General features: G+C 36.0%; 1 protein-coding gene across 1 annotated transcript; it reads right to left on the minus strand.

Moving 5' to 3' along the window:
• Nucleotides 1-37,063: 37,063 nt before the first annotated feature.
• LOC149235325 (patatin-like protein 2) lies at nucleotides 37,064-45,779 on the minus strand. The gene is made up of 6 exons (XM_089368517.1): nucleotides 45,715-45,779; nucleotides 45,523-45,588; nucleotides 45,204-45,285; nucleotides 44,956-45,117; nucleotides 37,386-37,466; nucleotides 37,064-37,309 (listed from the first exon to the last, which is right to left on the minus strand). The coding sequence occupies exons 1-6, from the start codon at nucleotides 45,777-45,779 to the stop codon at nucleotides 37,064-37,066; spliced, it is 702 nt and encodes a 233-aa protein (XP_089224643.1).
• Nucleotides 45,780-72,089: the final 26,310 nt, after the last annotated feature.

Consider the following 72,089-nt stretch of genomic DNA (forward strand, 5'->3'; position numbering starts at 1 on the left):
TTTATTTATTTTTTTTAAATAATTTTTTATATTGTCTCTAGAGAGACAATAGTTTAAATTATGGACATTTATTTTTTTTTTAATAATTTTTTATATTGTCTCTAGAGAGACAATAGTTTCAATTATGGATATTTATTTGTTTTTTAAATAATTTTTTATATTGTCTCTAGATAGACAATAGTTTGAATTATGGACATATTGTCTCTATAGAGACAATATGTTTTTAATCTCAGCTATTGTCTCTAAAAAGACAAAAATGTAATTGTCTCTAAAAAGACACAAATGAATTTGTCTCTAGAGAGACAAATCAAATTGTCTCTTAATAGACAATAATTCTTGTCTTTATAGAGAGAATAATAATATGTGTTCTATATTGTCTTTATAGAGACAAATTTTTGAGACATTATATTTTGAGACACCCATTTAGAGACAATATTTAAGACAATTTCTTTTTGTCTTAAGTTAAGACAATTGAGTCAAATATTGTCTTAAAACCCCCCTACATGTAGTAGTATTTGAGTGACATTGAAATCTTTATAAATATTTTAAATGAAGCTATGCTGAATTATTCAAATGTAAAATATTTTATAGTCTTTTTAATGCTGAAAATTACAAATTTGAGGTCTTTTTGAAAGTCAATGTTTCAACCTTTTAATCAAGACTCGATGAAACTCCATAATGACTTTTCAAGAAAGGATTTGATTGTACGTGCTCGTTTTTAACTGGAATGGAGGCTCCATTTATTTTGTTTGTACCTTTTTATTTATTTTTATTCATGCTCGCAATTCGCTTTGTGGTCCCAATGAATTATTTTAAACAAAAAACTTTTCCTATTGAAGTAATTTTCATTTGACTTTTCAACGAAGGGGAGGCTCAATTTTTTTTTGTGCCTTATTGGTAAGTTCCAGTAACACGAGGCTGCTCTTGACAAAAAAAATTATTGACAATTTCTCCGCACACCACAACAATGACTCATTCTTCTTCACCATCAATCTCGATTTATTTCCACTGGAATCTCGACTTGGCTACGATTTTCTCACGTGAATAGGCTGCTATTGCAAGAACTGCCCACAATACAGGCAGGTCATTCTCTGCAAGGCTCCCAACCGTAGTCTTCCAAATAGGCAATCTCCAATTCCCTCAATTTGTTTGGTTCTCCCAAACGATTTGAATACAGAGCCATCAATTCAATGAATTGAAACATAAAACTTACAATAATTTCATAGAAGCATTATCTCAATACGAGTCAGGTTAGCGATACTCGAATTTGCCTTCGTCCATGCCCCCTCAATTTCAAATACACCTCTGTGCTCCAGCGACTGCACTAACAACACTCAGGATTTATGAAATAGAAGCTTCATTTTTTATCATTTTTTTTATCAAAGGCCCTCTCTTTTTCATTGAAGCAGTCGACCATACGTCGCTGCAACCATCTTTAGAGATTAAAGCAAACCCTTGCGTCCACAAGTATTCAAAATGCTTCTTTACTATCAAGAATATGTCTGCCACTAACGACAAGTCGACCATTTCAACGGAAATGCAACTTCATTAACAGGAAGTTAACATCTGCCACACTACCAGTGAAGATTACTATCACTAATATTACTATCAGGAAGTTAACATCCGCCACACACAGTGAGACAACCATCCGTTTAACATCCGGCACACACAGTGAGACAACCATCCGTTTGATTTGTTTTTCATAAACCCATAAAGGGATGCGAAACCCTAGAAGAAACCCGCCTCCGGTTTTTTCTATAAACCTTGAAAGGGGTGCGAAATTCTAGAAGAAACTCCCCTCTGGCTTAATTCAGAGAGTGATACATAAACATTATATTCTGTTTAATTCATGGAGGTACGTACATTACACATAAATATCATAATAGCATCATTAAACATACAACATAAGTATTCACAGAACGTTATAAAACATAAGTATTCACAGAACGGTACATATATTATAGTATGTTTAATTCATGAAAGTATATACAATAAATATAAACATCATTAAACATAATCATGTTGTGTCATGAGGCTGGAATAAAATAAAAAAATTATCATTAAACCTTCCAAACCACTAGAAATAGCTTCCATTCACCTTACTCTGATACGATGATAAATATGTAGAGAAAAACAAAGCATACATTAATCATATCAACTCACCTCTTAATTCTTTTATTAGAGATCAATATCTATACGTGTTTGATAGCTACAACTCCAAAACCTACTAATGATGCGCTGTCTATGCGGAACATAATTCATTGGACGGAATGTAGCTTAGTTTATGTGAGACGTGTTTGAGTGGAGGCGTATAGTATTTTATAAATATCCACACCTCATCCATTTCAGGTAGATTATAAATTGCATATTTGTGCTTGCAACCTTCATCTTGGCGTCCACGTTATCACGAAGAAACGGAAAAATAGATTATAAATGTCCACACCTCATCCATTTCACGTATCACGTAAATTATATGCTGCAACTGTCCATCAATCTTCATCTTGGTCTTCATGTTATCAACCACCAAAATAAAATGAGATAATTAGATTGCAGTTTAACAGGAAAAATCACGCAATCTTGCGTCTGAACTCGCACGAGCAGTGACGCAATTGTTTGAAAAGGCATACATGACTGTAGCTTCCCGCAAGACTAGTAGCGATATGTGGGTTCCTCTCAGAATTAAAGATTTGGATTAAGTGACATTGTCATGTATGTTAGACCAAAAATTGGATTAAGTCGCTTTATCATGTTAGACCAATAACCCTCAAACATGTGCTGGACGTGGACTTTAATGCGATAAGTGGATGTCAACTGATTTTCCTGCGAGTTTTCGAAATCTAATTCATATATTCTTTATTTTGCGTTAATGCGTGGTTTGCTGACAACATTAGGTTTACATTTTTCTGACCGACTAGTATCTTGTAATGGTTACTCTTTATGGAAGGTTAAAAAAAAAAAAAAAAAGCTACATCATCAATTTTGTCAAGAAAAACGAGGAGCTAGATAATTAAAATTAAGAAAATTGTAAGTTTTATAGACCAATTTGGTCTCAGTAGACGTTAATCACTTCATCATCATCATAATTACAATTTGGTATTTATAGAAAGAAGATTTAACAAGTGACTAAATTAAATTAAAATCTAAATAATTTTATATAACACTATCTTAAATATTTGGATATAATAATTAAAAAATATATTTTTATTTTATTTTGGATTAATGAAATATTTAGAAAAATCAAAGCTGTCAATGCGTAAGTTTTTATGGAAAAAAATGAATACATAATATAAAAGTTATATTAAAAAAATAATATATTAAAACATGGATTTTATTAATATTTAATAAGTTCAAATTAATATATAAAAATTAAAAACTAAATATTATTTAGATAGTAACATTAGTGATAGTAAAATAGAATAAACAGTAAAGTAATGGTTTAATGATAATATTATATATAGAGTTGAACTTTGGAGTCAACCTGACATGTAATTAGTAGTAAATTTTTATGGGTTTAAGCCTTTGTATGGTCTTCTATGGTCTTCTATCACTATAAGCGAATTTGATTTGAGTGTTTTTTTTTCTAAAGATTTTACCAATTTCGAATTAACCAATTAAATAGCTCAAGACAAATTATTTCATGATATTAATATACATGAAAAATAACTAAAATTATAACACAATATTTAATCTAAAAAGTTTAAAATATCAATAAAAAATGATAATAAAATTGTTAACCTATTTTAACTTTTGAGTTTATTGATTATTTAATTATAATTTTAATCCTATAAAAAAATAGATTAATCAATTATTAAATTAGATTAATCAATTATTTAATTTTTTTATTTTTGAATGTGATGATTTTTATTTATAATTTTAATTTCAAACAAAATACAATTACATTATTTAATTAATGAACAAATAGATTATTCAAGTATTTCACTATTTTAACTTTTAAACTTATTGGCTTACATACACGATCACAAAAATACAAAAAACATTTATTTAATGTTCGAACTTGACTTTTATAATTTTGATCGTATACGAACCCAAAAGAAAAAACAATAAGGTAAACCAATAGCCATATTTCTTTTCAAAAGAACGTATTTTACAAACTTCATGTTTTAAAATAATTAAATATTATAAGATCATTCCACATATGTAGAGCTCTGGAGATCTGGTAATCGGGGTTTCCGACACTGTTACAGGGTTCTGCCCCCATGGACATCGGAGGAGGCCCTCCCCCTCCTCTACCTCCTGAGATCGATGCCTTCAAGCAGCTGGTTGCCTCATGCGGCAAGAGGAAAGCTAATATGAACCTACAAAATTTTGTAAAGAAAGTCGAATCCATCTCCTCTGTTGAACTGCCTGCGGAATGCCCATGCCGGACTGTGCTAAACCTAGTAGAACGCGGGCTCATTGGACAATTTACGGGCTTCTGGCCCTCTCCCAAAGCTATCGATGGTTGGGTCCTGTGAAATTGGAGGCCCCTCGTCTCTAAAGGAATCTGATATCATCTGGTAGGCAGAGGCTATTATGTTTTTGTTTTCGACTCACCTGAAGATTGAGATCTCATTTTCCAAAATGGTCCATATTTCGTGGGCCCTCAAGGGCTCTATATGAATAAGTGGACACCAGACTTTGATCCTTCCCATGATATCCCTTCAGTCGTTCTTGTCTGGGCAAGGTTACCCCACCTCCCTCTTCATTACTGTAGCTCGGAATCTATGGAAACCATCGGGAACAAACTAGGCAAATACATCGATATGGGTGAAAGGAGAGAACAATATTTGTGTGTTAGAATTTGCGTTGAAGTCGACTTGGAGATAGGGTTGCCCAAGGCGATCAAGCTAACCATAGTTGGCTGGTCTCACATACAGGAACTCGACTATGAACAACTCCCCTTCAAGTGCCGACATTGCCATGGCTATGGCCATTTTGCTCGAAACTGTAAGAAGAAATCTGAGGAAGAATCTAAAAAAGAGAAGGGTGAACAGTGGACACAAGCCCAAAAAGCAAGCACATCCAAGCAGGCCAACAGAGCGAAAGGGAAAGGAGGGAATACAAGGATTGGAGGACCAACTGCTAGGAAAAGACTACTTGAATTTCACGCCATAGCAAATGCCACCGCTTCGACAAATCCTTTTGTTGTTCTAAACCCTCGAGAATATCAAGCCCCACCTGTTCTTGAAGAGGGCGAGGTGCAACAACATATTGAGCAGATTGTAGACGCTGAAATAAACTCAAGATAACAGGAACAAACTGGAACAACCACTTCAGAATCCCTTGCATAGATGCAACCCCACAGGAAACCTATGGCTCTCCAGCAGGCGCCATATCTCCACCCTCTTATGCAGGAATGATAAAAAAGAAAAAGTCGATAGAAAAGTCTGGTTATTCTGAAGAAGACTCTTTTGAGAGATCCACAAAAAACGCAGGAAGGACGTCTCGTAAGGCCATCAGAGAAGAAGAGGCAGAGGGATTAAAGATGTAGGGTAGTCAATTTATAGTCGAAATGTCATTAGGTAGGAACACGAGGGCTAGACCCCCAAAGGGAGGCCCTACTCCTCCTTACTCTGATAAATAAGGTAGATTGTCTCTTGGAATTGTAGGGGTTTGGGGAACCCATTGAAAGCAGAAGCGGTTAAAGATCTATTAAGAATGGAACCCTCAAATATCCTCCTACTCCGAGAGACAAAGATAGAAGAGGATTCTCTTCTATCCTTAAGCCAAATCAAGTGGAAGAATAATGCCGGCAAAGCGGTCAGTGCTCGAGGTACTTCAGGGGGTCTTACAGCCTTATGGTCAGAGGATACGTTTTAACTGAAAAGCTCTTTCGCAACCCAACACTGGATATACACATAACTTAGACATCTTTCAAGTAAGATTTCTTTGGTGCTTTTCAATGTTTATGTCCCAGTTAATTTCCTAGAAAATAAGGACTGTTGGAATTCTCTCTCAAATTTCCTAGAAATCTACACTCCCCCAAACATCATACTGGCGGGGGATCTTAACAACACTTTAGATCCGAAAGAGAAAAAAGGTGGAATTCGGGGTAAAGATCCCTTTCATGATTCGGTTGAGCCTCTGGTTCTTGCTTGGGACCTCCTTGACTTCAAACCTAAGAAAGGTCGTTATACCTGGACCAACAATAGAGTAGGTAATGAGAACATTATTGCTCATCTAAACTGGTTTCTAGTTCAAAGTTCATTGATGGAGGGGAAGCATTTAATCTCTTCAAAAGTTTCTGCCCAAGATAACATCAGACCATAACCCCATCACTTTGCTGCTAGAAAAAGAGGAAGACTTGGGCCTTATTCCATTTAGATTTAGTCCTCTTTGGGTAGCAAGAGAGGGTTTTATGGACATAGTGGCTCAAGCTTGGTCGCAACCAGTTGAAGGATCCCCCAGCTTTGTGTGGGAGCAGAAACTTATGTACACTAAGTATGCCTTAAAAAGTTGGGAAAAAACCTCCTCACCACTCCAATGAGCAATAGACAAAAGCTAGTGCAAACTTTAACCGAGATCCAGTTAGGCATGGAAGAAAATGAAACCACCAAATCTTAGCTGGTCATCGAACATAATGCCCAGTTCAACTCTTTTCTCTCATTTCACCAGGAAGAGGAGTACTGGTGCCTCAATTCTCACAGCCTCTGGCTATGAGATGGAGGTAGAAACACTTCATTCTTTCACAGGCAATGTAGAGCTCGTCTCTCTCGGAATCACATCTCGGAAATATACACCAGGGAGGGGGAAGTCATCAAAGGTCACCCTCTTTTAAACCAGGCTGTGACATCTCATTTTCAGCAACTGTTTCAGGGGGATGGTACTTCTGATGGTGTTCTGGCTGCTGCTTTTTTGTCAAACATCCCTTCACTTGTCATTACAGATTTAAATGTTGGCTTATTGAAGCCTTTTACTGAAAAAGAGTTAGTGGAAGTCATATGGTCAATGGAGCCGGATAAAGCCCCCGGACAGATGGCTTCTCCATCCATTTTTATAGAGTTTTCTAGCATGTAATAAAACTTGATATTCTCTGAATGGTAAAAGCCTTAAAAAAGAAAGCCCAAATGGGAGGGTGTACCAAATCCACCTTCCTCACTTTAATCCCAAAAGAATTTAACCTAGAGACTTTTGACAGGTTTTGGCCTATCTCGCTCTGTAATGTCTCATACAAGATTCTCGCCAAACTCTTATCCAATAGATTCAAGCCTCTGTTAGGGAAGTCGATTTCCCCTCTCCAGGGTGGGTTTGTCAAAGGAAGGCACCTCATAGATAATGTGATACAAGTGCAAGAAGCCCTCCACTCTAGTCACATTCAGAAGGAAAAAGGCATGCTCATCAAGTTGTATATGTCAAATGCTTTCGACCGGGTTAAACTCTCACTCCTCTACAAAATCCTTCTCTCTTTTCTTTTAGTGCTAAGTTTGCCAGCTTGATAAAAGGCTGCACATATAGACCTTGGATAACACCCCTGGTTAATGGCAGACCTGCTGATTTTTTCCAAGCTTCAAGAGGGCTCCAACAAGGGTTCCCTCTGTCACCCTTTCTTTATATCCTGTTGGCAAAATCGCTAAGAAGAAATCTAACAGTTGAAAAGGAAGCATGCTCTATCCCAGGCATTAAGGTAGCAAGAAGTGTGGATCCTATAAATCATGCCCTCTTTGCCGATGACTCTCTCCTCCTGGGAGGGGCCTTGATTAAGATACCAAGGGCTTCCAATGAAATTATTCAACATTTCTGCTCAATTTCAGGAGCCTTGATCAACAAAAGAAAAAGTGTTGTCTATGGTTGGAATGTAGATCATCCGTCTATCCTTCGAATAGCTTGCTCAGTGGGATTCTCTGGGTACGATAAATGAGAAAAGATCAAATATCTGGGCCTTCCCTTAACCTTGGGACCAAGCCCTCCTTCCCTCTGACTCGAAGTAATAAGTAAGCTAAAAGCAAAAATAATATCTTATGGAGGCCATTGGCTAAAAAAGGCTGGGAAGCTAGTTTTGATAAAGGCAGTCCTCTCTGCCCTTCCCATCTTCTAGTCTTCCCTCCTACTAGCGACCAAGTCTATCACATAATAGATCTCTAAGCTCGTTCAGACTTTCTATGGAACAAGGGTAAGGGGAATCAGAGCAAGTTACATCTGGCCAGATGGGATATCCTTAAAAGATCATTTCAGGAAGGTGGGTTACAGATTCGGGATCCAGTCCTGGCCAATTTGGCTTTAGGTGGAAAAATAATTTGGCATCTGTATGCAGACAAAAAGAATCCTGTCAGCAAGCTTCTTTGGATGAAGTGCCTAAAGAGAAGCTCCTTGAGAAGCCTCACAACAACTTCTACTCCTTCAGGAACAACAATTTGGAACTCAAGCAGAAGAGGCATCGATCACTTACAACAACATTTATACAGAATCCCGGGCAATGGCCTGAGAACCTTAATGTGCGAGGATACTATTCAATGGAATGCCCCTTTGGCCTCCTTAAATTCCTTAAATGAGATAAAGTTTTGGTTAGTGAACAAAGGTCTCCTTCAGCTTGCAAACATCCGCTCTTGGGATAGAAAAGGGAATTGGGAAAGATGGACTTTTCCAGAGGTCCTAGAACCTCTTCTCGCTCAAAAAAACTTGTTGCTTACAGCGCTCTCCGGCCTCACCCCGGTACACCGCTCATCCAAGGAAAAATGGGGGTGGGAAAGAATACGAAATTACATAGCAGCTCAAGGATTCTCCTCTTTACAATCTCCTCATGCCCCTTCTCTGACACCGATGCTTTGGAAATTAGTTTGGTCCGCCTTTAGCCTACCAAAGGTGAATTTCGTCACTTGGTTACTCATGCATAAAAAGGCATCAACAAGTGAAAATATGAATAAAAGAGGGTTCCACAGCGCCTTTAGATACTGCTTATGTAACTCTGCTGCTGAAACTTCCGATCACTTATTGGTTGACTATGATTTCACTCAAGCAGTATGGATTTTGGTCCTTCATGGCCTCCATGCTCCTTCACCCTCTCAGACATTTGTTGTTTCTCCATACATCTCCTGGACATACCGAAATCCTAAGAAAAAAGCCAAAAAAGCAACCTGGAACAACATCTGGCAAGCTATTACAAAATGCCTTTGGTGGAAAGTATGGTTGGCTAGAAATGATTGCGTCTTCAACAATAGGCTCCTAAATCCAGTGGTAGTGGTGGCCAAAGTGAAAGCCCTCTTGCTGGAATCTGCAGGTAAATCTGCTTCAACCTCCTCTTTACCTCGAGAAGCTTCTACGTGGCTAGGATCCTACTCGATCGGTGAGAGGAAAGAATGAGTCAGCAAACCGTTGAACGTGCCTAGTTGGTGCTTGCGACTCACAAAAGGTGATTTTCACACATGGTGGTAGGGGATGTCAAAAGCCACAATTTTCTTTGATGGAGCATCCAAGGGGAATCCATGAATTGCAGGTGCAAGGGGCTTGATTCTTTCCCCAAACAGATCGAGTGAAACCAGTTTCAGTTGGGGCCTAGGCACTAGCTCGAACAACCAAGCAGAGAGTTACAACCTTTTAAAAGCTTGCCAGATTGCGAAGGAGTTCTGATATAAAATAATACAAATTTTCGCAGACTTGGAGCTTCTGATTAAACTTTTAAACTCCAAAGACCATTTTTATAATCCTTCATTAAACAAAACTCTACAATGAATCCGAAACACTTTTAAAGATTTTGATAGAGTTGACTCTTACCACATTCTGTGAGATTTAAACAAGAAAGTTTACTCTTTGGAAAACAAAGGTTGTCTGCTACCTCAAGGAAACTTTAGTCTCAATGGAGGACCCTGCTCACTTCATCCTCTGCCTTAACCAAGCTATAGTAGGCATATCTGCATTCATTGGCCTCACCACTCTGTATGAAGTTTGGTTCTCTCACAGAATATGCTCAGCTCATCATGTAATTGGTTGTTTGGTTCTCTCACAGAATATGCTCAGCTCATCATGTAATTGGTTGCACTTTTCTAAATAAAAATCTACCCGTTTGAGTTAAAATAAAAAATAAAAAAAATTAAAGATTATAATTTTTAATTTTTTTTAATTAAAGGTGGTTTAAGTACACTGAGTGAGCGCTATATCGTTATATCAAGGGGAGAATTGAGGTAGAGCAACTTTAAGGGTTTGAAAATCCAGGTTTCTATTTGTCGGCCAAACTAGCAAGGCCTAATTCCAAGGGCTTCAAGGATATTTGACCATGTAACATCGTGATAGGCGAGGTACTTAGTAACAAAAACTCAACCATTTCAGCTATCCCTTGGGGCTTAATTAAAGATTATAATTTCATTTTCCATTTATATGGATTAATTTTGGTAAAAAAATACAAAACATAAAATAATTAAAAAATACATATTGTTTTAAATGCAATTTAACGTTACTAGATTTAAAACATAGATTCATCCCATATATACATATTTAGAAAAACACTTATAGTTTCTTTCAATAAATTTGATTTCCCAAGAATTTATCTCCCATATTGACAATGAAAATCAATTATATCATGGTTCAATCAAAGGCACTAACTATAGAAGTAAAAATGTTGTTGGCTTGTGGGACCTGACCCAAGTTCAGAGGTAATTAACCAAACAAATCCCAGTACTATTGGCCCTTTTGGCAACATGATGCGAAGCGCAGACTAAGGTCTCAGTCGAAGTAATATGGGAGGGTGCTAGAACCAGGTTTCTGCACCATGGAGATGTCTGATGAGTTTGACTGGTGTGTGGTTTGTCTCTGCGGGCAGGTTGCTTTGTGCACATTCCCATTCCTCATAGCCTAATATACTTCCTTTGCACAACCCTACCCAGGGGCTGTGCACCATGCTCTGCATTATTACCCAAAACCTTGCTTATATTCCAATATTATTTAATTCTCTTTGCTTGATTGAGTGATTTAAGTTATACTTAACATCATATAACCTTCATTCAGGTGCGTGCAGTAAATAAACAATATATTTGCAAATTATATCAATCATGCATTAAACAAAGAATAGATACACAAAATTATAGAAAAACTTCTCTTTATTGGCTATTTCCATGGTTACAGACTCGATTCACCCTGCACATTCAGCTGCAGGGATCCGCACACTCAGCTGCGGACTACTAGGCCTCTGTGCACACAACTGTAGAGCCTTCTCCTACTCTATGACCCATAGATAGACTCTACACTTTGACTCAACCACTTAGACTTCTCATGCTCATCTATCTCTCCTTATCCTTTTTACACTTAGAGCCTCGCTCTATTTATACAATCCCATGGTCTACAGACCATGGGTAGGTCTATCCAACTGACATTACATTACAAAACTAAGGGCAGAAAACCCTGTGAATCTATCATACTTTTGTGCCCTGTGCCCGTAATTCGTGGAGCTTTTACAACAAGATTTTGTCAAAACTTGGGCTTTAATCCCTAAAACATGCCTTGGGGGGATTCCATGCCCAACAGGCCCCCAAAACAAACATAATGACTCGCCCTCTAGTCACTCTATCAGTGCGGAGATCTTTGCGTGGAGTCCCTCCAACTGTTCTCAAACTGCGCAGAGGTCAACAACACACTAAGCTGCTGTTTGCTGGATCTACTACCTACGTTGTTCCAAGACCTCTGTGTCAGGAGTGCTTCTCTGCATTAGTACATGCATCCCTTGCATGTGTGTGAGCTTGCCTTTGATTTCTTCCGTGATGGTGAAAGCCTCATCAATCCAAGGTTGAACGCACGCCTTCAGGACTACTTCCTTATGTCGTGCCGTGTCCACCTACTCCTTCAGCACTTTAGCTTGCTACATCCGCGCAAGCCTCTGAGTGAGGACCACTATCTACATAGTTCCTCAGACACTGTCATACTTCTGTTGGAGTTCTCGTACATTTGTCTCTAAGCACTAGATGTTGGGGGTCCTCCTGCAGGTTGGAGAGGACCTCAAGTGATTCTTCCAACAAACAGGTGCAGTCTCTCACTACACCTTCAATCTCATCCAGTCCTGCACTATGATAGCGCTATCACGTTGTTCCCTAACTTCCGGAGGGGTGGACGGCTGTGCCTTCAACTGCTGCTCGGCGATCTAAAGGTTCAGCTCCAGTTGAACCTTTGTCATTTCTTCCCTTGCCTCACGGACCCCTGTTGCTAACCTGTGGATCTGCGCTTCTGCTGGTATGTCTGCTAGGATGGCCAACTCCAGGATGCTTTGGCAAGCATTTTCTATCTCCTGTACCAGCTGTTGATTCTGTGACACATCTTCATTGCGCTTCAAGCTTAGTTGTTCCATATTGATTTTCTGCTCACTAAGGACTTGTAGTGCGCGACTCTCCCTAGTGCAACTCTGCAGTTATCCCATCCTATAAAGCATATAAGGTCTCTCGCAAAAGTGTAGCCATATTGAGACCGAGACTTTTCAATGCGCTAGCTGTAGGCCTGTCAGCCTCATTTGATGTTAGTAGTGCTCCTTCTGGCAGCACTATGGTATTCGTCATCCACACGTGCAACATCGTCTCTACTGCTGTTGAGCCAACTACGAGGCTGGCTGAAAGGGTACCAACCTAAGGAGGGCACACCTGTAATTCCCGCAACTACGCTCTAAGGTCCCCCAACACAATCTGGTTCTCCTGCATGAAATCTTGGAGAGCGTCATTGGTGACATCACACACTGTCTCGCCAATGTTATGTAGATCACCCTTAGTTAGGGTGATCAGGTCAATAGACAATTTCGATGCCTTGACCTTCTTACACGACCCTACTCACTCTATTGGGTGCTGGTGCTTTAGCTATATCGACACGGTTCGTGGGTCCACGCCTCCCTCTTCTATCTCTGCTTCCTCTACTTCCTGCCCTTGTGAAGGCATCTTTTGGCCCTCACCCGCCTTCGTGGCTACCTCCTATGTTGCTATTGCTACTTCGGCCTTTTCCTACTTAGCTTCTTTCCATGCCATGTCTTGCGCCGCCCGCACTTCTGCTACTACTGCTTCCTTCCTTCTCTTTTCAGCCAACCGCGCAATGTGAATCTTGGCCACGTCTTTCTTTCTTTGCTCCATTGACTTCTTGATCTCTGTGATGTCTCGGGCACATCACTCTGGTGGCCAGGCCTCCAATACATTGAAAATCACGTCGTATGTGGCTACGAAAGGTGGCTTTGTCCACTGTCTAGTCGGGTCCTTGCGCTCTCCTATATAAATGTTATGCATGTCCGCTTTGAATTCTGCAAAACTCTGCAGACTGTTGTAAACAGTGGATGACAACTGCGCTTACAGTTAATCCCCATTTGGAGGTTCATCTCCATGAACATCCAGAAGATTTTACTCTCACGGATACTCTTAGCATCCTTTGCTACCCAAAGCAAAGCGTACTTCGCGGCCTTTGGTAAATCCCTGTCAATTATGGGGAATTGACTATCCTTTGCCAATTCCCCAGCCATGAGCACTGTTATGAAACCAGCTCACAAAAAGATAGAAAAGAGAGATCCACGCCTTAGAATTCAGCCTCTTCGAAGGGGCAACCTCCTTTACATTACATAAATGAACAATTATTGGATGATACAAATGAAAAGACCTCCTTTCTATATATAGGAGTCTAAGGGGTTATAACATAATCAGAGCCGACATAACAATAATAATGTAAGGGCACAATAATAACAATAGTGGGCTTCTATGGGGCACAATAGTAACAAAATGGGCACTACATGGGTACATCAATATAATAAGTGGGTTATACTAATAACAATAAGGGGTTACACTAGTAGTATAGGGGCCTAACATGCCCCTCTCCTTCAAAAAGCGTTGTCCTCAACGCTTGAGTAGTTCTTGGTGCTTCTGTATAAAATTCTTGTCCTCCCATGTGGAATATTCAGTGGGTAAGTTCTTCCACTTGATGAGATACTCTGAAATTGATCGATTTCGTAGTTGTAGAGTTCTTGTTTCTGTGACTGCTCCAGGTTCCAATATGATTTTTCCTTCCTCTTTAATTTCTGGCAATATTGTTTGAATTGTGATCTTTTGCAACTTTTGAATAAGTGGCCATACTTCTTCGTCCTTCTTCCATTCATCCCTTGCCTCGTTTATCCAATCTGGTTGGATAATATAAATAGCACAAAACAATGCTTCCACATCCTCATCCTTGAAGAGTCTTCCCATTAGGTAAGGTCGCCATTTTTTAAGTGCCTGTTGTTTCATTTGATTTTGCACCGAAGTGGCGTTATCCTTTAAAAGTTGGAGAACTTGTTGTTGATGCTCGATGTGATCTTTCACTGCTTGAACCTTTTTCTTCTTGATATGTCCTTCTATCTCTAGAGTTTGAGGAGTGGTAATTTCTTCCAATCCTTTACAAGATATGGTCAGATTTATTTCTTGATGCTCGATGTGATCTTTCACTTTTTGAACATTTTTATTCTTTATATGTCCTTCTATCTTGATAGTTTGAGGAGTGGTAATTTCGAACAATGAATTACAAGATATGGTTGGATTCATTTCTTCTTTCTCGATGTGATCTTTCACTTCTTGCACCTTTTTCTTCTTGATATGTCCTTCTATCTTGAGAGTTTGAGGAGTGGTAATTCTTGCCAATGCTTTACAAGATATGGTCTGATTCATTTCTTCTTTCTCTGGGGTGGGGTCCTGGCATATATCTTCTTCTTTTGTTGTTTCTTGATCCTTTTCTTCATCCTCTTCATATTCTATGTAGAATAATTTCTTCTCAGCACACTTATGACCTTTAGTGCATTTGCTATCACAATTGTAACAAAGCCCTTTTTCTCTTTTTTTCTTCCAATTGTTGTGGTGTTGCTCTAAAGAAGGTGTTGCTCTTTGTATCCTCATAATGTGCTATCATTTCCTCCGTGAAAATTGACCACGTAACAAGTTGTTTATGAGAACAAAGCCCTTTGTACCATAAAAATTGATCTGGTTCTAAATATGAAGATGCAATACATACCTTTTGTAATAGTTGTACACCATGTATATCAAAATATTGCTCCATCTGAAGTATCCATGTGGCGGGATCCTTGCCATCAAACTTCCTCATATCGATTTTTGGAACATGGTGAGTCTTCGATCCAACATTAGAATCTATGGAATCATGATTAACATTTATTTTGTTCTCATCATGAGTTTCCTTTAGTACTCTTTCACCCTTAGTGACCATTTCTTGTAGCAATTTATTCATATTTATATTCAATTCTTCCATCTTATCATCCATGCCATCAATTTTAGCGTCCATGCCATTCACCTTAGCTTCCATACCATCCATCTTAGCTTCTACGCCTTTCTTTAAACAATCCATCTTAGCTTCTACATCTATCTTTTAACCATCCATCTTAGATTCTGTTCCTTTTTGTGTGAGGGACGGTTGTTGCACTTGGTCTTGTAATTTTGATATATCATGTTGCATTTCTTCCTCTTCTTCATGAGTCATGCTAGAGCTTTCAGGTTCCTTACTAGGTGTTTGCATTTTCTTTCCTCGGGGCATCAGTTACCGTTAATAATGCTCTACTATGCCCTTTGAATTCCTTCAAAATAAATTTTCAAACCAAGCTTAAGCAAAAATTTAAAAAAATCTACACACCTTTTTTCACTTTGTAGGAGCTTGATATTGCCTCTGATGTATCTCTGTACTTTTCAATCATCTAGTTCTGAAATTGTGACCTGTAGTAGCTCTCTGTGTCCTCTTTCGAATGCTACCAGTCTGATCCAAATTGGATTCTCCAAGAAAGAGTTATGCCAATCTCCCAAGATGACCTGATTATAGACCTTTCCAGAAGAACGCACTTGTATGAAGTGCCACGTGTCAATTTTTTGACCTTTGGCTCTGAAAAAGATATAAAAGAAACTACAGTCTGTCCTCTTTCTGTACCTTCTTACGAAATTTCAATCCAATGCTCAGAGAGAAAGTTATGATGATTTTCCCCAGGCCACCTGTTTTGAATGTAATTCAGGAGTCTGCAAAAAGATCAACTTCCTCAGATCATATCTTCAAAAATGTCGTGCAAAAAGTTCTAAAATTCGGACCCAAGGTTCAGCATGATTTCTTCTCAAATGGGTTTTTTTTATGGCTTCTGAAATGTCACCAAAAATAAGTTATATCGAAAATGCCACGATGACCTATTTGGAGCAGCGAAACCCTAGAATCCAAAGCTCTGATACCAAATGTTATGAAACCAGCTCACAAAAAGATAGAAAAGAGAGATCCACGCCTTAGAATTCAGCCTCTTCAAGTGGGCAACCTCCTTTACATTACATAAATGAACAATTCTTGGATGATAGAAATGAAAAGACCTCCTTTCTATATATAAGAGTCTAAGGGGTTATAACATAATCAGAGCTGACATAAAAATAATAATGTAAGGGCACAATAATAACAATAGTGGGCTTCTATGGGGCACAATAGTAACAATATGGGCACTACATGGGTACATCAATATAATAAGTGGGTTATACTAATAACAATAAGGGGTTACACTAGTAGTATAGGGGCCTAACAAGCACTATGAACAGTAGAAGCCATGCATAGAGGAATGTTTTCCCTGTTCCTGAGCTTTGTGGAAATTTTCTAAAAAATCCTTGTAGAGGAGCTTGGACCAGTTAAACTGGAACCCCTCCACGCATTGCTCAATGAGAACTACCACCAGTGCGGGTACTTTGTTCGCACGGCACTTGTGCATGACCTTTCCTGCTAGGATTTGGATCGCCATGTGTACTTCTTTCTCCTTGATGCTGGAGATGGCATAGCCCCTCTTCTTCTTTTCCAGCTTGTAGTTTTTATTCATGGCCTCCACGATGGCCAAGTCACTACCTTTCCCTTCCGATATGTCTGCGGGGTCCTCTCCGTTACATGGAAGCTGGGAGACACAGTGAATTAAGTCTGTCGTGATGGGGATGGGCTACTCCAGCTACAAACACCCATCATGCACCAGGCATAGCAACTACCTAATGATGAAAATGGTTATTGGGGCGTGGTGGAAGTGCAACACCCAGATTAGGTTCAATAGCCCATCCTTTTCCACTCTGCGCAACCACTTCCATGGTCCTAATTTTGTCACCATCACCACGGTGTTCTGCTTGGGCTTCATGAGGTTCCTTGTCTCAAGGTGAGGGAACTTCTCTTGGTTAGTGAGGTCCCAATCTTGAAATTTTAGGCTCGGCACCTGCCCCAAGTGTGTACCCTAAAAAGTAATGTTGTTTGGGAGGAGCGGGTTCTGGAGCGAGCTCTTGGTCTTGTCCAAGTCATTGGGCACTTTCGCCTTGCCTTTTCATGGGGGGACATGGGTAGGAAATTTTGTCGTGAGGTGTGTAGGCTGAGTGTCCTCCTTCATGCCTTCATCCTCGTCCTCTGTGATGATAAGATCCTCCAGATCTTCTTCTTCTTTCGGTTATCTCCAAAACATCCTTAGTTATTGCCATCATATTGGTCCAAGAATCTAGCACTCACGAACTTAGGGGCTCAATCAACGCTTGGTGCACAACAATCAGGGCTCTGCTCAATCGTTGAATTCACAAATGACCAAGTGTTGTCTGCTAGGAAGCCCTTTGTATTTTATAGGGATTTTTGAATTTGAATTTGACCGCTCCCCCCAAATCTGGTTCATTAATGCTCCCTTAGTGGTAGATTCTTCCAAATCTTGCCCATAAATCGCGTCTTAAATGCCTGCTGCCTGCTCCATTTGGCCTCAAGTCGAGCATCCCATCATGAATAGTGATTTCAATGGCTACTTCTTGGTCAACCCCCATGGTAGTGTAGCCCCCCATGCGCGGTCGTGGAACTTGTGACTCTTTGCTTCTGCGCGCAGCTCCAACATCGCGCAGCTCCGAGGCAGAATAGTTTATAGTCCTGTGCTCCCTTTCAAATGCCTGGAGTGCTAAGACTATCCTTCCTTTTGCTAGTCAGGTGGTCACACCACCCGTGAAAAGTTTCATCCTATCATCCATCATGTTGCATGGAGAATACCCACCTTTTATTGTTACGGTCGCCCTTGCGCGCTTTACCATCTTTAACGCGCTACCTTGGTTACTATGCTTAGCTATGTTTGGTCCAAGCTAAGGCATCAGATTGATCAATTCACGGCAATAGGCCTTAAACCTATCATCGTGATTGTATGCATCCGGCCTTTCCACCCTGGTATTTTTGCCGAGAAAATCTTCTTTTATCTTGCCCTCCATATGTCTGACTTCCGCGTCCACCAGAGCACTTTTCTTCCTTAACCGTAGCCTTTCTCCTTCAATTTCTTGGAGTCTAATATTTCCCTATTGGATTTCTGCTTCCAAGTTTCCATGAACCATCGTATCTATCAGGGCTGTCAGGCGCAGTCTAAATTCCCAAAGTACTATAGGGCTTACTGCGGTTTCTTCATACTCCTGCCTTGGCGGTGCCTGCGCGATCAGGTTTTTGCATGCGGTCCTATAAACCCATAGAACCACTGGTATGCGCAGGTCTCAGTCAGTCTGTTTCACCTTGTGGACCTTGTTCAATGCTTCATGTACTTTGTTAAACACTTCTGCGTGGATATTCTTCTGTGCACTTGGTCTTTCCATACTTTGTGGTCCCAGCCGCACAGGTCATTCCCACCATTGCCTTACCCACACCTACTTGCTGCTCATGTCTGCTACCATGAGTACTGTGTTCATTCCTACAGGCTTCACACCATATGCTTTTATCCACCTGGAAAGGTGAGTGCATGGGCTGGTTCGTCTGTCATACTTATCTTTCAATTACACCTGAGGCTTCCCAAACCACATGAGCATCATCCTTCTGCATTCGTGAGAGTCCTCAAAACTTCTTTGGTACGTACGCCACCATCTTGCGAGCATAGCTCTCAGTATCCATTTCAGAACGTTGAAACACTGATGTTCCGACACTTCTTTTTCAAATTTGTTCAGGAAATCATCCACCTCAACCAACCTATTGTACATAGGCAGATCTCTTACCTCTGTTTCTACGCACTGCAACGACTTTGTTATCATGTTACAGTCGAGTGTTGTTACCTCCTGTAACTGGTTCTGCCATTGTTTTATCTCTTCGTCAGAATCTGATGTACGGGAGCTTTCGTGCTGCCACGAGATTCGGCCATTTGCGGTCATATTTACCCAGTCTTGGTCGTGCACAGTCATCTTGTAGATACAGTCTAGATCATCATCATTTTCGTAGTCATGCACTGGCTCTCTGTAGTGCAATCCTTCTGCAGGGTCTAAAGCTACCACTACACGCAGTGACTTTTCTCAAAAATCATCTTGTGCTTCTTCAGATTTATCACTCCATTCATGTCAGTGGCCCAATCTATTCCCAGTAGCGCGGGAGAGGGATTGTTGTCATCAACAATCTCTATCACTTCGAAATATACTAGCGCGCTTGCTCCTTCGATATCTACTATGATTCCCTGCAATCTCCCCATAGGTAGGATCTTTTGCTGGTTCGCAATTCACAGTTGGATAGGAGACCATTGCAACGCAGGACATCCCATGCATTCTAATGTTTGCTTTGGCAAGATGTTCACGTCCGATCCTAGGTCTAGAATCACTTGGTCCATCTCATATTCCATGATTTGCGCGGTCAATCTCATCTCCCTTCCTTTTCATGTCATGTGCTTCCACAACTTCCGGACTATACACGGTTCTCCTGGCGCAGTCCCAGCACATCTAGTTATGAGTTCTTACGCCCCTTCACAGCCTTGTTGTCACACAAAAACTTCATGCATGTCTCTAAGAACGTAGTGAGCATTGATGGATCCATTTCCGGCTCCAACCTGTCTTTCCTTGCTGAAGTGGAGGCATCCGCAAAGCTCCTCTTAGCTTCTATGAAGGTCTCCTTAGCGCTCTCCAAATCAAATTCTGGTTCCTTGTTTGGGGTTTTGCGAACCCAGGTACTTTCTTCAGGCTGCTTACCTTTCTAATTCCTTGTCGTAATACCACTTCGAAGCATGATATTTACATTGGGTTCTTCCTCACGTGGCTTAGATGTCATCATTTGCAGGTTCTGAGTCGGGGGAGGATGGAGTGCTCCTTTATCGCGCAACCACGCTATCAGTGTGGGATAGTCCTTCGTCTTATGATCAAACTACTTACAATATAAGCATGATGGTCTCGTTGGATTTGTACAATCGCAGGCATAATGCCCCGACCCTCCGCAATTGTAACATATCAGCTGTCTGTGACCTCTTCCTAATTCCATTCCACCTCGACCTCGTCAATGCCCCTGAAATCCAGTACATGCCATTCTTGCATTTTGATCGAGGGGTCATGTTTTGGCCCGAACTCTATAGGTAGGAGTCTAATCCATCATTACTTCATAACTTTTATAGGTGGGCTCATCATTACTGACCTACAGAAATTACAAAAAAATTGTTGGGAATTCTACGTATACTTTTATAGTAGATGGCAGTTATCTATAGCATGTTTTCCTCCTATCTAACAAATCGCTCACCATAATGTAGGCATCGTCCTTGGTCCTACTTGTGCCTTTGGCCTTAATGGCATTGGTCCTCCTCCCGGAAGGTAATTCGCAAACACCGGGTAGTGGTCCTTGTCATTCCCCTGGCCCTTGCACTTTACGCACCATACCTCGTCGCACACTTCTAGACAAGCAGTCTTGTCTTGTTTCAACTCTGCATCTCCAGGCACAATTTTTTCAACTACGCGTGAATCTACTGGACTCCTAGGTTAGGATCTTGTATTGGCGTCTCATGAAATCTCATCGCGACCTCTAAAACCTCAACCTGAGTGGTTAGCCTTTGTTGCGACAACGCGTTCCGTAGATGCAGTGTTAATGAGGCTACAAACCATTCACGTTGTTGTGCATTTGTTAAGGTCATGTTCGCTTCACGAATTGTGCACTTTAGTCTTCGATCCAACTCCCATGGGGTTTCACCTGGTAGCATTGTGATTTCCTTGAATTCAATGATTGACTGAGCCTCTGATTTTGGCCTGCTAAATTATTTGTTTAGCGCACTTTGAATATTCGGTATCCCTGCATTCAAATTTTCATTGGAGTGCTTAATGTACCAAGTTAGTGCGTGATCCTGAAAAGTGCTCACCAATGTCGCATTCTTTATATTGTCATCTGTGACACCCTGTGCTTCCCATAAAGCTTTTACCACTTACCAAAATTGGTCCAGATCTTCATTGCCTACTCCCTTGAACACTGTTAGCTTTATCGCATTGGCCATACTACTTCGCGGTGGTGGCGGAGGTGGTATGGGTGAAGTCGGGGGTGAAGATGGTGAAACTAGTGGTGGTGTGGGTGGGGGTGGTATTCATGGAATTTTCTACATTATCAAGTTGATCACACTTCTTAGCGAAACCTTTGCGAGCTCTTCTTTAACCCCTCGCGGAGGTGAAATCAAGCGGCTAGTTTCTAGTTCTACACTACCTTTGTTTCTGTAGACTCTCCGACTCCGTGCAGCCCCAAACATCAATTTATTCACATAACCCACTTTTCACATAGTAGCATTTTAATCCAAGTGTCGAAAGATTTAACGTACTTACCTCGCGGTCCCTTGAGGAAGCATCGTTCTGCTTCACTATAGTTGACTGAAGTATCGCGCACCGAATTCGGTGACGAATCCTCCTATGATTCAATCCAGCCAGTGACCGACAGTGCGTGTGATCTTATCTTTCGATGCTTCCACTCTGCACCCCAATTCTGGAGTACACATAATGGGTTTGTCGAGTTTACACCTTCCTTGGCTATCTGCTAGCTTTGCGATTCGCTCATATAACTCAGTAGGGCAAGATGCAAAGAAAATTTCTTGTATCTCCATATAAAAGTACCAATCTAACCACTCTCCTTTTGACAGTCACGGAATCCTATTTTCCTGCATTGTGGACTCGTGAATCTTTTTGTCCAACCACTCTTCAATTCCTTTCTTGGTCAGATTCTAGCGATACGACATCAAACATCTCTATGTAGATCCTGGTCCCAGCAACGAAACCATCATAGAACATTCATATAGGTGAGCACAGTAAATAAACAATATATTTGCAAATTATATCAATCATGCATTAACGCAAGAATAGATACACAAAATTATAGGAAAATTTCTCTTTATTGATTATTTCCACAGTTACAGACTCAATTCGCCCTGTGCACTCAACTACAGGGGTCTGCGCACTTAGGTGCGGACTACTAGGCGTCTACGCACACAGCTGCAGAGCCTTCTCCTACTCTATGACCCACAGACACACTCTACACTTTGACTCAACCACTTAGACTTCTCATGCTCATCTATGTCTCTTTCTCCTTTTAACACTTAGAGCCTCGCTCTATTTATACAATCCCATGGTCCACAGACCATGGGTAGGTCTATCCAGCCGACATTACATTACAAGACTAGGGCAGACAACCATGTGACTCTATCATACTTTCGCACCCCGTGCCCGCAATTTGCGGAGCTTTTACAACACGATTTGTTCAAAACTTGAGCTTTATGCCCCAAAACATGCCTTGGGGGGATTCCATTCCCAAAAAATGCCATTAAGCACAATGAAGGAGGGAGATCAAATCTCACTTAGGTTCTCATCATTCAAAGGTACAAGAAAAAAAAGAAAATTGATGATCACACATTCACCATAATATAGGGAGTATGGTTCCTCACATGTTGTTTTAGGATGTTCATGGTATCCACCCTACAAGGGGCAACACCTCCCGTATAAGGGAAAGGACCTCTTCATTAATGTAATAGATTTAATTAGTGTAGTATTTTCTTCATCTTTCTTTGAAACCATGTTATAAAATAATAACCTTACTCCTCTTTATTAGAAATTCTAGTCCCCACAAAAAAAAAAAATTCTAATAAAAAATTGTGTTACTTTTAATTTTTGTACCTTACTTATCCCTTCTAAATATGAAACTTTGGATTGTAATAGTTTGATGTCTTCTATGTATTTCTATTACTTTGACCAAAATTTGATATTCCAAGTGAAAGTCACAATAACTTTCCCATTTCTATTAGTCTGACCAAAATTTGATATGCGAAGTGAAATTCACAGTAACTTTACCAAAACTTGATGATTTTGTCATTTTCCCACAAGAAAATTTGTATAGCCTACCATATATCTAATTTTCAAATACAATTTGAAAATGTTTATGCTTATCTAAGGTACATTTATATGTCTTCTAAGATCTCTAAAAATTTCATACACTTAAAAGTCTCAAAGAAGAAGATATAGCAAAAATACCAGATTGACCTGTTAGAAATTGGATTCAAAACCACTAATAATCCCTCACTTTGATAGGGAATATTTCTAGAAATCTTAGCCGACCAATGCCAATTTTTTTACCATAGCTACATAGATATCTCTTCTATGTCTCCTCAAAATTCCATGATCTAAATCATCCCTGAGTATAAATTATAGTGAAAATGCAAAACTTGATTGTTTGAAATTAATTCAAGAGCACTAAGTAGCCCTAACTTCTTCAGAGTATACATCCAAAAATATGGGGAAATCAAGTCTTAAATTTTTATCACTAATACCTAGTGACCTCACCTGTGTTCCCTCACAATTTCATAGCCTAAAACACCCCCTAAAAAATTATAGCGAAAATGTCAAACTTACATGTTTGAAGCTAATTTCATGACCATTTAGGAAACCTAACTCTCTTAAAGAATATATCCAAAATTATAGAAAATCATGATCTAAAAGTTTAATCAAATGTTCCCTAATATTTCTCCTTTGTATTCTCCAAATTCACCATCTCAATCTTTAAAAAATCAAATTTTAGCAAAAAATTGCCAAATTAATTCTTTTGAAGCAAGAAAACCCTCTCATAAGCTTTGATATCAAATGTTCTGAACATTGTGTGTTAAAAATGATGAGAAACAAATAATTAAAGTCTTCTTTAAGGGGGAAACCTCCTTTCACAATTAATACAATGTATAAGAAAAGATTTGATGGTCCTAAGACTTGGTTTCATTACTATATGTACTAGAGACAAATGGTACAATTATAATAAAATGTGTGGCATGTAATTTTCTATCCCACAAAACTATATAATAATAGAAATGCAATCACTCACATCGAGGGTTTAGTAAAAAGTTTTAGGATTAACATGGGGCATATATACATTGTTTGTTGTTGTAATGACATTGGTTTATTGTCTAAAATCCAAAAAATGAAAACCGTTAATCTATTAGAATCTATTATGTATACAAGTGAAGGATGGCAAGAGATTTATAAAATCCTATAATTTTGATTTTTGTCAAAATTATATTATAGATAATTATAAATAACTAGTCAATATGATAACTATAAGTTTTATTTTATTTTAAGTATTTCACCTAGAATAAGCAAAATCCTAATCGAGGGACTAGATTCCAAAGACAAGCGCAATACTGAATTAAGAACTACAGACTAAGATGGCCATAAGAATGAATTGAGTCATATATTGACCATTGTCAACCACAAATAACGTGTTGAAAGCAAAGCATTCAGTATCATAACATGATCAAAACTATGCTCCTAATCTCTAGTTTGAACCTCAAGGAGATGCAAGGGAGATGTTAAGATCACTTAATAGTTGTAAGATATCTCTAGTAACTTTATAATACTCCTTATAAATACCCCTTAATTTTTTTTCTTCTCTATAAAAATATTATTTTCATTAATATCTAAGTATGATGTGTATCCACAGTCATGGGCTCATGCACTATGAAAATGATGTTCAAGACAAAGTCCCAAGATGGCCCTGAGAAATAACATACACGACCTGTTCTTGTGAAATTCTACAATTTCACCAATCCGATGAGGTTCCACCCCTAGCCCCCAAACAAAGTTGGTATTCATAGCTTGTGCACATCATGGGAAAAGCTACAATGGTTGTTGAAGGTGTATGTCCTAGGCTCAAACCTTGAGTAGAGATTTGTCCTCTATAGGGAACCCATGGTGATGGGGAGGACCTTGGAATACCTCCAACCTATGGATTCAAAGCACCAAATGGAAAGTAGGAAAAGGAGAAGGGTTTTCACTACTATAGATGTTAAGTCAGCACCTACGACCAATTTGTTCTTCTCCACCAAAACCAAAATGACCCCTTGGAAACATAACTTATCCCAATTCCTAGTACTAGCACGAATGTTGAGTTGGCGCACGATGTTGACTCCAACACTGTCACCAACCAAGAACATGTTTTTGAATCTTGCATGGGTGGTGAGCTATGGATCGATGGGCACACCCTCTATGACATCTACTAGTAAGAGAAAAACACAACTACAAATAGACAACACTACCAAATTAACCCATGGAGCCTAAATTTGGCTCTCATAAAAGCGCCCAACAATGCACCAAAGATTGATCAACCTAGATCCCACCCTATCTAGCAACCCAGATCTGCATCAGGCCTATGAACCCAAATCCTGCCCTCTCTAACAACCTAGATCTGCATCAGGCCTCTTAACCCAGACCCCACCCTCTCTGAAAAATATGGATAGAGAAACAAAACATGAATTAATCATACCAACTCACCACTTAATTATTTTATTAGAGATCAATACATTTGTCTATCAATAGTTACAACTCCACAAACGGACTAATGATCACATCTAACTGAACAATTAATCACCTACATAAACAATTAATTAAACTCAATATTAATGCCTAAATTTTGATGCTGAAATACAAAATTGACTATGTCACTTGGATTAATAGTTATGATACCTAGAAAAAGGGAACAGATGGTAGGCAAAAAATTAAACTAAGATGCCTGCTAGTCTAAGACTCAGCTAGGCTTACTATGACTCTCATTTTCTTTCCTTTTCTTCTAGATTTTGTATCCTCTTAATTGATTTTTCTTCTTCTTTTTTGTTGTAGATTTCAAGCTTCAGTTTCTTCATTTGTTGGTCAGTCTCCTCCATTTGTCCATGCATGTTCTCTAATTCTTCAAAAAACAACTTCTATGTGGATTGGTTCCAATGCACAAAAATTTCATTAAAATTTTCATTTTCTACAATGTCCATGTTGTCTTCAACCATCATTGATGCAACTTCTGTGAAAAATTCATCAAAATATGATGTTTCAATCCATGTTTCAAGAAACTTCAATTCTTCTGTTTTTTTGCTTGATCGTCCTTTTTACCTACACACTTAAAATCGATGTTAGGTTTAAAAAAATTTGCAAAATTTTCCTCTTATGCTTCCTTCTCTTGTGTTTACTTCTGTTCCTTTGTCGCTTCCACTTCCTCTTGATTTTCAAATAAAAGTGAACTTCTTTCATTGAATAACATCATGTCAATGAGATGTTTTTGTTGCATCATCTGCATCCATTCATCTCTAGGCATCTAGTTTTCATCAAAGCTAACATCAACAATTTTAATTGTTAGATTCACCATACCACTAAGTGGTCCAATGGTAGCTTCACTGTCATCAACAAGCTCTCTTGCTAGATTCACCAAAACTGCATCCACTTGTGACTGTGAATAGTGGGATTCATGAGCATCTATGTGCTCTTCCACTATTACTGGTAGCAACAATAATGATTAGTATTCACTTTGAAGTTTCATTCACAATATTTTTTCTATAGATCTACTGGTATAAATCCATGTTCCTCTTCATCTTCAACCTGCTTACTCACCCCTACACCAGAAATCCTCTTAAGGGTATCTAAGGCCTCCTTTGTTGTATTTGCATTTGCAATGAGGGGGAAATTGTTGTCATCTATGGATTCCTTTATACATTTTAATGCAAAGGCATCATTTTTCCTTTTATATTCTAACATATTCAAACAGACTTCAAACAACTCATATTTCTCATGTTGCTTCAAATTTCTAAGCCTCTTAGGTTTTCCATTTGTTAAGTGCTAACACAATACAACTCAACAAGCAAATCGACTTACAAACAATGATGGGTGCACATCTCATAGAATCACATCACTTTTAACCCCTTTTAATTTAATAAACCAAGGAAAAAAACTTAAATCCCAATATTCCAATGTTGATTTGAATAATTCTCCCTTCTCTCTTGTTTTTTTTTTAAAGAGACCCTCAATTAATGAAGCTCTTCTTTTAAACAATTATACGATACATAAGCCATTTTTCAAAATAATACCACCACACTTCTAAATATGCATACCTCACAAACGTATGCATGATAACTTAGGCTTTACTTAGCTTTGAGTCACATTGAAATCTTTATAAATATTTTAAATGAAGCTATAGAATTATTCAAATGTAAAATCTTTTATAGTCTCTTTTAATGCTGAAAATTACAAAGTTGAGTTCGTCTTGAAAGTCGATGATTCAACCTTTTAATCAAGACTTGATGAAACTCCATAATGACTTTTCAAGAAAGACTTTGATTGTATGTGCTCATTTTTAACTGGAATGGAGGCTCCATTTATTTTGTTTGTACCTTTTTATTTATTTATATTCATGCTCCCAATTGGCTTTGTGGTATCAATGAATTATTTTAAACAAAAAACTTTTCCAATGGAAGTAATTTTCATTTGACTTTTTAAAGAAGAGGAGGCTCAAATTTGTTTTTGTACCTTGTTGGTAAGTTATAGTAAACCCGTTGTTCACTACTAAGAGGTCACGTTAAACGAAACTCTTTATTAATAGATTCTCCACACATAGAAACAATAACTCATTCTTTTTCACTACCAATCTCAATTCTTTCCATTGGAATCTCGACTTGGCTAGGATTTCCTCACACGAATAAGCTGCTATTGTAAGAACTGCCCACAACACAAGAAGTTCACTCTCTACAGGGCTCCCAACCTCAATCTTCCAAATAGGAAAATCTTGATTCCCTTAATTTGTTTTGTTTCGCCAGAGGTTAAAGTCTCCACATCATAAAAAAACATATAAAACAAAAACCATCATTTGCCCTAAACTTCTCACACTGAAACACTTTAAAATATACACACTGCTCAAAAGAAAAGGTTCAACGGCTGCACCCAAACAATTTGGAGACATAACCCTCAATTCAATGAAATTATAAACAAAACTTACAATAATTTCATAGGAGCATTATCTGAATATGAGTCATGTTAGTGATGCTCGAATTTTCCTTCATTATTGTCCTTCGCCCATGACCCCTCAATTTCACATACACTTATGGGTTCCATCGAATCCACTAACAACACTCATGGTTTATCAGAAAATCCCAGGAAGCTTCAATTTTTATCAAAGGCCCTCTCTTTTTCAATGCAGTAGTAGACCATAAATCGGTGCAACCATCTTTGGAGATGGAAGCAAATATCAGAGAACAAAATCACACTTAGAACTTGTTTCTTTCATTACTAAACAATACAATTTATAGACATCTTTAGCTATAGAGGAGCAATAACTACGCGGAATGACTTTATTATCTACTCACGCTAGCTTATTGCTGAACAGTGATCAGCGCCATCTGAATAGTGAGCGGCGCCGTTTTTTACTAATAGCTAACACCTCCCCTTAATCATGATCTATATGTTAACTTTCTTGCTGGTCTAAGTCTCAGCTAGGCTTACAACATAATTTGGATTTTCTACAATGCACAACATACTTCTACACATTTCAAATTTAACCTTTCCAAGAGGCTTGGTGAATATGTCAGCAACATTTTCATTTGTATTACAATATGATAAGTCAATTTCTTTTGATTGCACTTATTCTGTTACAAAATGATGTTGTGTGTCAATGTGTTTTGTCCTTACATGATATATAGGATTGTTTGCCAATTTGATAGTGCTTTGATTGTCACATCTAATTATTGTAGGTGCTGGTTGTGTTTCTCCAACATCTTCAAGTATCCTTCTAAGCCATATTGCTTCACAAGTAGCACTGCATAATTCTTTATACTCAGCTTCAGTGGATGACAAGGAAATAGTTGGTTGTTTCTTACTGCTCCATGATGTTGGTCCTGAACCAATATTGAACACGTATCCAGTAGTAGATTTCCTATCATCTAGATTTCCAACCCAGTCAGAATCAGAATAACTTGCCAACTCAACATCAAATTCATGAGTATACATAATACCAAAATTAAGTGTTTGTTTCAAATATCGAAGGACTTTCTTTCTTGCTTTCCAGTGGCTTTCACAAGGCTTAGCCATGAACTGACTAAGTATGCTGACAGAATATGCTATATTTGGCCTGGTAGTGGTGAGATTGTTCATACTTCCCACCATTTGACGATACAAAGTTCCATTCACCTCTTTGGTTCCATCATCACTGCACAATTTGACATTCTGTTCTAAAGGAGTAGATGTTGCCTTGCATTCAATCATATTGAACCTTTTAATGATTTCCCTTGTATATTTGCTTTGTGTGATTAGTGTCTTACCAGATTCCCTCCAAACTTTAAGACATAAAGAATAATGCAAATCACCAAGATCCTTCATCTAAAATACATGTGACAACTGAATTTTAATTTATTCAATCAACTTGCATGCATTTCCTGTTATGATAAGATCATCAACATATACAAATATTAAAGCAACATTCCCACCTTCATCTTCCTTGATTTACAAGTTAGGATCATTTTTTCTTCTCATAAAAGAAAGAATCAATTTTCACAAGCCAAGATCTTGGTTCTTCTTTCAAACCATATAAAGCTTTCTTTAACCTGTGAAACAAATGCTCTTGCCCCTGTTTTATGAACCCTTCAAGCTGAACCAAATAAACTTGTTCTTTTAACTCACCATTCAAAAATGCAGATTTGACATCTAACTGATGCATTTTCCAATTATATTTTGTAGCTAATGCATTCATGATTCTAATTATGTTCAACTTAGCTACAGGTGCAAAAGTATCTTCATAATCAATTCCCTCCTTTTGTGAATATCATTTTGCAACCAATTTAGCTTTATGCTTATCAATACTTCCATCAACATTAAACTTGGATTTATATAGCCATTTGCATCCTATGGGAACTTAGTTTTTAGGAAATTCTGTTAATTCCCATGTGTCAGTCTTCCTTATAGAGTTATATTCTTCATTCATTGCATCTCTCCATTCTTCATATTCTTTAGCTTCCGCATAGGTTGAAGGTTCTACAACATTCATAACAAGAGACATTAATGCATAATCTTTATACCTTATAGGTACCTGACTTTGACGTGATGACCTTCTTGGAGTTTTACTGCTTTCATCTTTATTTATACTTTGCGGAGTCTCCTCTCCTCTCCTTGGAGTATCATGACCACTTAATGCTCCCTGCTCTTGAACTTGTACATGTTCATGTGCTTGTTGCTGTTCTTGTTCAACACTTGTATCTAATTTGACAGAATCATCAGTATCATGGCATACACCAATATTATTCATTTTATCACCTTCATTTGCATTCTCATGAAACACCACATCCCTACTTGCAAGTAGTCTATGAGTACTGGGATCAAACAACTTGTATGATTTCTGATCATCACAATAACCAATAAATATGCACTTAATGGACTTTGCATCAAGTTTTCTTCTTCCATATTTTGGAATATGAGCAAATGGCTTGCAACCAAAAACTCTTAAATGACTCACTTTTGGTTTGTACCCATAAAATGCTTTAGAAGGTGTTTTGAGCTCTAAACTTTTGGTTGGACTCCTATTTTTCAAATAAACAACAGTATTAATGGCTTTAGCCCAAAAACCATTAAAAATATTTTTATCATGAAGCATACTACGTGCACATACAACTAGTTTTTTGTTTTTCCTCTCAGCATCTCCATTTTGATGAGGTGTATGTGGAACTGTAAGTTGTTGTAGAATCGCATTGCTTTTACAATATTGATTAAATTCTCTTGATTTGTATTCTCCCCCTGATCAGATCTCAAAATTTTTATGCAATTACCAGTTTGTTTTTCCACCATATTCTTAAACTCTTTAAAGTACTTTAAAACATCACTCTTCTTTGTTTTGAAATAAACCCATGTATACCTAGATTTATCATCCACAAAAATAAGAAAATACCATGCTCCAGCAATAGATCTAGTTTTCATAGGTCCACATACATCAATATGAATTCATTCAAGTATTTCCCTTTGCTTTTTTTCTTTATGTATAGGAAATTCCTCCCTATGTTGCTTTCCAATTACACATGCTTCACATTCAACATGATCATTCTTGAAGACAGGAATACCTTCAACCATTGTGTTCTTTTGAAGTAGCATTAAATCTTTGTGATTTAGATGTCCATACCTTTGATGCCATAACTCTACTATTGATATTGTTGTAGATGTCAACGCTTGATGACTTTTCCTTGTCACATCCAACTTATACAAGCCTCCAACTCTAGTACATGTGGCAATAACCTTGCACTAATCTTGAATGTCTTTCACTACACACTATGATTTAACAAATTATACCTTCAAATATTGGTTAGAAATAGTATAAACAGAAACTAAATTCTTTTTGATACCAAGAACATACATCACATTATGGATCTGTCTCTCTTGTCCACTACGCAAATTCACACCTATTACTCCATAACCTTGAACTTTAAGTGATCTATTATCTCCTAAATAAACATGTGTTCCATCAATGTTTTCATAATATTCATCAAACAACTCCTTATTACAAGACATATGGAATGATGCACCAAAATCAATGAACCAAGCATTCACATCATTATTTTCCATAAACAATACAGCATTAGAAACAAACAATTTAAGATTTTTAAATCCATCACTGCTTGAGGTGTCTTTGTCCACAAAATTTCCATTATGCCTTCCGTTTCTTTGCCTAGACTCATTATATTTCCTTTTATAGCAATCTTTAGAATGATGCCCAGGTTTTCCACAATAATAACAATCAGCATTTCTCTTATCATGAATTGGAAATTTAAACTGTGTCATACCTTTCTGCTTTGCTTGAAACTTGCCTCCTTTGTTCTTGTCCCATGGCTTGCCTCTGTATGGATGTTTGCCCTTGGCTACCAACACCAAATCTGAGCTACTAGAGCCCAAATTAAAACTTTTCATCCTCACCTCCTCTTGTAGAAGAATTCCTATCAATTCATCAAATGTAGGTGGCTTCTCTCTAGCTGAAAGACTTGAAGCAAAAATTTTATAGTCTTGCACTAAGTCATTTAATGTGATGGTGACTAAGTAAGTACTAGACACCTTTTCACCAATGTATCCTAACTTATCACTTAAATCTTTGACACGAGATATGAAATTACTTATATTTTCATTTTCTTCCATTTTTAGAGATAAAAGCTTAGTTCTCAAAAACAAGATCCGGTTTGTATTTGTTGTTTCATAAAAACCCTTTAGCATATCCGATGTTTCTTTTGATGTCTTGCAATCTCTGATGTGAGGAATAATGTTGTCCTTTACGGACATACGCAACAACACCTTTTCTTTTGTCTCCCTTCTCTGCCAATATGGAATAGAAGTTGCAACAGTGGGTTTGGGCTCATCCCCACTCACAATGGACCACAAATTATAACCTTCTAAAATAGTGAGCGACTTGAATTTCCAATTCACATAATTTCCTCCATCAAGTTTGGTGGATTCATTCAAATAAGTATCAACCAAAAATTTGACATTATGGAAAAGAAAAAAATTTCTCCAATCACCAAAATGCCACCAAATCTAAATCCAAATGTACCCAAATTCACCTAATCCTAGAAAACTTTTACCACACATGCACCATAAAAATCATTACTAGCTCCTTTTCACTATTAAAAATTTCCACCAACACTTTTTTTTTCAACACATTTCACTACTTTAAATAAAAAAATACTAGAAAACCTTATCACTTCTTATGATAATCTTCACATTAAAAAACAAACACACCTTTTTTTTAAATTTTCTCACCCCTCATTCTTTTCACCACTTAAAACAAAAGTGAATATTTAAAAAAAAACTTATATCTCCATAAATAAAAACAAACTCAAACATTGAGTTGCCTTCCAACAACAATTTTTGTTTTAATAACAACGTCAAACTTTTAAAGTAAAACAAGGAAGGCACTATGGAAGAAAATATGAAAGGCACCATGAATTACTACCACAATTTTCACGCCGGGTTCTCGTAATACCATACAAGGGGCAATGCTTAATGTCTAGAACAGAACATCTACTAGCCAGTTACAAGTTACTCACTAGCTTTCACACAACGTCACTCACCAGCAATCACACAACAACACGATTTCAAGTTCTTACTCTTCACAATTAGCGAGCACACAACAAAACAAACAACGCTCTTTATAGGCTATGCCCATGCTTCAACACACAGCTCAGCCCCACTCCAACATGCTCGCAACTACTCAACGTTCACAACAACATCAAGTTCCACCACACAAGGCCTCTCCCATAGCTCTGGTTAGCTCACCTATGCTCTTATACCATATCAAAGAACAAAATCACATTCAGAACTTGTTTCTTTCATTACTAAACACTGCAATTTATAGATGTCTTTAGCTACAAAGGAGCGATAACTGCGCTGAATGACTTTATTATCTACTGACACTAGCTTATCCCCTTCAGAGTCATGGTTCATTGTTATTGTTAATTTTTCTTTGGTCGCTCTATATATTTCACTATGAAATAGGCTTTTTACAATCTTTTCCTCCAATTTCACATTTTTATTATTCTTCCCCTCCCCTTCCTGAACTCTATAGTTCTAAGTGAGGTCATCTAAGGGTTACCCATATTGTCTTCATTTATTTTATGGAATGTAACTCCTTTTTTTTTACAGTAATTATTGTCATTGTATACAGGGTTCGAGGGAGATGGTCCAAAATACAGGTAAGATCTGTCACCGTGGTTATTGGTTGAAATATTTTTTGTTTTTATTACTTATTTTCTAAGAAATTGACTTCTACTTTGTTTGCCTAGATACGACGGTTACCACATAGAGACAAGGAGTGTTGGGGTGCCACACTGTAGGCCAAGAGGAGGCCTCGGCATGATGATGAGAGGATGGCTACTCCCTTTTATGTTGCAGTATTAAAGATTGGCCTTGAATAATTAAAAAAAATACCTATTCATTAGGTTATGACCTTGAAATGCATCGCCAACACTTGGGTTAGTATATTTGAATTCCAAAATTTAATTAATTTAAAATAAATATAAAATAATTTTAATTTTAAGAAAAATAAATTTACATAATAATTCTTATTGTACATTTAGTAATATTACTTTTATTATTTAGGTATTTAATTAAATATATATTTCAAAATATTAAAAAATAATAAACCTTATAAACTATTAAAACTATGATAAATTAAAATTATATATTTAAAAATATTATTCAATTTTTTATATTTTATTTGTAATTTTAAAATATAAATTTATTCTATAAATATTTATAAATATATAAACAATTTGTATCATTAGCTTAATTTTACTTTAATAAAGACCAAATCAATAAAAAATAATCATTTTAAAAATCACGTGATAAATTAGTTATATAAGCAAAGGGAAGCGGATAAGTGAGAAACCTATCAACCTATCATTGAAATTTAAAATTCTAAAGCAAGTTTAAGATAATCAATTTAGTTTAATTCATATTTAGTTATTACTAGTATATATCTATATTTACAATGAATCTATCAAAAGTCATGAAGGATCAAATCTCTTAAGGTACAAATTGTATTTATAGCGCAAAATTTTAAAAAATTGCACCTCCAAAAATTGCATCTCTTTAAGGACTTAATAGATGATGGTGGAGATGAATATATCTCTGTAAATAGACTCAATCCCTTAATAATTCCCTGAATATATGGAATTAATTTAGCTTAGATAAACAATTCCAACAAATATTATTTCATTCAAAATTAACCCTTAATAAAAGAGTCAAAATGTAAAATAATGATATTTGAAATGTTATAAATTTTGAATTACTTTATATAATATATATATAGTTATTATTAATAATAATATTATTATTTAAAACTATATATAATATGTAAATTTTTGAGATTGAAATAATTTAGTTAACATGAGTATTTCAATATTTTATTTATGGATTACATTATTCATATTAATATATTTTTAAATACATTTCAATATTACTTAATTTTATATATTGAAATATTTTATTATGGTTCACATGTATGTTTATTTTTTTCTAAGTTGATATTAAAATAAATTAGTTTAATAATTTTAATTTTATTTGTTATCTTATTTTAATTGCTGTAAAAGAACATTAAAAGTTGATATAAAATTATCTTATTTCATATGGAATTCACTCATTTCCCTTTTAAAATAAACATAAAATATTCTTCAAATTAAAAAATAATATCAACTATTTTTGTTTTTTATTTGTATTCTAGGTGACATTATTTTTTAATTTTAAGAATATTTTATTTTCATTTTAGAAATACCTTCAACTATTTTTGTTTTTTATCTGTATTCTAGGTGACATTATTTTTTAATTTTAAGAATATTTTATTTTCATTTTAGAAATACCTGTAGAATAAGCCTTTGAGCTCAAACACTACCATCTTGACTCAATAAATTATTATTATTTTAATTTTGTAACTAAAATATTTACATGTAATTGTTTTATTTATTTATTTTTAATTAAAAATTTGAAAAAAAAATTATTTTATTAAAACAAATAAAACTATGACCTTCTCTATGTTAATGGATGAAATATGGATTTAAGTAATGGATGAGAATGAAATATGGATTAAACTAACCGATGAGATATAGTTTAAACAAGAATTAATATGAGTATTCACTTTTGAGTGTTTTATTATGGATTAGACAAAAATTATATATATGGATGAGAATGAAATATGGATTAAACTAACCGATGAGATATAGTTTAAACGAGAATTAATATGAGTATTCACTTTTGAGTGTTTTATTATGGATTAAACAAAAATTATATATATATTATTCATAAAACTATTAGTTTATTTATATCACTTAAAACCAAATTGAGTAATGCATATATAATGCTTATGAAATCAAACAGTTTCCAAATCAATAAATTATTGATTGAAAAGATCTTTCAATAATCAACAAACTAATTTTACCTATTTACTTATTATAAACATTATTCCAAATTTATATATTTACATTTCTAGAACATTCAAACAGATCATTAATTTTAATGTTTCAAAAACATTCCATCAATGAAAAACACACATTAACTTAATCATAATTTAAAAAATTACATGTGTCCTAACCTAATTACAAATTCACCTATTTTTATGTTTTATTAATTTGGAAATTTTCGATATGTGAAATTCGATATGATCACTGTATCCATGAATAATGTAGTCTTACGGACATCTAAATTACGCACTTATTGTTACTCTGGTGCCCTAGACATTTACATTATATTAAATCTTGAATACTAGTTATCTCTTGAAGTAATTATCCTCCGTAAATAAGACAGTCTCAACCTAAACTCATTACCCTGAACTGTTTGTCTAATCACATCACACCAGGTTACACTGACCTACTGGAAATAACCTACCGGACAAGAAAAAGAATTATGTTACACCAATAGGAGGACCTCAAGAAGACGTGTAGATGAGAGAGTTGATTTAGTCACATAATCCTCTCCATCCTAGCTATTTAAATTTTTTTGGGAGAAAACGGAGGCCAGAAGACAGCTACTTGTGTGATAATCGTAACTTTCTTTCGACAGTTCCATAGCAAACCTATGAAAAGCATTTAAATAATAGCAATGCGAGTCAAACTGCGCAACAAACATGCTTAAAATATTATTCATTGATATCATCGGTACCTCTCACGGATAAATAAAATTTAAATGAGCTCGGCATATTCACCTAGTCAATGCATCTTTGTTAGTGCCTTCGTCTGGTACTGGCTCATACAGGCCAGGCCAGTCTCAATATTTATTCTTCAAACAAGATCCTCCATCAGGCTTTTGCCTAAATTTACCAGGTTTCTCAGATTCTTCTTCGTTGAGAGAACGCTTGAACTTGCACTTTCCGGTAATTTAACCCGATTCCAATTATCCAATCTCTTAAACCTTAGTTGAATTTAAGACCTTTGTAGATTTTAAAAATATTTCAGAATTCCATAAATAGAAAATAAATTAGTTGTGTGAACTAGCTCTTGACCATTAAATTCGAAAATATCTCCTAAATTTACAATCCAAATTATAAGATGCAACTTAGAACTCTTCAATATCCAATATATGCAAACAGTATAAGATTATTCCAACCTGTAAACAACCCCCTACAACGGTATTATTTATAAGAGGAGAAACGAAGGGACCTGGATTCTTAGATAGTTCTTCTGCGATTTCGATGCTTGGAACACCACGCTGGAGACAATATCCACAATATCTGCACTTGCTTCCATATACATATCAAGTAAGGGGGTATTGCTGTTGTATGACAACCATTGAAACACACCCCACTTTGCGTCCTCAGTAGCCCTGTAACTAACTGCCTTCTCTCCGGTTCCAAGAGAAACCACCAGAAACTTGCTGGTGTCCTGTTTGAAACAAATAGCCTCATCAGTCACTATTAAGCAATTCTTGGTTGCATCAATCCACTTTAATATAACTGACCCGAATTTCGGAGGAAGGCAATGAGAAATCTGGATTGCGTGAGAGAGCCTCTCTACTCACCTCGTTTATCGCAAGTAACGTCTGCAACACCAAATCACATGACCTCTCAATTACTCACTACTGGCATTCAAATTTTAGAGTTTTGTCATACAATTTACCAATTAATTGATGAAAAGTTAAATAAATTATAAATTAAGAGAATATTCGGAAATCTGAAAAACATAAATTATTTAATTAATTTGAAAAACGCAAGTTTAAATACTCTTTACTAGATTCAGTGTATGTTTTGTGTGATCAATAAAAGAGCAGGTCATATTATTATATGGGAATTGTGATTTTTGTATCCTCTGTCTTTCCAACAAATTAATATCAAAGCAAGGAAAAACAGATTGATTAGCGACAATCTGTGTGATAGGAGAAATATATTGTTTGTCGTAGTGGTTGGGCATTAACGTTTTACAATTATAGGCAGAGCGTTATAACAGTGTTAGGCTTCGCAAACATTTGGAGCTGCCGTGAGGAGCGTTAGTACGCATACAGCGTGAACCATTCGTTGACGTTTCTAAGGAGTTCCGGGAGTTTTCAAAGGCGTATTTTTTCACACGTGTGTTAGCACGCATACAGCGTGAACCATTCGTTGACGTTTCAAAGGAGTTCTGGAAGTTCTCAGAGGCTATTTCTCACGTCGAGTACCTTTGTCATATTCACGTGGGTTGTTCCTCTTTGGAAACGAAAAGTTAACATGAATATTTACTGTGATTGTTTTATGAGGTTCACGTAATTCGTTTAAAGTTATATAAGGTGTGGTAAAATAAAAAACGAAGTTATATGAGGTGTGGTAAAATAAAAAACAAATTTTCAAAAGAATTACGAAAGGGGTTATTATAAAGTTTTTTTTATATATAATAATTTTTCTGTTTTTTTTTTTCTTAAAAGAAAAATACTTATTGAAAGAAGTATTAGTTTTTTGAGGAGAAATTTAGGGTATTTTTTTTAAAAAGGGATATTTTTAGAGAAAGATGGCTTTTTCAAATTTCCAGCCCCAGTTCCCAACATTTACAGGGAAAGATTATGACATGTGGGCCATTAAGATGACAACCATGTTGCAGTCACATGATGTTTGGGTTTATGTCAAATTTGGGTTTCCAAAACCTATGAACGAAGAAGAAGAACAAGCTCTCAGTAATGCAGAGAGCGAACAATGGAAGAAAGACAAGAAGAATGCAGATGCCTTGCAGCTTATTCAATAGGGAGTGGACCTACCAGTGTTCTAGAAGATTATGACCACGTCTTCAGCAAAAATATCATGAGATACTTTGGCAACAAACTATAAAGGTATGACCGAAGTCAATATGATTAAGTTGCAAAATACTAGGAGAGATTTTAAAAGTCTGCAGATGAAGGACACATAGGACATCGATTCTTTCATGAATCAGGTCATAACTGTTGTAAATCAGTGAAAGATTTATGGTGAAGATATAAAATATCAAAGAGTGGTTGAGAAGGTCCTCCGATTTTTGGCTACCAAATTTGATGTTGTGGTAGCAGCCATAGAAGAAGCCAAAGATTTGGCATCATTGACAGTTGATGAGCTGATGGGATCACTTCAATCACATGAGGCAATGATAGACAGAAATAAAGATTCCACTTTAGAGAGCACTTTCAAAAGTCAGTTTTCTATCTCAAGAGACAAAGGTCGAGGCAAAAGTAGAACGAGAGGTAGAGGACAAAGCGAAAGGTATGGTGGTCAGAGAGATGACCGAGAAGAGCATGAACATGCAAGTGGAAGCAACTACAAAAGCTTCAACAATAATAAAAAAGTTGACAAATCAAAGGTGAGATGTTATTACTGCAATAAATTTGGTTATTATGCTCGTGATTGCAGGAAGAAAATAGCTAATCAAGGGAACCAGAGAGCTAATGTCACTACAGAGAGTACTCACTCTAGGTTCCTAGCTTGCCACACCATGCATTAACCTTCTGCTAATGTGTGGCTATTAGACAATGATTGCAGTAACCACATGATAGACAACAAGGATTTGGTTGTAAATTTCGATCAATATGTGAAAAGAGAGGTAAAGTTGGGGACTAACAAAACTGTGGAAGTAGATGGAAAAGGAGTGGTCAAAATTTTGACCAAGAAGGGGGAGTCAAAGACAATCTGAGAGGTATATCATGTTCCTAGTCTTAAACATAATTTGTTAAATGTTGGTCAATTGACACAAAAAGGATACAAAGTTATCTTTCAAGGTCAAGAAATTGTTACATATGACAAGCCCCCAAGCAAACCACTGATAGGAGAGGTGCAGATGACGAGGAACAAACTCTTTCCTCTAATTTTGAGTTATAGTGGTCAGGTGCACGGAAAATTTTAAAAACCCCCCCTAAATTTACATATATAATAAATGGGCGAATCTCCATCGTATATAGGAAAAATGGAAGGCGATTTTATCAATAATATGATATGTATATATAATTTTTTGGTGAATCTCTCACCAGGCATGGCGAATATTTTACTCAATTATAAAATCTTGTGTTTATTGAATACACAAATGAAATCATTGCATTTATTTAAAATATCTTTTGAAATCAAAATTACCGAAATTACATATCGATAACCTAATGGGTGTAGGATAAAATTCACCTGTGCCATTCACAGAAAGCATGAGAAAAAACCTAATACTATATATAAAACCAAGAAAAATTCAAATTCATCACTTCTAGGGACTTCATAACCACCCTACCAATACACAAGTATGTTCTTGTTTGCAATTAGAAAAATTACCCAAATTACCATCTGTTTACTCCAGCATATGTTGGAAAGTTATAGAAGGATGACTAGTGCAATCAATCCATTCCTTTTAGCCCTGGATTTGTTTCAGTTTAAAAAAGAAGTATACAAATATACTTGTCCAATGTCTATGCTTTAACCATTCACCTTAAGATGTTTTTGCAATATAATTTCCTAAGTCTATTTAATATCTTCATTATCATAAAAACCAACCTATATCCATCTTAACTCCACATCTACCACTTTTAGGGGGATGAAATCTATTTATCCCTCTGAGCACTTGGTGGACCCAGAATTAAGATGGATCAAAGATGATAGAATTTCCCCTTTAAATAGTCTATGCTCACATGAATACCATGGTATTACCATGGGTCAATACCATGGGTTATCATAAACCTGGAGCTTAAAAATTACTATTAGTAATTTATAAAAATTAATAAAATTAATAGTTGATTTTTATTTTATTTTTTATTTTAACCAAGCTAAAATGTTTAACATACATTAAATTACAACATCCATTTTTACTCTTGATCGGATCAAATATTTTTTTCACTCTATGCTAGTTTGCATATCATGATATTTAATACCTCTCGGGGGTGAGTAGATCCAGAGTAAAGATGGATCTATGCTGGTTTAATTCCCCCATTTAAATAGGCTACATTCCAAGTGAATACCATTGGTCAATACCATGTGCCATTTTGGTGAATACCATGGGTCAATACCATGTGCCATTTTTATTCTTATTAATACTAATATTAGGGTTAATAATGTTTTTTTGCATGGTATTAATAACAATCTAGTCCATGGTATTTGTTCCATAGTATTTTGCCCATTGGTTTCACCTAAATATAACGCATTTTTTGAGTGTTCGTAAATATAAGGTGACTTGTGGAGTAAATATAAAAAAATGTTTTATTTGTTTACCATACCTCCCATTTATTTATATTTTTATTAATTTACCATACCTCTTTTACAAATATGTTATTTGGCCCATAGGATTCACTTAAATAAAACCTCTTTCTTGAGCCTTCATAAATAGAACGAGGGTTATGGACTAAATATAAAAAGAGGTTTTATTTATTTACCATGCGTCTAGTTTATTTATATTTTTATTTATTTACCATACCTTTTGAGTAAGTATAAAAAGACGTTTTATTTATTTACCATACCTCCACTTTACTTATATTTTTATTTGTTTACACCCTTTCATGTATATAAGGTGACTTATGGAGTAAATATAAAAAATGTTTTATTTATTTACCATACCTCTCATTTATTTATATTTTTATTAATTTACCCTACCTTTTTTATAAATATAGTATTTAATAGGATTCACTTAAATAAAACCTATTCTTGAAAATGGGCGAATGGATTCTTTTAAATAAAACCTATTCTTGAAAATGGGCGAATGGAAGGTTGTAACTCCTAATTTCAAGGGCTAAATTTACCTTTTTTACCCTCTCCCTTAAAATAAGGTGGGCTATTTGAGGTGATTTGTCAAAATGTACTATGATACAAAATATTCCCCACTAAAAATTTAAAACCCCTTAATTTCGCCAAAGGGCAAACATTCACCCCTAAAAATTTCTATGGTCAGGTGAGTTCTTTTATAGTTGCATGTTCTGATGATTATTGGTTATGGCACTTTCGATTTGGACACTTGCACTTTTCGGGTTTAAGATTGTTGCAATAGAAACAGATGGTTAGAGAGTTACCTCCCATGAAAGAGCCTGCTAGTACTTGTGAGTGTTGCATCTTGGCAAAACAACACCGTGAAAGATTTCCAAATGGAGTTGCATACAGAGCAAAGCAACCTCTTGAGATGGTGCATACAGACTTGTGTGGACCTATGAGGACATAGTCGATTGGTGGAAGTTGCTACTTCCTAAGTTTCATTGATGACTACAGCAGAAAAACGTGGGTTTACTTTTTGAAGCAGAAGTCTGAAACTTTTTCAAAGTTCAAATAATTCAAAGCCGTAGTAGAGAACGAAAGTGATCGACAGATCAAAGTATTGAGTTCAGATCGTGGTGGATAATATGACTCAAAGGCATTCCATGATTATTGCAAACAACATGGGATTAGAAGACAATTTACAACCAGGTACACATCGCATTAGAATGGTGTAGCAGAGAGAAAGAACAAAACAGTTATGAACCTGGTAAGAAGCATGTTGAAAGGACGAAACTTGTCTAATGAGTATTGGGCAGAAGCAGTTGCATGTGCTATTTATGTAATCAACAGATCTCCTACAAAGAGTGTGATGAACAGAGTACCAGAACAAGCATGGTGAGGTATGCATTGTAGTGTATCTCACCTCAGAGTATTTGGATGTGTAGCTTATGCACATGTACCTAAGGAGCGAAGAGGCAAATTGGATGATAAAAGTGAAAAATGGATATTCATTAGTTATAGTGAGCAATCAAAATGTTACAAATTGTATAACCCTGTCTGAAAGAAAACTATAATTAGCAAAGATGTTGTGTTCAAGGAACAAGAGTCATGGAATTGAATTGTAGACAAAACAGTTGATGCACAAGTGCCATGGATGGAAGAATATGATGTAATAGAAAAGAAGCAGCAAGAATAATAGGTGAAGACACCAAACATAGACACACCAACAAGGACTCCAAGATTTTCAGAGCAGCATGGATCCTCAAGTAGATCAACAGATCAAGATTCTCCCAGCGATCAATTAGGGGATGAATGAAGTAATGGTAAGAGAAAGATGAGAAGTCTGAAAGATATTTATGATGATTTGGATGTTAGTTCAAATTTTGCATTGTTATCATTCCAACCTTCTTCGTTTGAAGAAGAAATCAAAGATGAAAATTGGGTGCAAGCCATGGATGAAGAAATTGAAGCTATTGAAAAGAACGACACATGAGATTTGGTTGATTTACCAAATGACAAAAATCTCATTGGTGTGAAGTGGGTGTACAAGACAAAATTGAATGAGAAAGGTGAAATTGACATATTTAAAGCAAGACTTGTAGCAAAAGGATTCTTGCAGCAACCAAGAATAGACTTTGGAGAAAATTTTGCTCCGGTAGCCAGATTGGATACTGTAAGAGGACTTATAGCCATAGCAACTCAGAACAAGTGGAAAGTATATCAGATGGATGTGAAATTAGCCTTCTTGAATGTAATTCTAGAAGAAGAAATTTATGTGCAGCAGCCTCTAGGATATGAAGTTAAAAGAAATGAGGAAAAAGTTTATAGGTTGAAGAAAACGCTCTATGGACTGAAGCAAGCACCTAGAGCTTGGTATAGCAGAATCAACACCTACATGATTAAGAATGGATTTTGCAGAAGCAACATTGAGCCTACCTTATACACAAAGGTAAATGACCATGGCCAGATTTTGATTTCTTGCTTATATGTTGATGACATGATTTTTATAGGTGATTTTGACATAAATAAGTTTAAAGTAGCCATGATGAAAGAATTTGAGATAATAGATCTTGGTCTCATGAAATATTTTCTTGGCATAGGAGTTGACGAGTCTGAAAAAAGAAATTTTATTTGTCAAAATAAAATTCCAAAGGTTTGTTGAAAGTATTCAGGATGGAAAATTGCAAACCTATCCCTACACCAATTGCAACAGGTACAAAGTTAAGCAAGGATGATGAAGGATCATATGTCAATCAAACTTTATTCAAAAGATTGGTTGGTAGCCTCATGTATTTCACAGCTACAAGACAGGATATCATGCAAGGAGTGTGTTTGATTTCCAGATTTATGGAGACTCCAAAAGACACACATTGGAGCGCAGGAAAACGAATTCTAAGATACATAGCAGGAACTAGAGATTGTGGCATAATGTATGCAAACACAGAAAATAAAGATTTGATTGGATACACAGATAGTGATTTTGCAGGAAGTTTGGATGATAGGAAGAGCACTTCTGGTTTTGTGTTCCACCTTGGTTCTGGTGTGATTTCATGGGCATCTAAGAAGCAGCCAATTGTGACACTTTCGTCAGTAGAAGCAGAATATGTAGCAGCAACATCAGCAACATGTCAAACACTGTGGTTAAGAAGAGTACTTGATGGACTCAAGCAGAAACAAGAAGGATCAACAACAATAGATTGTGACAACAACTCAGCAATTGCACTATGCAAGAATAGTGTGGTTCATTAGAAAAACAAGCATATTGATACTAGATATCACTTTATTAGAGAACTTGTGAGCAATGGAGAAGTTCAATTCGCTGATATATTTACTAAGTTATTTGCACAAGATGTGTTTAAGTTTCATAGAAGAAACTTAGGTGTTGTAAGCCTAGCTGAGACATAGACCAGCAGGCATGTTTGAGTTGCCATGAGTTATATTTTAGTTTAGTAGTGGTAATTAAGGGGGATGGTTGAAATAAGATAATTACTCCTGCATGAGGAGTTAGAATAAAATAAAGAGTCAGTTAACTGAGTGGTTGCATGATTGAGTGTTTGACTGTTGAGCTAAGTGAGTGTTTGAGTGTTGAGTTAAGTGATAACGACTTTGACCGTATGACTGCATTAGCTAGTTGGAAAATGTTTAAATACCCTTCACGAGATTCATTGTAATCATTATGTGTTGTGTGATCAATAGAAGAGTAGTAGCTCATATTTTATGTGTGAATTGTGTTTCTTGTCTCCTCTGCCTTTCCAACACTTATTTAGTCTAGCTCTTGTACCAAATTCAAAATCTATATTTCCCAAACATTACTTACAGGATTGGTTGCCGCAACTCCGCCATCAACGAGATTAAAACTTTCGGTATTTGCCATGGAATACTTACAGGATTGGTTGCCGCAATTCCGCCATCAACGAGATTAAAACTTTCGGTATTTGCCATGGAATCTTTCGTTTCAAAGTAATAAGCAGGAAGATATGTGGGAGCTGCTGAACTTCCAATGCAGACATCAGCCAAAAATGCATCTTTCAAGACCGGCTGTTTGGCCTGCAAAGAGATTTATGATATCATAATTACATTAACTCGGGTTAGAAAACATTTCTATTTTAAAATTATGTGAGGAAAAAAATTACCGCAAAAGTTGTGAATATTGCGGGTTCCTGAGACACGATGTCATATGCCGGAATGATGACATTAGTTAGCGTCTGGTGCAATCTGTGTATTCTTCATATTCATCTTGATGAGCTTGTGCAGGTATTCTCCGGAATATATTGGGCCAAAGAGAGCAAGCAGAAATTCCAGGCAACCTCTGTAAATAACTCATTTTAATAAACATGGTTGTTGTTTGGAACATAACAATTTTAAAAACTAAAGAAGAATAAAATGTTGGACTCTTAGGTAATGTCCTTTGCAACAAATAGAGGACGATTTTTTTCATTTGGAGCGGCTAACATGACAGTGACCAAACCTCCAGTGCTTGTGCCGGCAATAACGTCGAAATAATCAGCTATCCTACCTCTGGACCGTCAAGTTCCTATTATATTGGCACAACTCACTTTTTCATATGTAATAATACCATATCCGTTGTTATTGAAAGCTAATTCAACCTTTTCCAAGTTGAACGTGGTTTAGAGTAATCAATACCTGAAGCTTTGCGTCCAAGAATTCAAGGATAGTTGCTGGAACAATCCCTCGGACTCCACCTCCATCCTCCTTCAATAATTAGAATTGTTAGCATATTTCCAGGATATGGTGGGGATTCCTGCATGACATAGCCTTGGCTAATGTTCGATGACTGTCAAGTTCCTTCAACATAGCCTTGGCTAATGTTCGATGACTGTCAAATACTTCTATATAAACAGAAGATATATTGAATGAATGAAAGTTGTTTATGCTGAATATATTTCAGTGGAGAGGATGTAGTTTATGTGGGATGCGTTGAGTGCACTCGTGTAATATTTACAAATATCCATACCTGGTCCATTTCAAGTAAATTATTAAAGGGGATCCTTATATCGATTGCTGATTTCAGATATGGGCGCGGTCAATTATTTGATCGCCGCTCCAATGTTTGTTTGATTGCTTAATATTTGGATAACCAGCAGTGACATAAGCTCGAGGGTAAATTATACGCTACAATTGTGTCTTGAAGCTTCATCTTAGTGTTCACGTTATCAAAAATCAAAATAAAATAAGATAAAGAAATTGCTGTTTAACAGGAAAATTCAGGCAATCTCGCTTCTGAACTCGCAGGAATAATGGCGCAATCGTTTGAACAAGAGCACATTACTCTAGCTTCCTGGACTGGTAGCTAGTTGTAGGTATTTGTGGGTTCATATCAGAATTAGAGAATTGTACTAAAGTCACTTTATCATGTTAGACCAACAACACTCATGCATGCGCTGGATGTGGATGATTTTGCTTCCAGATTTCCAGATACGGTTTATATGTTGCTTATTTTGCGTGCATGCCTGGTAGAGTACTTTGTAAGTTACTAATGGTTTCCTTTTTATAGAAGTTCAAAATATATATTTAATAAAAATTTAGAGCGTAGTCAATTGCTTCTACGAAATGGGAATACGCTAACACTTTTCCGGTTCTGACAATGCCTCGACAGTCGCACCCCGTCAACATTTCACGTGAATCACCAGCAATGGAGAGATTGTCGAACGTGTACGAGAAGGTCAAAATTTGTGAAGATACCGTTCTTTGGCAGCAACAATAGCTTTGCCGGAAACCTTACATAATTGGGATTATGGGGTTGGCGTTATTTTTTGTCTCTACCTTGGATCTCCACGACAGTTCATTTATCGCTTACAGTGGAAATCTTAATGGAACTGTGAAGGTGTGGACGGGTCGTATGCTCGAACGGCGACCACCATTCCAGTGGCACCTTCGCTTTCTTTTCATCTGCTTTTCATGTTTATTTGGAGTATAACATCATATATATATATATATATATATATAAATAATAATATATTTAAAAATAAAATTTCAAAATTATTTAATAAATTTAAATTAATATATAAAAATTAAAAACATCCTTTTTAAAATAGTAATATTAGTGATAGCATATAGTAAAGTAATGGTTTATATCTATATATATATATGCACGAACTTTGGAGTAGCTTTTGTTTCAAAAAATTTTCCAATTAGTAAAGTTAAAGTTGTGTGGGTTATGTTTTGTCTTTTTTACATAAATTAGAGTCACTATAAAGAGAGGGATTTGAATGTATTGTGTTTTGTTTCAAATATTTTCCCCATTTTGAATTAATATCGTAAAAAATTATTTTATAATATTAATATACATAAAAATTTGTTAAAATTATAACATAATATTAAAGCTGAAAAATTATCAATAAAATAAGAAGAAATGGTTTAATTATTTTAATTTTTGAAATTAGTGATCATTTAGTTATAATATTAATCATATATAAAAAAAAGATTATTTAGTTATTTAATTTTTTCTTTTATTTTATTTTTAAAGTTTGATCAGACTACATTTTCAACATGTCTAGTATATCACCCAATTAAATATGGAATTGAAATGATATTTTTACATTAAAGAGTAGCTTAACAAACTACCTTATTATAGTCTATCCAAAACTTATAAACAACTCTTTTTACATTAAAATTTAATATTTTTTAATTATAATTTTAATCGCAATCAAACCAAAAAACAAATATTTAATGTTTGAAATTCTTGACTTTTATAATTTTAATAGTATACGAACCCAAATACAAAACAATGAGGTAAACAAATAGCGATATTTCTTTTTATCGAAAAGGATATATTTCACAAACTTATTGTTTGATCCAAATAAACATATTTTACCAACATGATCTGCCTGGATGTTCTTCGTTAACGCCATCTTCGACAAAACTTTAGAAGCCAACGCATCAGATAAAGGAGGAACTCTCTCCGACTTCTCCGGCTCATCGATTGTGATTTTGAGAAATTTTTGGGTACGTTTTCGATATTGGTTAAAATTAAAATTTTGAGTTTGTGCAACTGGTATAATTGTTTTAGGTTTTTTATTTTAATTTACTGTGGATTTTTAAAAGTTTTTTGGTTTTTTAATTGATAGTCTAGATTGATTTTTAAAAGAATATGTTCACTATATGTTTATTAATGTTTATTAATGATTGTAGTGTGTGTTAGAAAATTTGTTAGATTGCATTGATTTTTAAGAAATTTAAAAAATTAAATTTGTTCCAAGTAGCTCACCATCCACCAATTTTATATGATTTGAGATTATTCTAATTTTAATAAGCTCCTATATGATAAGTTGCTCATTTTAAATTTTGCTTAGCAAAATTGTCCATTACTTTAATAAATTTTAAAAATTAGATTGGTGCCAAGTGGCTCCCCCACCAAAGGGATTTAAGATTATTCCAATTCTAATAAGATCCTCCATGATAAATTCCTCATTATTATTTACATTCATTTATATATAAGCAAATTTTATTTAGCAAAATGGTTCATTGTAATCATTTTTTTGTCAAGTTAAAGTTGACCTATAACCTTTTTATACATGGTTAATAAGGTAAATGTGTGCATTGGTAATTCATTCTTCCTGTTGCAATAATTTTTTTTGTTATATTTATAAAACTTTTGACTATATCAACCACATTAATATTTTCAATATTTTTTAAAATTTAAATATTTTTGAAATATTAAATTTTATTTTAAATATTTAAAAATTATAATTTTACTTTCCATTTATAAGAATTAATTTTAATTAATAAATATAAAACATAAATAATTAAATAATCCATATTGTTTTTATCTTCTAAAATAATTATGAAATAAATCTATATTTTATATTTTAAATGCAATTTAACATTACTATATTTAAAATAGAGATTCATCTCATAAATACATACTTAGAAAAATACTTTTAGTCTATTTTAATAGATGGTTTGTTAAGAATTTCCCATTCATCTCATTAATACATACTTAGAAAAATACTTTTAGTGTATTTTAATAGATGGTTTGTTAAGAATTTCCCATCCACCAATATGTGAAGATTTTTTTATATATATAACATGTGAAGATTTTTATATGAAATTTTAAAACTTAATCATATCACTCAATCACATAAATTCAAAACATGAATTTAAAACCTGGGGTGATCAAAGTTAGTTCACACAATCACATAGATTGAAAACACTTATAATGAGTTCAATGAGCTCAAAACACTCTACGGTAGAAGATATAAATTTATAAATTAATTTAATCTGTATCTATCTAATCAATGAAAATAATTTATATCATGGTTCAATCAAAAGGGCTAATTAGAGAACTAAAAATGGTATTAAGCACAATGAAGGAGGGAGATCGAATCCCATCAAGGTCGTCATCTTTCCAAGATAGAAAAGAAAATTGTTGTTCACACTTTCACACTAATTCCTCGGGGTTCTTTTAGGATGTTTATGGTGCTCACCTCATCATTGAAAGATACCAAAGATATTTGTTGTTCACACATTCACCTTAATATAGGGAACATGGCTCTTTCAGTTTATTTTAGGATGTTCATGGTGTCCACCTCATCATTCAACGATCCAAAAGAAAATTGGAAAATGGGTGAATAATATCATCATTCAAAGATAAAAAAGAAAATTGTTGTTCACACATTCACCCTAATATTGGGAGTATGGTTCCTCAAGGTTATTTTAGGATGTTTATGGTGTCCAACTTATAAGGGGTGGTACCCGTATAAGGGGTGGTACCCGTATAAGTGGTCTTCATCATTCAAAGATACAAAAGAAAATTGATGTTCACACATTCCCTATAATATAGGGAGTATGGTTTTGACGAATTTATTTTAGGATGTTCATGGTGTCCACCTTACCCGTATAAGGAGAAGCATCATTTCCACCCGTATAAGGGGAACACCGTTTCATTATTGTAGTAGTCTTAATTGGTGTAGTAGATTTTTTATTTTCTTTGAAGCTATGTTATAAAATAATATTCTTAGTTCTTTTTATTAGAATTTCCGGTCCTCATAAAAATGGGTTGTTTAATTAAAAAATGGTCTTATATTTAAGACATTTATATAGAAAATCTCTAAATGAATAACTTTTTTTATAATATATCTCATGTATTATTTGCATTTCTACTAGTTTAGCAAAATTTAGCAAAATTTGATATGTGATGTACTTTTTTTTTTTTTTTTTTTTTTTTTTTTTTTTTGCATGTTTACTAGTTTGACCAAAATTTGATATGCCAAGTGAAAAGCAGTAAATTTCTCAAACCTTGTTGATTTTGTTATTTTCCCTCAAATAAACTTGTATAAGCTACAACATATCTAATTTTTCAAATACAATTTTAAAATGTTTATCTAATGTACTTTTATATGTCTTCTATGGTCTCTCTAAAATTTCATGGAGTTAAAAGTCTCAAAGAAGAATATATATCAAAAACACCACTTAGAAATTGGATTCAATACCCCTCATAATCCCTCACTTAGATAGGGAATATTTCTATAAATTTTAGTGAACCAACGTCAAATTATTTACCATAATCCCTCACTTAGGGAGGGAATATTTCTAGAAAGTTTAGTAAATCAACGTCAAATTATTTTACCATAATCCCTCACTTAGAGAGGGAATATTTTTAGAAAGTTTAGTAAATCCACGTCAAATTATGGTATATTTGACGAAAGGTACTTAGAGATCTCTTCTATGTCTCAAAATCTAATGATCTAAATCATCTGTCTATTTTACCATAGCTACTTAGAGATGTCTTCTATGTCTCCTAAAAAATTTTATGATCTAAATCATCCCTCTAGAGATTGTGATTTTAACTTGTAGTTACTTTAATATTTAAATTTGAAAAGATAATAATTCATGAATTTTGAAATTCACCTTGGTAAACCCGTAAAGAACAATCTTTTTACTAGCCAGTTTAAAGAATCAATTATCTCTCTCCTATTTTGGTTTTTAAGGAAAAACTCAAGTGAGGAGGCCAATGAAGGCACAAGAGAGGAAGCTGGAGGCAATGGAGGCAAGGAACTGTATTCATGAAATTGTACAATTAGCTGTGGAAAATGTAGCACGCTGCCAAGAGGTATTCATGAGTTGGACACAGGGCCAATGAAATTCTCAAGTTTATTGAGTGACTCAGGATTGAACCTAGGGGCTGATCAATCCTGTTGGGGATACTAAGAAAAGAAATTTGTTTTGGTAAAACACTGCTCAGGGGAGAAAATCAATCCTATTGGGGATACTATGAAAAGAAAATTGTTTTGGGAAAAGACTGCTCGAGGAGAAGATCAATCTTGTTGGGGATACTGAGAAAAGAAAATTGTTTTGGTAAAACACCATTGGGGGGAGAGGAAAGGACGTAATTGCCTTCCTCTTGGTTGGAAGATGAAAGGATGTAATTGCCTTCCTCATGGTTGAGAGACGTGGTTACTCTATGCATTTATTCACAATCAATATACACAGATAAGTATTTATAGCTACATTAGAGATTGAATATATGGGTTCCATGAATAACATGAATGAATGAAAATCTACATTACCAGTAAGATTCTTTCTATAGATTTATGATTGAAAATTTATAATATACGTTGCTATCGGAAGTATTTAATGTCCCCTAATAATAATAAAAATAATAAATGATAAATAATATAATATAATATTAAAATATGAGAAAATAAATGATAAACAATAAAGAAAAGATAATAATAGTAAATCAATAATAAATAACGAAGAAAATATAATAATAATAAATAAATAAAACAATAAATAACAATACTAGAGTTCTAAATAAATATAAATAAAAATAAACTGTAAAAATAGTAAAAATGAGTAATGTTAACAAAAAGTAAAATAAAATAAAAAATAATTAAATTAAGAGAACTATCAAAATAGTAAAAATAGGTAAAGTTATCAAAAAGTAAAAAATGAATAAAATAAGAAAGAGTTATATTAAGAGAATTAGTAAATTAAGTTAAAAAATAAAGAAATAAAGTTGCATGTTGACACATAGAGTGTGTGCATGTGGTTCCCCTTCCAATATTTGCTCTATTTAATAGACGGTGAGGAAGATGAGACATCATTCCATAATTCCATTATCCATTCTCTTGGGAGAAAAGTGTTGTGAGACAAAGGATTCTCTAGCAGTAGTATGTTGATTGAGGGCTCGGGGATGGCTAGTCGTAAAAAGATTTTGTGCAACTGAGCCTACGGTTGGGTGGAGAGTCATCCCCAAAATTTTTTTGCAGTTAACATGATTCAAATAGTGTTCAACTCCGAAATCACAAGTAAGGAATATCCTTGCCACAAGTAAATTGTCTCTACTCATATTTCCAAAATTTTATGTTAAATAGTTAATTAATTGTGTGTTGATTATAAATTGCATAATTGATGTAATTATTTGTATATTTCAAAATCAGGGTTGTTACATAAGGTATCAGACCGGTATTCGGTATTTGACTGTATGTGACCTCTAGATAAAGAAAAAAAATAAAAACAAAACACTTGAAAAAGTTAATAAATAAATTAGAAAAAAGAAACTATGTTTTAATTTTTGTAAATTATTGAATAAATAACATTTATTTAAAGAAAGAAAATAAACTTTCTTTATTATTAAAAATAACTTGCAAAACCTACTATTAGAATTATATATATATATATATATATATATATATATATAGATATATATAAACTTTAAATACTTATTACATACACTATAATCTTAATATCATTACATCCATGCAAATTCAAAATATATTATGATATTGTTAACTGTATCATATCTTAATATCATTATACATCCATGCATATTCAAAATATATTATAATAGAGCTACCTACCTGATATCTTAATATCATTACATCCATGCATGTTCTAAATATATTATAATACTTGAGCCATAGTTATGTATAAGTGTTCAAGACAACCAAAAATTTATATATTTTTTATATTTATTTTATTAGTATATATATTCTTAGAATTCTTCATATATATACTTAAAAAAAAATTAAACAAAATATGCATGTCCTGAAACACAAATTCAAACGAAACCCTGACTACTTTCCTCCAGCTTGGAAGAAACTAGAAACACCGAAATACTGCTTCCTTCCAAACAACCCTTCAAACCACCGTTCCAAAGCTGCCCGACAGAGGCATTCTCCAAAGCTCAAGCTTTTGATAGACACGAAACCACTAGCAATAACAAAAGCAATTTTAAAATTGTAGAGCCGCTGAAACCCGAAATTGCGAATAGGCCTGAATCTTGAAAACCGGAAAATCGCCAAGATCAGGGGGAGGCCACTTCTTAGAGAAGAAATATTGTGGTCTTAAATAGATGAATGGCGAGGCCAGGGGCTCATTTGACTCGTAACCATTTTATAGGTTGGAAAAGAAATCCAAACGCCATGACTGTAGGTTTTCCAAAAGTCGAAGCAAAACCGCTATAAACATCAAAAACAAACTCAACAAAACCACGACTTTTAGTGCACACAATAATTCGATTGCAACTCTATTGTTCTTTTCGATTTTCTCCTTGATCCTATTCTTCTCTACATAGTAATGAAAATATCATAAGGTTGTTATAGATTCACTCTTATCAACAAAAATAATATTTATTATATCCCTAGATTACTTTATAAATTGTTGGGAATTTTCTGCTAAATTCCAAAACAAAATACTGAACAGAGAATGATGCTCTATTTTCAGCACAGGATCAAAAAAAAATTGTTTGTTGAGATGAAGAACATAATTTCACACACCAAAATAAACTTGTATTCCTTAATCAAACCTGTCTGTTACAAAAAAATATCTTCCTCTTAACGGAGGGATTACACAACTGCTGTTACAAAAGTGTCTTCCTCTTAACAGAGGGATTTCACAACTGTCTATGCTGAAAAGCATCTTCCTCTTAACAGAGGGATTCACCACTGTCTATGGTGAAAAGCATCTTCCTCTTAACAGAGGGATTAACCAGAGATAAAAGATCTTCCTCTCAATAGAGGGATTAACAAAGATAAATGATCTTCCTCTTAACAGAGGGATTTCAAAAACAGAACTACTTCAGATGCAGGAAAAAAAACTTCACTGTCTCCATGAAAATAAGAACAACTCTATGCATTTCAAAACAAAAAATACTCTGTCTCCTCTCTGCAAAGATTTACACTGCTGTGTGTAAATTTTTTTTCTTACATTCAAGCTGCTTACATTCGCACTGCTGTGCTTCTCCTTCATACTGTCGCGTCGCTGCGCCTCTCTTACATTACATATGCAATGCACACTACTGGAGATTTCATTTCAATAACAAAACAAAAATCCTTTTTCATTTGCACATTTCTGGTGCGTATTTCCCTTTCTCATTTCATACAAAACAACAACAAGCGTTATATTCAATCTCTCTACTGCGCATTCCCTTTTAACAAAAAAAAACCTTGATGTATTTACGCTGCTGCATGCTTTAGTTTTCGCTCTTAACAACAAAACTTACATTACATATGTTCAACAAAACATATTCAGTCACGCTGCTGCGTGAAAAACATTTTTGGCTTTGCACTGCTGTGCGTTTCATTTCACTGCATTCTCAAACACTGGGCATTTTCGCTCTGCTGCATTTTGCCCTCTTTTCATTACCACGAAAAAAACATTTGCACTTCTGCACACTGCTGCATGCTTTTCTTGCAAGTTCACAACATCTACATACTTTTTTTTGTGCCCATACTCCTGTGAATTAAAGTTAATGAAAATATCTTCACCAACGTTTACCAACCAGCGTAAATTACATTAATTGTTTCACTGGAAAAACTGTCCGGCAATAAAAAAAAACTTTCCCTTCACGTCAAGTTTATGGATCAATGGTGCAGGGTTGTACGCAGCCATTGATCTCATCGGACGACAGCCATCAATTCCCTGGAAGCCCCATTTTCACAAACTTTACCTGCCAGTGGATGGGCGGTTTTGGAACCGTACTGTGGTCACACGTCGGCAACTGGATGTGATCGGAGCCCCTTCGAGGAATACCACTATCCGACAGAGAGCGATGCGATGGGAGATTGGCGGTTTTGCAAAAACAGTACGTTGTCGCTATTCAACTGTCGCTCCACGGCAATTGAAATTATAATTCCAACACTCCCCTTTAATTTCAACTGCTAGGTTAAGATTAAAGTTCCTTTTGCTTGCTCTTGGCATAAGCTCCTTAACATCCTTCTCATCCAAACTACTTGAAATGTTGCTGTTGTAGCTGCCACATATTCTGCCTCTACTGTAATGATCAAGAATTACAGGCTCCCCTTTAACTGTATTCATCGTCTCCTTTTGGCAGAGTCTTGTCAAAAGAAACTTAAATTGGCTGGGGAGCTCAAGGGACTTTCGGACTGTATTTCCTTCCTTCTCCATACTTGTGTAACTTTCTTCTTTCGCATGGTTCTAGCTTGTGTAAGAGCCCATGTTAAGTTACAATCATGTGCCATATGACCAATGTTATGACACTTGAAGCATTCTACATTGTTCATGAATAAGATTTCATGATTTCTTCCTGTAAAATTGTTTCTTGGAGGTTGTCGGAGACCATAACATCTATCTCTATGAAATGCTCTACAGTATTTTTCCATATGACCAAAGTTTGAACAAGAATAACAATAACCAAAAAATGAACTTTGGTACCTGGGAGATGGAGGTTTCCTTGATGTACTTCTGAAGCCTTTCTGCCTTGAGATCCTTTGATGATAACCATTGCCTCTTGCCTCTTTGACATCATCTACATTTATTTTTGAAATAGGATTTCTTCTATTGTAGCCTTGATCTTTCTCCTTGCCTTTGTTGGAACAAGGAGCATCACAATTTCTTTCTGGCTTCTTCACATCCCTTTTGCTTAAAGCATTTTCATTCTTGTTTGAGGGTTCACCTTCATACCCGAGTCCTGATTTATCAGATGGACATCTGTGATAGTTGAGCATGTCATCCAAGGCTTGAGAGCTCTTCATGATTTTGTTCATCCCTTCAACCTTTTTTCTGAGGAGGACAATCTCTTCTTCCAATCTTTCACACTCATTATTCTTCTTTGCAAGTTGTTCCTCAGTTTCTTCCTTGCTACGAGTAGCTTCAGCTGCTACTATTTTAAGGGAGATGATATTTGACTTCATTTTAATATTTCTTCATTCTTTGCTTGACTGCTCTCCATTTTATTCTCAGCTTCTTGTGCTTGTTTCTTGGCTTCTTGTAATTGAGACTTAAGGGAGGAGACCTCCACCTTGTACTGACCAATCTCTTCTTCAAGTTTGTTCACGCTCTTGTGCCTTTGTTCAAGTTGACTTAACAAGGTATTTTCCTTCTTCTTTGCTTTATTCAATTGATTTGTCATGGATATGACTTCTTCATGATGCTTCCTTTTGCTTTCCTGAAATTCCTTCTTAAGTTTGGCAAGCTCTTCATCCCTTTCTTGACTTGAAGCTTGATGAGGTCAACTTTCCTCCTTGTTTGATCTTGGTTACCAACTGGAGCTATCTTCTTAAGTGTCTCATTTTCCTTTTTCAAATTGTTAATCTCTTCCATGGCAGTCATAAGTCGAGCGAGGAGTTCTTCTACAAAATCCTTTTCATTCTTTTCATCTTCTAGGTCTGCTTCAGCCTTGATGTCATCATTCACATTTTCAGCTTCTATGATGGGTTCAGGTTCTCCTTTTTGATTGATGGTCATGGTCAGTGCTCCTTGTGAGTGAAGGTCATGAAGTTTGTCCCATATATCCTTTGCTGATGAATGTTTTCCTAGATTCTTCTTTATACAATTAGGTAGCCCATCCAAGATTGTCTTTGCTGCTTTTTCATTGTACTCCTTGGATTCTCTATCCATCCTGCTATCATCAATCACTGATTCCCAAATTTCAATCCCTTGAGATTGTAAGAAAGTCCTCATTTTTACTTCCCATATATTAAAGTTCCCATTGAACTTTGGAGCCTCAAATAGAATTCTTTCAAATTGATTGTCTTCTATTTTAGTAGTAGAGGGAGACATATTTTTAGGAGGATTGGAGACTTTCTTCTTTGACCTCGCCATTCTTAACTATGCTTCAAATACCTGACTATGTATTTAAAATAACTGACTGTTTCTTCAACAGTAACTCAAAAACTTGACTTGAGAAATACCTTGAGTGAGTCTTCACTCTGCTGGAGAAGCTACTGCAGCAAGCAATCATTCCTTCAACTCCTTTGACACCTTCAAAGAGCCTGGACAAGCTCTGATACCACTGTTGGGAATTTTTGCTAAATTCCAAAACAAAATACTAAACAGAGAATGATGCTATGTTTTCACCACAGGATCAAAATTTTTTTTTTTGCTGAGATGAAGAACAGAATTTCACACACCAAAATAAACTTGTATTCCTTAATCAAACCTGCCTATTACAAAAAAAGATCTTCCTCTTAACAGAGGGATTACACAACTGCTGTTACAAAAGAGTCTTCCTCTTAACAGAGGGATTTCACAACTGTCTATGCTGAAAAGCATCTTCCTCTTAACAAAGGGATTCACCATTGTCTATGCTGAGAAGCATCTTCCTCTTAACAGAGGGATTCACCACTGCCTACGCTGAAAAGCATCTTCCTCTTAACAGAGGGATTAACCAGAGATAAAAGATCATCCTCTCAACAGAGGGATTAACAAAGATAAATGATCTTCCTCTTAACAGAGGGATTTCACAAACATAACTACTTCAAATGCAGAAAAATAAACTTCACTGTCTCCCTGAAAATAAGAACAATGTTGTGCATTTCAAAACAAAAAATACTCTGTCTCCTCTCTGCAAAGATTTACACTACTATGTGTATATTTTTTTTCTTACATTCAAGCTTCTTACATTCGCACTGTTGTGCTTCTCCTTCATACTGTCGCGCTGTTGCGCCTCTCTTACATTACATATGCAATGCACACTGCTGGAGATTGCATTTCAATAACAAAACAAAAGTCCTTTTTAATTCGCACACTTCTGGTGCGTATTGCCCTTTCTCATTTCATACAAAACAACAACAAGAATTATATTCAAACTCTCTACTGTGCATTCCCCTTTAAAAAAAAAATACCTTGATGTATTTACGTTGTTGCATGCTTTAGTTTTCACTCTTAACAACAAAACTTACATTACATTGTTGGCATTATGATTCAGGTGTTGTCCTTGATGGCAAACCCATTCAGGGGATAAATCAAGAAGGACGCAGGAAATATGTTCAGCACGTGCGTCCCCGCAGGTATACCATACAGAACCCGCGTCCAGGGACGCAGGACAGCCGTTCAGGAGGTGCGTCCGCCCAGTGCACACATTTCAAGGCAGAGAAATGCACGTGGGGGTTTCTTGTGTGGTATCTAGCCGACGCTTTTGTGTTTCTATGATGTCGGCTCGTGGTATTGTTCCATGTTTTGGGGAGAAGCTTGCCTATATAAAGCAGAGGAATTCATTTGGATTAGGCATCATCTTGGTTGATCATCTCTTGGTGTGATCTAGTCCATATCTTTAAGGGTAAATCTTCTAAAGGACTACGATCTATATGGCGCATGATCAGATCTGTGGATCTGAGTGTTTGGGTTGGTTCTGAAGTCCTCTTATCTTCTATATCTAAAGGGACGCAGATTCAGTGAAGGGAAAGTGCGCCGGGACGCAGTACAGTAAAGGATCAGGTGCGTCTCTGAAGCGAAGGACGCGGCGCGACTGTGGTATTGGGTGCGTCTCTGAAGCGAAGGACGCGGCACGACTGTGGTATTGGGTGCGTCCCTGAAGCAAAAGACGCGGCGCGATAGTGTTGATGTGTGCGTCGGTCGCAGACAAGCAAAAGTAACAGTGCGTCTGCACGCAGAACAGCATAAGGTATACTGCGTCCAGTCGCAGGCCACAGAAAGAAAATATGCGTCCCTGTCTCAAGATGATCTGTTAACTGTATATTTCTGTTCATAAGGTGTTCTGGGTTGTTTCAGTAATTACTGATCTGATATCTGTAGTAGACTGTATCTGTTGTATACTTGTTGATCATTTTGAAAAAGAAGTAGGGGGTTGTAGCTCCCTTCCAGGAGAAGTCTGGAAAACGAGAAAGAGTTGTAGCTCTTTGCAGGTTGCAGCCTGCGTGCTGGTAAAGGACTGCACCAGTACAAAATCATTGTAAAAAGAATTTCTTGAAAGAAGATAGAGACATTATTGCAGCAGGTGGTTTTTCTCCCGCATTGGGTTTCCACCTTACATCTTGTGTTCTTTGGTGTGACTGTCTATTTTCCTTATTCATGCTCATTGTTTTATGGTACTGATATGCAAGAATATTTCAAAAGATCAAATAAGGAAGATTTGGTAAATTGCTAGATAATACTGATTCCCCCCCCCCTCAGTATTATTTCCAACATACATATGTTCAACAAAACATATTCAGTCACGCTGCTGTGTGAAAAACATTTTTGGCTTCGCACTGTTGTGCGTTTCATTTCACTACATTCTCAAACACTGGGCATTTTCGCTCTACTGCGTTTTGCCCTCTTTTCATTACCACAAAAAAAACATTTGCGCTTCTGCACACTGCTGCATGCTTTTCTTGCAAGTTCAAAACATCTACATACTTTTTTTTTTGTGCCCATACTCCCGTGAATTAAAGTCAATGAAAATATCTTCACCAACATTTACCAACCAGCGTAAATTACATTAATTGTTTCACTGGAAAAACTGTCTGGTAATAAAAAAAAACTTTCCCTTCACGTCAAGTTTATGGATAAATGGTGCACGCCTGTACGTAGCCATTGATTTCATCTGACGGTTGCTATCAATTCCCCAGAAGCCCCATTTGCATGAACTTTACCTACCGGGGGATGGGTGGTTTTGGAACCGTACTGTGGACATGCGTCGGCAGCTGGATGTGATTGGAGCCCCTTCAAGGAATACCACTGTCCGGCAGAGAGCGGTGCGATGGGAGACTGGCGGTTTTGCAAAAACAGTACGCTGCCGCTATTCAATTGTCGCTCCACGACAGTTGAATTTATAATTCCAACATAAATTGCTAAAATTTGTTGTGATTTTCTATGATTCTTTTATTTTGTTAACCAAGGTGTTTGACACGATGTATGGTTGAGAATAATATATCGATAATTTTTTTTATGAATTAATAAGTGGCATGGAGTAAATTGTTATAAGATTAATATATATGGTAATAAATAACATGTGTTTACATATATTGATTTTTGAATATAATAGGAATTTTATTGAATTAGGGTTATTTGTTTAAAGTTAGATTTGAATTATATATTTTTTTAGGTATTTAGATATAGTTATTAATGAAAAGTTGTTGGAAGTCATGGAACAATTTTAAGTAAATTCAAGTTAGTTTTATAGTTGGTAAGGGTTAATTTAATAAGTTTAATCATTCTAAAACATATTAAGAATTAAGGAAGTCTAAGTATAACAAGTCATAAGTCAAAGTTTAATCATGGTTATTGCAAAAGTGAAAGGTTGAAAGTTTAATAGTGGTTATTACTTCAAAGGAAAGGTTTGAAGTGTATCAATTTTCTTGCATTATTTTTGCTTTTGCATGAATATATTTTTAATTTAAAATATGATTTTGTGGGTGGTTGGAATTTTGTAATTAACATTCATGTAGCAAATTAGTCATATTATTTAAAATTTTATTGACACACTATGGTACTATGTATGAGGTTAGTCATATTGTTTAAAATTTTATTGATACACGATTTTGTCTTGTGTCAAAGTATTTCCAAATGGGATGTTTGTTATGAAATTTATAAGCATTATAATGGATAATTTTTTTACAATTATTTAATAATAAGCCTACAAAATCATAAATTTATGACCCATGATGGTTATATAATATTTTAGTTTGAAGAGTGGTTTATATAGAGCCCTAAGACATTATTTTACTTTAGATAAATTTATGAAAGCATAAATTAATTGCTAAATAATTATCTTATTAAAAAAAAAGTACTAACTTGTTTTCTAGTAATCATATATATATATATATATATATATATATATATATATATATATATATATATATATATATATATATAATAGTAATCACATATATATAATACCTAAAAGAAAATAGGTAGATAAATGGGAAATTTTCAATGACTAGTAGTGTTGGTTTAAACAATTAAATTTAGGTTAGTAATGGATTTGGAGTTACTAACTTCAAATTAGATGACTAACAATGGTTTTTAATGAGTAGCATGAGATGATTGTGATGTTGAATATATTAGATGATTAATTTATTTTGCAAAATGTTTATTGCATTTTCGAGTTAAATTTAGTTATGGTATCATTTGCATGCATTGTTAGTGACATGAATATAGTGGGAAGCTAGCCCTAGAAGGATAAACCCATTATTAAAATGAGAAGTTGGAAAGATAAGTATGTCCACAAGGGTTTTAAGAAATGAAGAAAAGTTTCTATGATTGATAACTAATGTTAACATTGAATAAAGTTATGTAGGGAGAAAGGGAAAATGAGAACCCTACAATATTTCTAATGGTGAAATGAATGGTAGCCTTCATAATCAGTGATCAACCTGAAATGATAAGATAAAAAAAAGAGTTATTAAAATGATTGAGTGATATCTGAATTATGGGCATGCATATGTATGATTGAGAAATTATATTCCTTTAATGTATTCAAATAGTAAACGTTGAGTGGATTACTTTTGACAACCCACTTTATTGATTCTTTTATAAGGTTTGTTACCCAAATTGTGATATAGTAATAACATTTCAGGTGCAACCATGTTATGGTTTTAATAGAGGAAGAAAAAAAAAAAAAAAACTAAGTTGAATCATGATATCAAGTATGAATATTGATTGGTTCCTTAGCTTTAAAATCGTTGAGATTGAATTATACAAGTTTCAGTTGTTATGCAAAGGCCATAAAATGCTTATCGGCGAAGAAGAAAAACATTACATCTATTTGGAATTACCTATATAGAATTGTTGTTGTGGTGACATGTATGATGATATGTTATTGTTAAGATTGATATTATTCTTTTTCGATTAAAGTTGAACCCTTAAGATTGGTGGGATTGACAATTTTATTGAAAGTGTTGTCCGTGGGTTGAGGATCTTGCATTCATGACGTATGGAACCAATAGAAGTCGTGAGGGATATGATCTTAGGACGAACATCGATTGAAAAGAATATCAATATCAATGGCCATGTTGTGTTGTTATAGGGAGTACTCCCATAGACTAGAAAGGGAACCTATAAACATAAAACGTTGAGATCGAATGAGGATGAGTTGTGTAAAAGGAAACCTAGCAATGATGACTGAATAGTTAGAGATGATTGAATGATGAATATTATATACCATGGAGTTATAGGACTATTAATCTACAGTGTTTTAATTCATAATTAAAATCTATGGGGTTATATTACTTTGAGAGTGTTCCTTCTCAAGAGAGGAATAATATCCTACCTAGTCAACTATCATTGATAGTAAAGTCAAGTTCCCCAATGAAAAACAACAATATGGAAATTCTTAGAATCAAGAAGTTGATTAAAGCTGAGAAAACTTCTTTGGGGTGTATACCTAGTGAATAACATGGGAGTAATAGGTTGAACTGTGATAATCCTATGACCAACTTATGCGATGAAGTGAAGGATTTTCTCTCTTACTGGAACGTTCTCCTAAGGATATTGATGTGTGGGTTAAGAAAAATGACTGGTACAATTCACATTGATGACTTATATGACTTAAAAGGATTAATATTGGAAGTTATAGAAATGGCAAGTGTGGAGCACTTGAAAGGTATGTTTTTGACAAACAATTTAGTGACTTTTCAGTAACATTTGTAACCTTTTCTGCATCATGAACTCAAAGAAATAAAGAATTCTAATAAAACGTGTGAGAATTAGTATGGAAAGCTCAATCGCTGATAATTGTCATTTTTCTATGCAGGGAAAGGTGGAAACGAAGAGCTGCCGTTCAAAAGGGAAAGACAAAGGAGGAATAATTGCTGTCCCTCTAGAAGGGAACCGGATGCAAACAAGATCGAACAGATCGAAGCAGAACGACCCAGGAAAGGAAGAAGGGATACCAATTCGGCGGAAAAGGGAAAGAAAAGTAAAGGATTAACAGCTTGGCGAATCCCTCAGGATATTTGATCCTGAGGGATCGCTGTTCTACTTATTTTGTTACCTAGATATCTCCGCCGTTACTTTTATAAAAAGGAACAACATCGTTAAGCAAAGTGAATTTTATGTAACTTTCAGTTTCAGACTAAACTTTGATCATCGAGTCTCATTGAGACCTGGTTTACTGTACGTTTGTTGATGTGTTAATATAAAAGACTTGGTGTTTATTTCATCTTTGCGTCTGGAGTAATCTAAGGCGGTGTACCATTGGAATCTAAGGGCCCGGCTCCGAAGGACACTTACTTTTGTATCATTATAACTTGATTTCTGTGTGGTTTGCTTATCTTTATTGCTCGATAATCTGATATGCTTTTCATGTGTTGTTCCATGCTCTGCTACGATTAATTCATTAATGGTTCCTTCAGGAAATTCATGTAGTGACTCTGCATTGTATGATTGAATCTTTTCAGAGTTGATTGCATGCTATTAGTCTAAACCAACTATTTCGGTTACAGAGCGTTTGTACTGAATATTACTGTTATTGGATTCATTTGAAATCCCGATTATTGGAATTCGAAAGTAATGTTATTCTATTTGGAAACATAGTCGTATTCTCCTTAATCGTCAGATTACTATATTAGCGTGTTGTGTGTATATATGATTGATTCTTGCTGTTCCATAATTCATCAATGAGTGTTGTTCCATAAAGCACATTCAATCCAATTTTTCTTAAGAGAGAAGATTGTTATTTTATTGCAGAATGTGAGTTTGGTTCAATAGAGCAAGTTTGGTTCTGACTCGCGAGACTTAGTTCATTTGATTGCTATTCCATTTACTGTTGTTCCATTTTAGACTTGCCGTTCCATTTCCTATTTGCTGTTCTATTTTACTTTCTGCGGTTCCATTTACTTGCATTTGCTGCTTTGGTGTGAGAGAAGGTCTAAGGCTGTAGTGAGCCTCAGCAGTCGCTGCCTAGCTCGCAGACCTATGGTCCATGCTCTAATTTCCTTTCCATCAGTTTCTAGAAGGATGGGTTATCGTTTCCGCACCCTTGACTGATAAGCTGTCTTGTGTGATTTCATCCTTCTGAAGTAATTTAGTCATAGTTTAGCATCTGTTTACTCTTGTATTTTCTGAACGCTGTACTACTAAGCATTACTCTGACGAATAGCCTCGGATTGAGATACTCTTTGCAATAACAAAACGTTCCCGGATTGACTTGTTAATGTGGGATAATTAGAGGTGAAAGAGACCCTTGTTACAGCTCTACATTTTGGCACCGTTGCTGGGGAAAGAGTATAGCCATTTGTCTTTTACAGAGTAGTGTACAAATCTGTTAGGGGAGAGTTGGATTTTAAAAATGAATGGTAAGAACATGCGTACGGAGCATGTAAAAGCCCTGCTCCACCGTCCGCTCTCCTAGCAGTATTGTTGGTTGAATAGGATTTAGTAGTTTATTAGAGTGCATGACTAAGCAGAAAAAGCCAGAAAAGAATATCAAACCTCCATTCAAACCCGAAAAAGCCAAAGGGCCAGTGACCCTTGGCCGAACAACCTTCATAGACGAAATCTATAAGAAAACTGAATCTCAGCCATCAGTAGGCCCCAGGAAAACCAATTCTAAACAGCCTACTAGCTCCCTTCAAGCCACAGGATCACCATCTGTAGCCTTCGCTGAGGTGCATAGTCAGACTGATGAATAGGACTTTCAAGAAATTGAAAATTCTATTCCAGAACGACTGCAGGAAGGGAATCTAAGCAATCTTTGTGAAGGAGAAGGGGAAACAGGGGAAGTTGGGGAGCCAAGATCTCCTCCTAGGATAATTCAGCCATTAAATAGCCCAGATAAAGGGAGCGCTGCAAAAATCATTATTGGGGGAATTCAATCTCCTCAAACAATAGGGACTTTCATTATTCCAGACAAAGGAAGTGCTATTAAAACAATCCCTGTCAAGGCCGTTCCTTCTCAACCTAGGAATACCCTCCTAGAAATCCCAGAAGGTTATTGGCATATATTCGATCCCATGGCGCAGAATCAGCCAAATACTCAAACTTCTACATTACAATATCCCATAGTGGATTCCGCAACAAATTCTCATATGAAAGCAATCCCCCTTCAACACATTCCTACATTTCACGGATTTACATCAGAGGACCCTGATGCATTCTTATTTGAATTTGATGTGCTATGCAGGGGATATGATTACACCAATGACCCCCAGAAATTAAAATTGTTCCCCTCCACTTTGAAAGGGGCGGCTTTAAGATGGTTTATGGGTTTAGGTGGTGGAGTTATAAATAACTGGGAACAAATGAAAGAATCTTTCCTAAAGAAATATCAAGATTACTGTAGGTCTAGAGAACTGAAAGATGAAATATTTCAGATGATAGCTAGACCAAATGAAACATTAGAAGAATACGTAGAACGTTTTCAGTATAATTTACAAAGATCTCCCTATGCATCACTACCTCTGCCTGATAATGTGTTAAAAACTGCATTGATCAGAGGCATGAAGGAACAGTGGATTGAAACATTAAATATCATGGGAAAAGGCGATATTTGTCAAGAGAATTTTGCTGACATCATTGATTTATGTATCAGGAGTTCGAGAGGCAGCACGAGGATAAAACCAGCAGAATATGATCTGTTTGTCAGAGATAACAAAATATCAACAGAAGGAGTAACACGTGTAGAACTTGGAAATTTATTAGAAAATTTTAAAACTCATATTCTAGGGACATTAACTACACAACTTGATATTGTGCAGGCTAAACAGAAGCAGATGGAGGCGGAACAGAATTTGGCGACCTTCTGCCCCCGATGTAGAAGAAAACATAGCCACAAGGAATGTCCACTGGATGCAGTTCAAGCATGTGCTATCTGTACAAAAGATCACCTTACTGAGAGCTGCCCCTCACTTCCTGGATTGAAGGCAGTATATAAGGAAGTGGAAGAAGAGCCAGAATCAACATACTTCATTAACCAGCGTCGCCAATGGCAACCAAGGCAATCTGGTATGTTTACAGACCCAACTTCTTCTTTCCAGCCTCCACAGTATAATTCTCAGCAATATAGTATGTGGCAAAACCAATCTCAACCCCCATTTTCAAACTAGTCACCACAGTCGTTTCCTTCTCCAAATCCGTGGATGAATCAGACAAGCCAATTTGGTTGGCCGAATTTTCCTTATGCCCCACCATATTGGCATAATAACCCATATCCTCCACAATGGACTCCCTCTACTTCACAAGGTTCACCCTGGCAGACAAACTGGCCAAAATCGACATATCAGCCAGTAGGAACTATTCCGCTCCCTCAACCGACTTTGCCAGCTTTACAACAAAACCCCCAGTCTAATCTGAGACCGCAACTCCTAGCCCAACCCAATCCCAATCCAAATAATAGACCGGTCCAATCCCTCCAAATCATGGAATCATCAGAAATCGGACCTGACCTGAGGGAGTGCAATGATCTTCAGTTAAGATCTGGACGTATAATAGAAACGAAGGGAGATAAAACAGTTCACATTGAAGATCAGTTACCAATAGAACAACCGTTACAACAAGAGGGTGTAAATAAGGAGCAGACCCATCATCAAGCAAGTACATCCTCTCCTCCCTTCCCAGAACGATTAGTCATACCACGACCTATACAATATCCAGACTTTGACATTCTGGGAGAGTTACAAAACCTGTACATAAGAATTCCATTCCTCCAAGCCATTCAAGACATCCCTATATACACAAAAACTATAAAAGAATTGTGCATAAAGAAATCAAGGAGGAATGCAACCACTAACCCAAGAGTCCAAGTAGTCGGTACTTTATCTGACCTGTTATCAGGAAAAGAGACACCCATTAAATATGAAGATCCAAGAAATCCAATCGTAACTGTTCAAATCTATGGTCAGACCATGACTAATGCTTTAGTTGATCTAGGAGCTGCAATTAATATTTTGACAACCTCTACTTGCCAAAAGCTCGGCATTACATCGGTAGAACCTACTTCTACTTTGTTAGAATTGGCCGACCAATCTGTAGTTCGACCAGAAGGTACTCTATACGATGTCATGGTCTCTGTAGATTCCTGGGAATACCCAACCGATTTCCTGATAATTAATCCAAAAACCCGACTGGATGGACACCCACTAATTTTAGGTAGACCTTGGCTTGCTACAGCCGATGCTTACATTGGTTGCCGGCAGGGAAATATGACTATAACCAGAGGACCAGATATTAAAAATCTAGTTCTATACCCTCCAGCACATCCAAGTCTTACAATGATAAAAACTAACCAACGCCCTGTGCCATACCTTACTGACAATATCAGATCCCCATTGACTGTACAGAAGGCTCTAGACTTTAAAAACCAAACAGAAGACGATGCCGTCAATAATTTCATTAGTCAAACTGAATCTAGATCTCACACACAGTGTTTCATGATAGAAGCAGCATTCGATAGCGAACTAGAAGAAGATCCTTTGAAAGATGCGCATGACCAAACAATACTTGTGACTTATGTTGCCAATAGTAAAGTAGTGGAAATTGAACCGGGAAAGACTCTAAATATCAATGCCAACCTTACACCGGACCAAGAAATAAAGCTCATCCATCTGTTACGAAAGTATCAAGGAGCATTTGCGTGGGATTACCCTGATATGAAAGGGATTGACCCCCAATTATGCACCCACCATATTTATATAGAAAAAGATGCAAGACCCGTTCGTCAACCGCAAAGAAGACTCAACCCTCATCTAAAAGATGTTGTAAAAGCTAAACTTCAGAAACTTTTAGATGTTAATTTTATCTATCCTATTTCTGATAGTAAATGGGCCTCTCCGCTTGTGGTGGTACCCAAGAAGAATGGGAAATGGAGGATTTGTGTGGATTACAGGGAGTTAAACAAAGCCACACAAAAAGATCACTTCCCTCTCCCATTCATAGACCAAGTATTGGACACTTTAGCAGGAAAGAAATTCTTTTCTTTCCTGGATGGCTTCAGTGGATACAATTAGATTCAGATTGCCCCTGAAGACCAAGATAAAACTACTTCTACTTGTCCTTGGGGAACGTTTTCATATCGAGTTCTACCCTTTGGCCTATGTAATGCTCCTGCCACATTGCTAAGGGCTGTCCTTAGCATCTTTGCAGATTTAATAAATGATGGACTTGAAGTGTACATGGATGACTTTACACCATATGGAGATGATTTTGATCCAGCGTTAGACACTCTAGAAAAAGTCCTACAACGTTGCATTGCTACTAGGCTTTGCTTAAGCCACGAAAAATGTTATATGATGATGACTGAAGGGCTCATTCTAGGACACTATGTTTCAGCAGCTGGCATTCAGATAGATCCGGCCAAAATTCAAATACTTTTGCTTATCCCCACCCCCACTACTCAAACAGAGGTACGCAGCTTTCTTGGATTTTCTGGGTATTATAGACGATTTATAGAACATTATTCACACATTGTTGCACCTCTATATGCACTAACTAGTAATGTTGATTTCTTGTGGACAGAAAAATGCGGCCGTGCTTTCAAGGAATTAAAGAAGCTTGTATCAACAGCTCCAGTCCTTTGAGGACCAAACTGGAATTTACCATTCCAAATCTCATCTGATGCCTCAGATACAGCAATCGGTGCAGTCCTTGGGCAGGAAGAGGATAAAAAACCATATGCTATCTATTATATCAAAAAAAAAATATCCCCTGCTGAATTAAATTACACTGTCACTAAAAAAGAATTCCTGGCTGTAATACATGCTGTCAATAAGTTTAGACATTATATCACAGGCTATCCTGTTATTTTATACACAGATCATTCTGCTATCAAATATTTAGCAAATAAGCCTGTCACAAATGCTAGAATAACTAGATGGTTGATTTTATTGCAGGAGTTCAATATCACAATCAAGGATCTACCTGGCAAGGAAAACCCTGTAGCTGATTTTCTCTCACGAATACCAAAATCAATTGAAGCAACAGCAGTGGAAGATCAATTTCCGGATGAGCACCTGTTTGCTGTTGCTGTTCAAACACCCTGGTATGCTGATGTTGCCAATTACCTTGCAGTAGGTAAGCTACCAAAACACTTAACCCCTAATGAACGTAAGTAGATTATTCAGAAGAGTACTCGATTTTCGTGGATTTGGGGCTATTTTTTCCACACAGGGGCAGACATGCAAATTAGGAGATGTATTCGAGAAGACGAAATTTTCGACATCTTAAAAGCCTGTCATGACGAACCATATGGGGGACACTTTGCTAAACGAAGAACAGCACATAAAGTATTGCAGACAGGACACTACTGGCCTACAATTTTCAAAGATGCGAACAAATTTGTCCAAGCCTGTGACAGCTGCCAGCGAGCAGGACGACCTGGTCAAGCCAACGAAATGCCTCTGAGGCCACAATTAGTCATTGAACCATTTGAACGATGGGCTCTTCATATCGTTGGACCCATCAACCCATCATCAAATCAGAGAACATATATCTTGGTGGCGACAGAATATGTCACCAAATGGGTTGAGGCCGAAGCGTTGCCTAGAGCTACAGAAGATTCTGTAATACAGTTCTTGTTCCATTTGTTTGTACGTTATGGCCTTCTGAGAGAAATAATTACAGATGGAGGACCACAATTTTCCGGAAACAAATTAGCTGCAACACTTAACAATTATCATGTCCAGCATAAAATTACTACCCCATATCACCCGCAGGCGAATGGGCAAGTAGAAAGTAGCAATAAGGTAATAGAATCAATTTTAACAAAAACCATTGCGTCACATAGGCGTGATTGGGCCGCCCGATTACCTGAAGCACTGTGGGCTTATAGAACCACATGGAAAAGTACCACCGATTATTCACCCTATCAATTAGTGTTTGGAAAACAACCCATTTTCCCCATAGAATTCGAAATCCAAACGTTACGAACTGCACAGGAAGTTGTCCTAGATCTAAGTGAGGCACAAATTAATCGATTACAGCAGATTAATGAATTGGATGAAATCAGGCTCTCTGCATTACAGAATATGGCACTTATTCAACAACAGCGAGCTAAATGGCATGATGCACTCATCAAGAACAAAGTCTTTCACGAAGGAGACTGGGCTCTGTTATATGACTCTCGGTTTCAGGACTTCCCGGGGAAACTTCAGACTCGTTGGTTGGGACCATACAAAATCCAGAAAGTACATGATAATGGGACCCTCACTCTGATCACAATCGATGGTTCTGGATATGCATTCAAGGTAAATGGCCACCGAGTTCATCTCTATCGCAAGCCACTCACTCGGGAATCCTTCTGTTAGCAGCTACGTCGAGACACTGATATGGAAATTTTAGGAGAGGAAGCAAAATCTTCCTCACCTATAATTCAGTAAGGAATTCATTTTTTTCTATAACTTGTACATAAGTTTTTTTTGTATATACGTTTTCGTAACATTTTCATTGATCCTTCTCTTCTTTTTTTTCAAAATTTTGATTTTTGCATTCTGCGTGTCTTTGCTGTTCCTTTTTCAAAAGGAACAGCATTTGCGTGTTTCTGCTGTTCCTTTTCAAAAGGAACAGCATTTGTGATTTTCTGCTGTTCCTTTTCAAAAGGAACAGCATTTGTGATTTTCTGCTGTTCCTTTTCAAAAGGAACAACATTTGTGATTTTCTGCTGTTCCTTTTCACAAGGAACAACATTTGTGATTTTCTGCTGTTCCTTTTCACAAGGAGCAACATTTGTGATTTTATGCTGTTCCTTTTCACAAGGAACAACATTTGTGATTTTCTGTTGTTCCTTTTCAAAAGGAACAACATTTGTGATTTTCTGTTGTTCCTTTTCAAAAGGAACAACATATGTGATTTTCTGCTATTCCTTTTCAAAAGGAACAACATTTGTGATTTTCTGCTGTTCCTTTTCAAAAGGGACAACATTCGTGATTTTCTGCTATTCCCTTTCAAAAGGAACAACATTTTTGCTCTTCTATTGTTCCTTTTCCAAAGGAACAAAATTCTTTTTGTTGATTATTTTTGTTGTTCCTTTTAAAGAAACAACATCTCAAGTATTTGTTTGCATGGATTCTTCTCTGTTGTTCCTTTTTCAAAAGGAACACCATCGCCATGTTTTTGCTCTCTGTGATGATTTATATTGAGGATGCGTTTCGCCCATGTTCTCTCCAGTCTTTAAGATACAACTATGGACTTATGCAATGAATATAAATCACGACACACCGAAGTCAGCGGATCATAGATCGCTATCTTTATAAGGCCTAGTATTGATAAGAGGACAAGAGGAGGGACACACTTACTTCTCATCTTTGTTGTCATTGTCTTATTACCATTGCTCTGGTTGGTTATCTTTATCATGACGATTTCCCTAAAAAAAATTTCTTTGATTATTACTTAGGGATAAGAGCAGAGGATTTATATCTTCCTGTTGGGATGATAAGACTTCTTCCACCATTCCCACTCTTAAGGAGTGCTGAACCACCCTTATGTGTAAATAAATAAGAAAAAGTGCTTTGCAAAAAGAAAAAAAAAGTAAATATGGATTATCAATTGTCAAATACAGGATAGGGGGTCTCATCAAGACCCAACCGACCATGATCATAAGGATGGAAGCGAGGTAGCATTCCCATTATGGCCACCACACCAGGGATATGGTCCAAAAGGTACACTAAATAAACAAACCTTGGAACAGGGGTTCTCATCACGAGCCGGCCTGCCCACGTTTCGCACCTTCCTTGTGAATGGCATTATGGCTACCTGGTTACCAAGCCAGCATAATGGCCTACATTTTGACAAAATACTCTTCAAAATACACACAAAGGATCATGGTTCCGGGGGTGAAATAAACAACTCTGCCAAGGTTATGAACACCTGTCGGCAGCAGAGCTCTGTTAATGGTATCGAAGTCGTAATGGTTACACCAATAGGTATGATATCAATACTTC

The sequence above is a fragment of the Pinus tabuliformis genome, chromosome 8 (genome assembly GCF_031772625.1).
Source record: "Pinus tabuliformis cultivar Carrire ecotype Pingquan chromosome 8, CPIR1, whole genome shotgun sequence".
Classification (NCBI taxonomy): Eukaryota; Viridiplantae; Streptophyta; class Pinopsida; order Pinales; family Pinaceae; genus Pinus; species Pinus tabuliformis.

What these genes read in the sequence shown, in the direction of transcription:
- LOC149235325 (XM_089368517.1), bottom strand. Translation starts at nt 45,779, where the DNA reads ATGGAGGTGGAGTCCGAGGGATTGTTCCAGCAACTATCCTTGAATTCT. An exon ending in TCTTGGACGCAAAGCTTCAG is followed by an intron (nt 45,589 to 45,714) that starts GTATTGATTACT and finishes TTGACGGTCCAG; the next exon opens with AGGTAGGATAGCTGATTATT. An exon ending in GAATTGCGGCAACCAATCCT is followed by an intron (nt 37,467 to 44,955) that starts GTAAGTATTCCA and finishes TTGGTGTTGCAG; the next exon opens with ACGTTACTTGCGATAAACGA.